The sequence below is a fragment of the Melopsittacus undulatus genome, chromosome 1 (genome assembly GCF_012275295.1).
Source record: "Melopsittacus undulatus isolate bMelUnd1 chromosome 1, bMelUnd1.mat.Z, whole genome shotgun sequence".
Classification (NCBI taxonomy): Eukaryota; Metazoa; Chordata; class Aves; order Psittaciformes; family Psittaculidae; genus Melopsittacus; species Melopsittacus undulatus.
This window is the reverse complement of record NC_047527.1, coordinates 129,908,627-129,980,715: the sequence shown is the minus strand read 5'-3', so window position 1 is coordinate 129,980,715 and position 72,089 is coordinate 129,908,627. Positions and strand designations below refer to the sequence as shown.

At 38.3% G+C, this 72,089-nt stretch overlaps 1 protein-coding gene and 1 long non-coding RNA gene across 6 annotated transcripts; one reads left to right on the top strand and one right to left on the bottom strand.

Annotated features, from left to right (window-relative positions):
• Positions 1–11,677: 11,677 nt before the first annotated feature.
• On the bottom strand, positions 11,678–36,786 carry SP4 (Sp4 transcription factor). Of its 2 annotated transcripts, none has more exons than XM_034073131.1 (6): positions 36,710–36,786; positions 35,936–36,033; positions 33,896–35,456; positions 17,025–17,253; positions 16,596–16,795; positions 11,678–15,087 (listed from the first exon to the last, which is right to left on the bottom strand). In XM_034073131.1, exons 1-6 carry the CDS (start codon positions 36,714–36,716, stop codon positions 14,840–14,842), a joined length of 2,343 nt encoding a protein of 780 aa, XP_033929022.1. In that variant the 5' UTR covers positions 36,717–36,786; the 3' UTR covers positions 11,678–14,839. The 2 variants fall into 2 exon arrangements, with proteins under 2 accessions (XP_033929022.1, XP_005152915.2); XM_005152858.4 differs by lacking the exon at positions 36,710–36,786 and adding an exon at positions 36,136–36,159.
• LOC115947131 (uncharacterized) lies at positions 36,449–64,756 on the top strand. 4 transcript variants are annotated; one of them, XR_004551115.1, is made up of 7 exons: positions 36,449–36,576; positions 38,685–38,775; positions 40,510–41,598; positions 54,785–54,890; positions 57,548–57,644; positions 58,088–58,126; positions 62,278–64,756. It is a non-coding gene; the product is annotated as an uncharacterized lncRNA (long non-coding RNA). The 4 variants fall into 4 exon arrangements; XR_004551114.1 differs by lacking the exon at positions 57,548–57,644 and having other exon boundaries at positions 57,936–58,126; XR_004551001.1 differs by having other exon boundaries at positions 57,548–58,126.
• The last annotated feature ends 7,333 nt before the right edge of the window (positions 64,757–72,089 follow it).

Here is a 72,089-nt window from a genome sequence, read left to right as displayed (position 1 = left end):
TTTAATGAGCCAACACTTCAAAATTTTGGGAAAGAATCCCAGGAAATCAGGGTCAAGACCACAGACATGACCCAGGACCTGGAAAGAACAGTACAACACCTTTACATCTATGACATTGCTTTTTTTGTACCAAAACCAGATTATCTTCAATCAGAGCTTCGAATGCAATTCTAATAGAATTTTTATTGCAAAGGTAGCAATCTGATCTGTATTTTTTCTTTAAGATATTCACTTATACTCAGCTACACTTCAAAATTAAATAATGCATGCTATTCCTCGAACTTTTACAACACAAGAACAATAAAAAAATGCCCCAAACATCCAGCTCTAATTCTGAATGGTTACTACAGTGTCATTAATAAAGCAAGCAGTTTCTATGAAACTTCAAGACATGTACACTAAAAGAAATAGCACATATATGAATTTAAATATTTATTCCTTATTCTTTAAGAATATCTCATGCACGTATTTGGTTTTATAGATTAACCCTAATAACTCTTCTATGTTTTGAAACCTTGCATATGAATCTGATGATTGACATTTCAGAAGCAGCACAATTTGGGGAAACTGATGGAAAACTAAACACTTCTGATGCTTATTACCTTCTCATGAGCTTTCCTACTTTATGAGCTGTAACAGCCTTTAACCATGTGACTTTAATAAAGTGTTTTTATGCCATGCAGTCAGCAGAGAGCTGATTTGAGGTAGTCATTCCATGTGTGTCTAACTGCTGACGTGGTAGCTTCACCATGCCACTGCTCCTGAAGGAAACGGGGTTATTCATCGCTGCCCATAAGGAAAGTGACTCATCCCTCGTCTTTCATAATGACATATACTGGACACATCTTATCACTGCACTGGGGATGGCTCTAGAGACCTGACCATCAGAAAAAATACGTATTTCATGCTGTAAACAATTCAGATGACAGCAGTCACATCCATTACACAAAAAGCAAGAAAAAGAGTGAGGTGCTACACAGAACTAAGCCTCCAGCAACAAGCTATCTCTGTCGATTACAAAGCACTGTTTTTTTAAAAAGAGGCATTGTTTTTCTCTCATAAGAGTCACTTTGCATCAGCTGTCTCTGGTGTTAGTTAAAATCCCACCCTTGTTTTTGCTGCTTTATTACAAGTATCTGGCTATAAATACCTCTTCTGTGAACGTGACTGTATGTTGGAGCAGTGTTTGAGAAAGTTTCCAAAACTGTGTGTCCTTTCTCTTGTTCTGCATTCCAAGGTATTCTGTGGTCTTCCTCCTAGCAGAGACAGCATTCTGCATTACCTCAGGTGACACCTGAGGCAAGTAAGCTGCAGGCTATCAGTGTGACAACATCAATGTTGCACTTCCACTAAGATAGAATGAACAAGACAAGGAGAGGCTCAGCTACCCATCAGAGCTCTCCAACCACTGCATCATAAAAGTCAAAATCTCAGTATGTTTTGCTGGGACTGAATCAAGAAAGCATTATATGTAAATAGGTAAGTTGCAAATCCAAAGAATGTTTTCCAGAACACTTACACAACATGAATATGCATATATGCCCTGGTCTTCCTCCTAAACCTGCTTTTCCAGCTTCCTTATGGATGTTCATTGATTTTTTTCCAAGCCCTTGAGCTTGGAAATATGACCATGCAAATAATCTTTTGAGAAGAATTCTTGGATACCACATCACAACATTTCATTGGTGCAATATTTCAGTATGTGTTACATACTGAATGTTGCATTTAGTCATTTATACTTTGCCAAAAGGCTGTATATTCTCACCTTCCAGAGAGCTTGTTTTGAGGCTAACAGACACAGAATCAGGGTCACATCTCCAGATACCAGCAATGCTGCATTTTAGGATGTGAGATGAGGCTGCTGCAGATCTAAGTTCGTTCCACTCTATATATGACTTCTTCTTCAGTTAGTGGAAACCAAAAGAATATTTCAAACAGCATAATCTCACCACAAATTAAATATTAATGTCCAAAATAAACTAACTCTTCAAAATCTTGTTTGCCAGGGCTTTGTATTTCATGACTTGGTAGCTGTGCAAGTTACTGTGAATTTCAATGCTGGCTCAGAAATACCAAATCTGACACTGAAGCAAAATACTTCTAACTTGAAAAAAAGCCATAACAGAGAACAGGATGAACTGTGTGCAGCTTGGGACCATGCTGACAAGTAATCAGTTCACTCCATCACGACAACAAGCACACGTAGCACTAAGGGACCTTTCTAGTTAGGTTGTAGCCCACTTAATGTATCAGGTAATGGGCTAAGAGGGACTGAGGCAGCTCCTCAGCAGAGGAATAACCTTCTTGGAGAAGATCACATGCTCCTGGCGTAGATCACAACTAGAGGTGAGAAACAGGGAAAGTACTACCCATAACACAAGCACAACTCCAGCAGCAGCAAGAGAGTGGGAAGAAGGAGAGCTATTCTATGCACAGATAAAGTTTTCACAGATTTTCCAGTTGGATGCTACATTATTGAAAACAACATATTTGTCACAAAGCATTTTAACCAGCCACAAAGCATTTTAACCAGGACCAAGATTTACACAGTTCTCATATTTCTAGTTATCAACACAGACACCAAAGATCCGGTACAGTGGAAGAAGAAACCAATGACTTTTGTCAAAGTAAATTGTACAGAAGATCTTCAAAGCCACATATATTTAAAGGAAGAGAGGGAAGATGAGGACAGGAGGAAGAACATCACTGTAAAGCATGAGTATTTCTACCCCTTATTTTTTACCACAAAGTTGAACTATTCTGAAGATGTATTCAGCTCATTTGAGAGGAAATACTAGCACACAGCCTCAAGGCAAAACAAAGAAGAGTTACATGAACAGTGAATTTTCAAGCCACCTGGTCAAACCAAGAATCAGCTTGAGTTAAGGTTTTGTCCATCTCCTCCTCCGCAAAACAAAACAAAACAAAAACAAACACCCCCCCCCCCCCAAAAAAAAAAACAAAACAAAAAATTTCTTTTATCGGGACTGAGGCTACTACATCTCATTGAGAGACAGCATTCTCACTCTCCAGACTCAAAATAACACAATCCTCGGAATCGAAAATTTATACGTATATATATGTAAACATGTATACATACATATATATGTATATGCATGTAAAAGAAACGCAAACCCGCTGCTTTCCCGCTACTCACTTCTCGGGGGGAACACACTAAAACCCTTCTAAATACGCTGAAAAGAGCCCACCACGATCCCGCCGCGGTCCCCCAGGGCCGGCAGGAGACAGCAGCTGCAGCGGCCAGCGCGGCCTCTCAGGGAGCGAGTGCTCCGCGGTGCCTGGGAGAGTCTCCTGGATCCGCAGTGAAGGCACTGCTCCGCTGCTTCTCCGCGGCGATTTACCCTTCCCTTCCACCGCGGCGCAACTACTCCTCGCCTCCCTGTCCTTACAGCTCATAGCCTCCCGGCTCAGTGGGGCTGCTGCTGTTGCCGGGGGCTGGTGCGGAGTTCGGCGGGCGGCGTCGCTCCCTCCGCCGGCTGAGCGGGGCTAGCTCGGCCCGCTCTCTGCGGCAGCTCCGGGGTGGGTTGTGTAGCCCCCGTAGGAGGGCGGGGGAGGAGAACACAGGCGGCTCGGCCGGATTTGAAAGAATCGGTGAGCGTTCACAGCATCGGATCCCTATGGAGCAAAGCCTGCAAATCATCAACATCCCACCACCTCCAGTCGAGAATGTGTGAAAGGTGGGTCCCTATTTCAGCATCACCCCCTCGCAAATGTTTGCAAACCTGCCATAAATTAACTGCTTGCTGTCTTCATCAGGGACTGTAGTGATGGGGCAATGGGCTCAAACTTGAACAGGGGAGATTTAGCTTACATATAAAGAAAAAAAACTTTACTGTAAGGGTGGTGATGCACTGGAACAGGTTGCCAAAGGAAATTGTGAATGCTCCATCCCTGGCAGTGCTCAAGGCCAAGCTGGATGGGGCTTTGAGCAACCTGGTCTTGTGGAAAGTGTTGCTGTCCCTGGCAGGGCTGCTGGAAGTAGATGATCTTTAAGGTCCTTTCCAACCCAAATCATTCTATGATTCCATGATTCTGCCTGTACTTGCCAGCATGCCCTGTGGATGCCAGATGGAAGCTCATAGATCAAAAACAGACTGTAAATGTCAGGTTCCCACCCGCACCCAGTGCCACCACATCCTATAGGACCTAGCTGTCCAAGACAAGGGCTCAGATGGAAGTGCTGTAGCTACTGAGGTTTTCATTTGGGCAGATCTTAGTTAAACTTCAGATTATGAGAAAAGTAACTGCTTCTTACACAATGGTGCACAGAGAGCTGCTTTCTGAAGTTACACTCACTGCATAATAAATGTTTTCTACCACTATTTTAAACTGCACCTTGGTTTTTGGTTTGTTAAAAAACAAAACAAAACAAACCACCATCACCACAAAAAAAAAAAACAAAACAAAAAAACCCAACAACAACAACAAAAACAAACAAACAAAAAAACCCAACCCCAAACAACAAACCAAATCCCTCTCCCTAAAGAAAACAGCCAAACAAAAAAATCAGGTCACTAGTGTTCTCCTTCCCAGGTTCACAACTGATAGAGGTACCTAACTGTGTCTGATTAAGCACAAACAAAATGTAGATATTTGCAGAATATGTTTTCAACCCAGTCAAAGCAAAAAAAAAAATCTGTAGATATTCAGAAAAACATCCATTATGCCAGCTGCAAAGAAAGCCAGTTTCATGTGGGGTGTGATGGGCTTCTCCCTGAGGTCACTTCAGTTCAGCACTTACAGGCTGTTCATTCCTCAATAAGCCCATGATGGTCAGCCCACCTGCTGGTCAGCCAAACTGTAGAGCATCTCTGTGGATAGCCACCCATCTCAGAAAAATATGTGATGAATTCAACAGCACCCTTATAAAATACTAAGCTGTAGGCATCTAGAAGATTCCTGTGATCATGGAGCTGTTTTTCAAGACAAATTGTTTGCATCTAGGGAAAAAAAACAGTGACTATGAGTTGAGCTCTACTACCAGCATACACCAGAAATCAGTACTGGTAGATGGGCAAAGCTCTGACTGCGCAGAGTCCTGCTGCACTGCATGTAAAGCTCTCTCAGAAGTGGAGCACAAATAGCAAGGTAATGCCCAGCTACTGCAATCCACCATGTGCCAGGCTACTGCCTTACAGACCTTTGGAGCTGTCTTGCCTTCCCACCTTGTATAAAAACCTGTAGTGCTCCTTGATGAATTTTTCTATCGTTCTGCTGTAGGGGACGTTTTATTTCTCCCCCTAGTTTCCTTTGTGAGCACCTTTGTCCTTACAACTTTAGAGGATTACTTCTCCCACTGCAGGGGCCAGCCTTAGTTCAGGACTGTTGCTAGGGCTTGGAGCTTGGGTCTCTCGCCAGTGCCATCTGTTTGCTTTTCATGCTTCATTTGATCACCATTTAGGAAGCAACCAACTTTTAGAGCACTTTCAACTTCTCTTAAGGAAACAGAAAAGGACACCTTTCTTTCAACTTCTCTTGCTCTTCGAAGCCATCAGTCTAATATAGCTCCTCACTTCCTTGATCTACTTCTCTTTTCTGTGCTCACAGAAAATGTTCTATTTTCTGTGAAGCAGAGAAAATAGCTGTTCCGGTATAAGTGCAGGGGGCTTTCAGGGCTTCTTCACAGATAAACCAGCCTGCCTCTAGGGTCACATCTGGAGCTAGCTACAATATTAAACAGGCACTGGTGAAAAAGTCTTATCTATCTATCTATCTATCTATCTATCTATCTATCTATCGGCAAGTAGTTTCCCCATGTCCTTGGGGCTGAAACCAAGTACAATATTCTTTAAAACAAATAAAATCATTCTAACATTTAACAAGGACTAAAAATCCTAAAGATTGACCCTAAGTATCTTATTGACTTCTTCTGTAGCCTTGGTGACTGACATTGTCCTCAATTTTATTTGCCTTATTCTTTTCTGATAATCTTTTTGCTTCTTTAAATATTGTCTCAAATATTCAGCAAAGCAGAAAGTTTTCTAGCAATAAAATTCAGAAAGAGTTCAGTTGAAAGCTTAAACATAAATTTTGTCCCTAGCTGTCACTAGCTGCAGCATAATGAATAACATTCAAGAGGATATGTAGAGTGGACAGTCAAATCTCTTAGTTGTCCAGCCAGAAGGACAATTACTAAATTATTGGCAGACAAATTCAACAGTAATTTGAAATTATAATCCTAAATCCTGAGGGACATAAAGTGAGAGTTGATTAGATGTACATAAAATAGATATTGATCCTTAAGGTCTCAGTGAAGTAGTTAAATAGCTTTTGTTCTCCAAAATAAAAAGGGTTGGCACTTTTTGAAAGTAATTTTCTGGTCCCTCTTATAAACTTCTGTTTATAGAATCTTTGTTGAAAGTTTTGGCTAGCTAATTCAGTTGAAGGATTACATGGGACATCCTGTGAAGTCATTTAAATGGATTCATACAGATTATTGTGATAGATGAATTTTCATTTCTTTAATATGACAAAAAGGTAATCCCCCAGAATTCCTTCTCTTTGACACATTTGAAATCTGCTATCCTTTTTCCCAATAAATTTCACTTTTGATTTTACTCACCATATCATGTCCAGCTGGCAGGGGCTGGTTGCAATAAATATATGTCAGCCAAATTTTTTCATTGCATGTGTTTTGTATCTTCCCAAGACCACGGGTAATGACTTTTTTTTTCTTTTTTTTTCTGCAGACCACATGAATTTGAAGAAATGAAAGAGATCAAATAGAGACAGGATGAAATTTAGCATTTTTTCAGGTAATGCCCCTTTATATATTGCCATGTTTCATGCTCTATTGCTCTCCAGTTCTCTGCTCCTCACACACATGCTACTGGGTGATCAGTCAGCTATTGTCAATTAATTAGATAACAACCTAACATGTCTAATAGAGTTCTTCAAAGACTAAGAAATTTTATTCTAACAGTGTAGTAACAGACCGCTGTGCTAAACCAAACAGAAGATAGAGGCTATTGAACAGTCATAACTAAAGGAAGAACAAAAGCACAGTCACTCACTACTACTGGCTAAATAGCAGCAGTAAGTAGCAGAGTGGTTTCTAGGTGATCCACAATGGCAAAATATTTTTGAAAGCCTGAAGTATAAAAAGAGAAGGCTACCCAAAGGTTTCAATATTAGTTGCAGAAAAGGCTTCAGACATTCAATTCAACAGAAGTAAAATACATAAATGTTAACGTAGAAGTGTGTATTGGGTTTAATGCAAAAGCCATATTGACCATAATACATCTGAATTATGTAATTTGAATGCTTTCAGTAAGTTGATGTTGGAATACAGTGAAATCAGTTCTGCCATATTTAAGACTAGGACCTTATATATATTGTTATTTCATGTCTTCAGCTCCTACCATTTAAACCAGAGTACTGTTATGCCCTCAAGATTAGCAACTTGATTTCCATGTAGTTTCATGATGCTATAAGAGAAGAAAAAGCTAAGGGAAATTGATTTTTTTTTCCTGTGTAAGTAGAAAAGTCCTTCTAGTTCATGACAGCCTGTAAAAATTGATTTCTTATTTTGACATAAACAGATGGTAACAGATCCAGGATGGCTGACGTTTACTATATCCATGCACAACTCCCGGGGGACTCTGTAGTTTTAACATAGTCCACTGTGCTTGCAAATCCAGCAATTTAGAAAAATAAATGCTAACAAGGCTTTCCACTTTTAAAGAAGTTTTATTAGTGATTCTACTGAGTATTCAGTGACTTCTACTGCTCATCAAGACAGAAGGAAGTTGCCTGCATCTTCTTTGCATGTGCATGACCAGTGTTGTTTCAAGTCAAAAGGATTAAAAAAAAAATGTGCATTTGCAAAGGACAATCCTACCTATTCTCCACTTCCTTCTAGTTCAAAATGGAAACTACTACTTTCCCTACTCCTCTATTATAATTTTAGATCCCATTCAGGTTTGTTCCTGGATTTTAGTGTCCTGTTTTGTAATTTATGTCAACTTTTTTTTTTTTATGCAAATTGGGTATTTTCTCTCATCTCACTCTTGAGTAATTTTTGCCTCCTTCAGATGTGTTGACTTCTTTTCCCTTTATCAACAGCAGTAAGCTTTAATGCCAGCTGTCAATAAAAAGCAATAAAAAACCCTAAGACTTAAAAAGGAAGAGATACACCCACTAGAATCCTGTTCATGCTTAGCTACCTATTTTTTTCCATTAAATAAAGATTTCTTCTACATGTAGTTGTGGAAGTTTCCTGTTAGGAATGGACAAAAGAAGGTGATGAAAATCTGGCATGCCCAACTAAAAATTATTACAGGATAAGAGTAAAATATTTGCCTAGAAAATGTTAGTTCACTTAGTTTGGCTTTCACTTTCTTGCTTTTCACATACCTGTGTAATTTTATATATTGGATCCTTGTAATTAAAAAACTGTAAGCAGAGGATGTGTATTTATAAGACTGAAGTAGAACTGACTAAAGGGAATTAGAAAGAGGACAGTGTTTATATACTTTTTGATGGACAAACTCAGAAATCTTTCAAGTCACTCCTGAAAGATGCATATACATCACTTAAGAGACACCCGCCTTACCTATCAGCAGTAGTTTTAGTAAACTGAGCTAGTAAATAAATATCTCATTAATTCAGTTATATTTTTTAAAAGCCTGAATGTGTCTAGGTGTATAGAGAACAGGCTTCTCTTAATGCTGTTTTTTAGTTGTTGTAAAAGTCTTCTACAACTTTGACAAACATGTGAACACCAAAAGGTCAGCTAGCCTTGAGACTGGGTTCCAGGATTTTGTCCCAGGACTTTCCTTTGAAATATATCCAAGTGACACAAACATATGCATTGAACTTAAATCCGCTTAAAAATTAACACTTAATAGCATTTCAGACCAGCAGTACAAATTTGCATTGAGAAACATTTCCTTCCTTGCAAATTTTATATTCCATTTTAAACTCTACTGTGGGCTATGCTTCCATAATAAGTGGAGATGGAACAGAGACCTCATTCAACTGAAATACTTTCCAAAAGAGTTTTCCACTATAAATATTTGAGACAGAGTGCTTCTTTTGTCCAGTCTATGAGTTTTCTGCAGTGGTTTTACCAAGAAGCAGGAGATTATTAAAATAAAAAAACATAGCAATTTAGGAATGCAATAAGAGAGGTCTTAATGAAAACCTAAGCTAGGAAACAGCATATGGGACAGGTGCAAGAGAGAAAGGGAAAAATCCTAGAAATCCTGTAAAATGAACTATTGGTAAAGAGAACTCTGAATATTTATGGGCTCCAATTTTAGAACAGAAAGGGTTTCTTCCTAGGGGAAACTCTAAAGGTTGATAATTTTATATTTTTATTTTTATGAAAACTTTGTGCTAAAAGCCATTATTAAAATAATTATTAAATAGTTCAAGACTAGGCATTTTCCATTCATAAAAGCATAAATGAGAAACAACCTATACTGTATAAATCTCACATTGCACAATCCTGCTCACATTAAGTCAAAGAAAGGCCTATGTTCCTTGATCTGGTCATTTAGAAGCAGGTGATTTTTGATCCTTGCTAGAAACAAACAAACAAAAAAAAAAAAAACCCACCCCAAAACAACAAATAATACCCAACAAACTACAGTAAAACCAGACAGAAAAATACCTCAGCAGTGCTGGTTGAATGATTCTATGAAACGTTCCACTTGAACAATTCCCAACCATCAGAACCTGTTATAAATCCTCTGCAAGCTATAAATCTTTATCCAAATGCTTCTAGATTTATCTAAATGCTTCATTTTCCTGACAAAATAAAGGAACCTTCAACATTTCCATTAATGGTAAATGGATGATGGAATGGGCACATGCAATGCAATCTCCCACTCCTCACTGTGATTTACTGTCTAGTTTAGTTGCGGAAAGTGCCTTCAACAACTTTCATGTCAGTGGTTGGCATCACCAATAGAAGTTATTCTAGCAAACAAAGATAGTGTATACTAGCTATTGACCACCACAGTTTTTCCATGTGCATTGACAAGTCTCAGGATATCAGGAAATTATGCAAGTAGCTTTGGGGATAGGAAAAGGAATCTGAAGCAGAGATGTGGAAAGCATAAAGAAGTGAAGGTAATTAGCAAGAAGTTGAATTAAACATTAACAGGAATATCACATAAAGAAAAATACACCCTCATAAAATTAAGCTAATGGAATAAATATAAAATGTGATTGCAGAAAATTACAGCAACAGTAATCACAATTACAACAGTACTGAATGTAAACTTGCAGGAGAAATTACTCAATTCGGTATTGCACTTTGTGCTTCACAGAGTAGAATCATCACATTTAAAGAACTAAAAGGGTAAAATGCAACATGCATATTTATACTTAATGTCCTTACATTAGATTTTGTTGCACTTTATGATTTTATACACAGTGGCTGTGTAAGCAGAAGACTACTCTTACCAATAATCTAGAAATTGCTTCAAATCCCTTTGCATTTATTAACAATAAAAATACCAGTGCCACACTACTAAAGAATTGGCCAATAGCGACATACTAATTGGTCAGATGCAGTTACTTTGAATTGACATAGTCTGACTTCAGTTAATAAGTTTGTCTGACATTACAATCATTACGTTCAAGTAGAGGTTAATGAGACAAAATTCAACAGGTATTCGTCAAACATGATAGAGATAATTGATTTTAAGTCTCAACTAGGAAAGAGAAAAGATGATTCTGGCTTGTAGTACACGGCTGGAAGCCACAAATTTTAAATTCCACCTTCTTTTGGAAGATGGAATAAGCAAGCAGTCATGCAGGTAGATGTGGCACTTAAGGATGTGGTTTAGTGTTGGACTTAGCAATGCGAGGTTCAGCTTAATGATCTTAAAGGTCTTTTACAATTTAAATGATTCTGTGATTCTGTATTTATTTCTTCCTTTGTGAAATACTGCAAAAGTATGGCAAGGATTACCATAAAAATTCTTCTGGTAGTAAAAATAAAATAAAATTTGGATACCATTATAATTAGTAATTTAGTATACCATCAAACGTATTTTAGTATAACACGATGCAGGAGCCTGTTTAAATTTCACTAGGAAAAGCTCAACATAGTTTCTGAGTTGAAGTCAGTACTTTTCACAGTTCCATTTATCTGGTCTATTCATTTGCTATCTGCAAGACAATTATGACACCTCTATTATTTGTCTCCTTCTCAAATTGATTTTTTTCTTTTCTTTTTTTTTATTTAAGTTTAATCATTTTTGTGCGTGTGTATGTGTGTATCCATACTCTACCTTAGAAAAGTTCTTCCTTTGGTGTATTCTGGAATAACCATAACTTCCATTTGCAAGAGCTGAACAAACCACACAGAACTCACACTGAGCTAGGATCTGCTGGTTTGATTCGCTGCTGGGAGTCTGCCAGTTGGGAAACGCTGACCAGCAAGTACAGGTCTTAATTACACAAATCCAGAAGCTACTGCCAATCTTTTCCCATTGAGAAGCATTTGCTTTCTAGTGTTCTTGATGAACAGATTATCACTCAAACATAATTTATTGCTTCTTTATATTGCAAGTAATTAAATGAAGAAACCTTTTAAATTCAAGGGAATTTTAATAAGTTACTTGCAAAATGTTATTGCAGGCAACAACTTGTACATGATTTTAGTTCCAAACCCACCAAAAAAAATAATACAAATCAGCATCGTAAAAATGTCAATTTAATGCCTTACAGGCTTTGCTGGCAGAATTAATTTCTAAATTCTAGATGTGGGGAAATGTTACTCTCCTTTTTTTCCTTTTCCATTTTTTTTTTAGAAAAATTTACAAGTGAAATATTACTACAAAACTTTTTTGTAAGGAATTTTTGCAAAACATTTACATTTTTTACCATCAACTATTTTTCTGTTTCAAAATCATTATGCAGATTTAATACCCTATACTCCACATCAGTTCTTGCAGGATGACAATTCAGTGACATGCATAAAAAAACACCACAAGGCATTAAAATGAAGACTTAAATACAAATATTGTAGCAATAAAACAGTTATAAAATTGAAAAATAGGACCTAAACATCATGCTTACTTAGCTTTGACTTTTTCTCCTAGATTACACACTTTTATTACTGCTCTCATGAAAGAATGTGATAAATAATGACTTAACACCAATTTCTAATGCAATCGGCAACACATACACGAACCTAACCAAAGAAAGTATATTGTAAGAAAAAAAAACTATTCTAACACTGGAGTTCTACCATGGTAAATACACTTTGCACTGATAATTACAATAAAGCAAAATTTTTAATGGTGTCAGAGGGAATGAACAGTGAAAAGCCATTAAACAAGATACTACTGCACATCTGTGCCCTATTACTTACAACAGCTATATCCACTGAGTCAAATAAAGGACACTGAAATTTACGACCCTTTTAAGACAGAAAAATGGATTCAGAATGGTATGCAGAACAGACTGTCAAAATGTTTCTAATTCCAGCGGTAAAATGTGCACCTGCTAACACAAGTTAATGTACTTGAGACACTATGAAGCCAACCAGATTGATATTTTGATACATCTATAATAGAGATTCATTGCAAATTAAAAATTACTTCAGTTTCCTATCTGCATACATAAGTATGCATCAAAAAATTATATATGAAATGGTTGTGCAGAATGCTCATAACTTCAGCTTACAAAAATTGTTAACTTCTAGGAAACATGGTATTAACATTAGGAAAGTTCTTTGCATAAAGAAATTTATAGCACTGATTGTGAAACATAATGATAAAATATATATTTGATGTTTCATTTTCTATATAATAAAATTAACAGTTAATACTACCTAATGTTCATCTGTATTAAATGTAACATCTAATTGATTCTGATGCACTTTAAATAAAATATACAAAATAATGTACAAAACCCAACTAAAATTTAAAGACTCTGTTACAAGTCTACAAAAGCTTTAAGAAACTTGAAATTTATAACCACAGTGTAAAATTGCTTTTCTTTAATCTCAAAGCTTTTTATGTAAACTGAGAGTATAAAATACCCTCAGCTTAGTATTTTGCTACAAAGGGCTGGCCTAAAGTGTACACAGTGTAAACAATGATTGGTATTTCTCTTGCTTTAAAAATACAGAAAACACCACAAGATTGATAAAGTATTCAGATGAGAAGTATATGTTTTGTAAAGGAATGCACAAGGTATCTGTTCTGTCTTTCAAACCAACAGCTACCACACATTCTTCCCTTCATAATCTGCAGGGGAAAAAAAATAATCTTACCCTTCTTGCACTGTACTTCCTTTAGTTATATAAAAAATATTTTGGTGTATAATTTTTTTTAAAAACTGGTCAAGAGAATTATTACCAAATGACTGTATGTGTAAAAGTTTACATTTATGTCTATGGGAACAATTAAAAATCCTGACTATGAAATATTTGGCCACCTTTCCTCCTTGTATGAACTGGAGTTTTCACATAGCAAATGCAGTTTGTTTTCATTTCCTCTATTTTTCTTTTAAACTGGCACACCTGAAAATGGAGCCAAACCTTTGAAATCAAAAGTCATGTAGTGAAAAGTTAAGTATATTCCTCTTTCCCCAGTTGGTTTAATGGTTGGAGGCTCAATGTAAGATTTGACAGGTAACAGATATTTATTACCAGTCCATGTATTATCCTTGAAAAGAAAATAAAGCCAGTAATATTTAGGGAAAAAGAGAGAAAACATTTACTTTCAATACCTTTTTTTTTTGGTTAAAATGTGATAATTAATTCTTTTCTTTGGCTATTAAGTCAAAGCATAAAGAACTCAAGCACATTAACCACAGTATAATAAACTAATATTTACAGAGAGAAGATACTGGAGAATGAGCTACAATACTCAATTGTTTGATTAATTTCCATGAATTCTAACAAAATTAAAACATCCAAATACTTAAAATTTTGATTTTTTTGTGATTCATGTTATCTATGAGTTAGAAATGGACCACAGATGTTTTAAAATATAATGAATTGAAATTCCCAAAATTAACACAAAAGTTGCCATATTCATTTTTCATCCTACATAAAGATATCACCCCTTTAGTAAAATCTCACGTTAATCTCTTTCTAAGGTTTTATCATTCCTACTGTATACATGAATTCTACATAACCTTAGCTCTCCAAACAAAGAGAGGAATTAGAACTGACTGATTGTCATTTATACACACTACTATAATGCAGTGGTCAAAATCAATCTGAGGCCAACCTCAGAACCAGTCTGCAGCATGCATCATCCAGCTGCAGTTTGTTTAATTCCAAAATTTGAGAAAAGACAGCCAAAATCAACTGACGTTCTATAGACTCAGCAAAACCCTAAAATATTTCCACTGCTGTTCAACCTGTAATGCTTTGCTGTGCCTTGTGGGAAAAGGATGCTCACATGAAAATATTACAAATTTATTTTAAAAATAAAGTACCTTCATCAAATGATACTAATCCCAGGCAAGGTCCACCCTGTTCTGTTTTATATTGATATTATCTGTTTTTATAAACACATTACCATCCAATGCTAAAATCAGGGGGTGGAAGTTCATTTAAAACCATTACATGATATACAGACATATAACTAAAAAAGTACAGTATGGATACAATATTCCCCCATCTGTTTATCCAGGACATCAATTTGCACTGTTTTTTTTTAAATTTTAGTCTTTTTGCACTGGTGTACACTTCCCATGCTGACCCTCCAACCTGGAACACTTGCAGAAGTCATAACTGAAAATGTGATTTCCTGCTCTGTAATCCACTTTACCAGCCCACATCCATATCCTGAAAGGTATGTAAACTTAAGTGCAGCTCTAGGCGTCCATATAAGTGATCCTTTCAGAATTCTTCCATGTTTGTTGAAACATTAGGGGTTGCTGGGTTTGAATCTTGAGAAATGGCAGCAACAGTAACAATTCTTGGAGAACCAAGAACCTCAGTAACTGAAGAGTCCAGTTCTCCTGAGGTAACAATAGCAAGGGCTGTTCCACCACCCTTCTTGTTCTGATGAGTTTTGACATGTTTTGAGAGATGGTCACTTCGCATAAACCTTTTAGAACATTCTGGACACTCAAATCTCTTTTCACCTTTTTTAAAAGAAGAACAAAACCAAAATGTTACTGAAAGAGAACACTGAACACTGCTTGATCATTTGAATCTGACACTTTACTAATCAACATTTGAAGTGTCTTTAAAAGGATACAAAGTTTTCTTCTCTACTGGTCTGATCTCCAGGTGTGTTCTGTTCAGTCACAGGCCTTTGGCAATCTACTCTTCACTACTAAAACATTCTCAACAAATACTTGCTATGCTATGATTGTCTGGTGAGCAGTTTGAATTTCAAGTCACCAGAGAATTTTCATAAACTTCCATAAACCTGACAGAGTAGGAGAGAAAAAAAAGCCCTGAAAGAATGACTTGATAGCATTTTTTAAGAACACTTTTGTTATTTAGATCTTTTTGTTATTGAAGAGAATTTGGAAACATGATTCCCAAAAGCTTCATGAGGATGTACAAGACCTATATCAAAACTGATAAATTCAGCATACTATAAAGTCCTGTCTTTACTCAAATGTAATTAGCACTTAGACTTCAAGTGCTATCTTCTTTTCAAGTTGTGGGAGGGGACAGACACCTTCTTGGGGCTAGAAACAAAAAGGCTGATAAAATTTCAGTTTCTAGAAAGTCCACCTTTCCAATCTGAACTCTTATGAGAATAGGCTTTACCTGTTCTCACTAAGAATTTCAGGAAACTTCCCAAGAAGACCAAGTCTGATGTATGGACTAGGTTAATATTGAGTTAATAGTATTGAGCTAGTCCAAGTGAGGAGATAACAGCCCTGGTCCAAGGCAAATCCTATGTGATCAGAGGGCAGGAGCACCTCTCCTATGAAGACAGGCTGAGGGAGTTGTGATTTTTCAGCCTGGAGAGGAGAAGGCTCAGGGGAGATCTTACAGCAGCTTCCACGGTCTAAAGGGGGCCTACAAGAAATCTGGCGAGGGACTTCTTACAGAAGGGCATATAATAATAGGACAAGAGGGAATGGCTTTAAACTGACAGAGAGTAGATTTAGATTAGATATTAGAAAGAAATTCTAATTTCTTTCTGATTTCTTTTCTAAGGGTGGTGAGGCACTGTCACAAGTTGCCCAGAGAAGCTGTGTCTGACCCATCCCTGGGAGTGTTCAAGGCCTGGTTGGACAGGCTTTGAGCAACCTTGTCTAGTGGAAGGAATCCCCACCATGGCAGGGGGGCTGGATCTATATGATCTTTGAGGTCCCTTTCCACCAAAATCATCGTATGACACATGCCTGATAAAAATTTGGTAAATTTAATTCAGGCACTAACTAATTTACATCAGCTGTATGTGATGAAACAGTAAGAACAGTTTGAATAGATCTCATTTTATTTCATTACAGTCAGCTTGATTTGATGAAAACTGAAATCTACCACTTCCTCTATTTTAAAGTTAATTTATTTACATTTAAGAGCAGTTTACAAAGATCCTAATGAGTGAGAACTTTGATATCACTATTTAGCCATGGTCATATGATTCAGACTTGCTACTCTATGCATACAGAGAGAGCTAACCAACCTGTGTGGGTTCTTCTGTGTCTCTGTAACTCATCACTCCTTGTAAATCTTTTGCCACAAAACATCCAGTTGCATACAAATGGTCTTTCACCAGTATGCCAGCGCAGATGTGCTCGAAGATGAGATGTCTTGCCATAAACTTTTCCACATCCTTCAATATGGCAAATATGTTGTTTCTTTTTTCCTGGCTCATTGCTGCCTCTAAAAAGATCAAATTTAAACAGCTAAGTAATTATATTCCAAAATATTATTAGCTATTAGGAACAATATTTTATGCTAATAGAGACAATTATAATCCCCTGTCTAAAAAGAAATCCACAAACATAATTCCTAGTAGAAAACATTAAGAACATAGGCAGTATATCTCATGCCCAAATGAGGTGAGCAGTGATAAAATGCATATATACGTACTGATAGAATTTACATTTACCTTCCTTCTCCTTCTCTGCAATTAGGACATGAGCAAGCAACTCTTCTCAATCTCTTGCCAGGTTGCACTTCCTGGTCAGAAGCTTGTTGAGCTTGTTGTAGCTGCACTTGTGTTATCTGATCAGGACTAACAGCACCAATTGCTGCATTAGCAATGCCACCTACTGCTACAGTAACAGGAGCTATTGTGGCTTGCTGTACTTTTACTCCATCCTGTCCTTGCTGTTGACCTGTAGAATATGAAAGTATGTGTACCTTTTATTAGTAATTTCAATACGTGAAATGCACAGATAACTTTCTGCATTTTATAAACCAAAAATCCACAGAAAGTTAAGGGAAGCCACAAAACAAACATTAAATCCAGACATTTTCCTGAAGCACTACCACAGTACTTCACTTAGAAAGTCCTGTTTAATGTAATTTCTTATTAGAACAGTACAAGACCCCAAATTACTGACTGATATTAAGAAATACAAACTAGTATATAATTTTCTTTTTCTCAAAAACTGAGATAAATGAGAAACTATTAAATAAAATCTTACATAGAAATATTAAACTATTGCCAATTAATGTCTCACTAATAACCTTTGAAAACATATCTACATTCAGAAAACTAAAATTAGCTACTTATAAAAGTTGCTTTATGGCATACACAGAATTGTCACCTACAACCTGCTCTGACTCAACAGAGCCACAAAGGAACTTTCACAAACTAGACTTGAACAAGCTACCATGCCAGAGCTTTGCAGGTGTTTTTCCACAGGTTTCTCCATCTGGGATGGGGTAATCATGGTTATATGTACAAACTAGGGGAACAGGCTGCAGAGCAGTCCTGCAGAAAGAGATCTGGAGTTTGGATAGATGACAAATTGAGTATGAATCAACAGTGTGCCCTGGCAGCCAAAAGGGGCCAGCTGTGTCCTAGGGTCCATCAAGCACAGCATAGCAAGCCAGTTGAGAGATTGTCCCACTCTACACTGTACTGGTGCAGCCCCACCTCAAGTACAGTGTGCAGTTTGGGTGCTTCAACATAAGGACATCCAACTATTAAAGCTATGTTCAGAGAAGGGTGACCCTTGGTGAAAGGCCTTGAGAGTATGAATTATGAGGAACAGCCAAGGTCACTTGGTTTGTTCAGTCTGGAGAAGAGAAGGCTGTGGGGTGCCCCCCTTGCAATCTACACCTTCCTCAAGGGGGGGCAGGAGAGGGGAGGTGCTGATCTCCCTCTGGTGACCAGCAGTAGGACACATGGAAATGGAATGAAGCTGCACCAGGAAAAGTTCAGGTTGGACAATAGGAAAAGTTCCTTCAGCTGGGCAGGTAGTTGGTTACTGGAATAGGCTTCCCAGGAAAGTGATCATAGAACCAAGCCTGTCAGGGTTCAAGTGTCTGGATGAAGCTTAGTCATATGGTTTAGTGTTAGGTGGTCCTGTGAGCAGCAGGGAGTTGGATTCAGTGATCCTTATGGGCCCCTTCCAACTCAAGATAACCTATGATTCTACGATTTTGTTTTGCAGAAGGGAGTATACTTTTAAGACTGGAAAAGCAGCTTGATTGAATCAAATGTAATTCTAAACTGACTTGATGGATTAAGAATTCAGTTTCATTGCATAAATTCATTGATCTCATTTGCTTTCTTGATGAGAAGAAATCAGAATTATTTTGCTTTAATATCAAGACAGTAAAGACTATTCCAATATAGGTAAGACGTGTAGTTTCTTGAACAGCAGGGCAATATAGTTGAAAAGTTAGTACTGTACAGTCTAGGAAAATAATGCGACAAATTAAATGTGCTTCAGAGATAAGACTTCCAGACACTGTCTGACAACACTGAATACCAGTCCTGCCAGTAACAGGAATGTGACAAAACGTCATTAGATGCTGCCATATTCAAAAGTTCAGTGCCTTCATACAAGTGGGAAATAAGAGTAAACACTACGTACTTATTGAGAGAATGTAATGACGAACCAGAACTCCTTAGAATAGACCATAATATTTTAAGACTTTGAAGAGTCCTCAGTATCAAGACATTAATTTAAAATTTAGAAATCCCCTGGAGGTAATATGAGAGATTCAGACAAATTCAAATGGGTTCTCCAACTTCTCAAGCTTCCATAATAGACACCATCTATGGGGATAAGATTAAGAACAAGATTTGAAGTCTAAATTGCCTACCTACCAAATGAGCTCATATACAACATAGCATAGGATAATGACTACTTTATTCACATGATTGCTGAGGAGCAATATATGCTTGGTCAGGCTATCTTGTATAATATGATAACAGCCACAACCCCCCTAACACCACTACATACACACAGACAGGTTAGGCCTAAAGAACCTGATATAGAGAACCTTGCTACATGACTTGATCATACTCTAACAAACCACTGCTGGCTACAGGATATAGGATAAATGTATCTTATGTTTAGGTCAGTACACCAGGTTACCTTGAAGCACTGACCAAATTTTCCCAGTTATCTCTCTTAGTTTCCTCCTGGAACTTGCACCTGATTGGCTTAGATATGGATAAACATAGCTTCCTTATTTTCTTAAGCAGGCCACAATTATTGACAGATGTTGGTACTTAGAACAAGGATGTCATTGTTTAAACCCAGCCACACTGCTTGGTCACTCACTCCCCCCCTTTCTCCCTCAACTCCCGGAGAGCTGGGGAGGAGAATCCAAAGAATGTAGCTACCACGGGTTGAGATAAGAACAGTTTAATAACTAAGGTATAACACAAATCACTACTGCTACTACCAATAATAATATTGATAATAATGACAAAGGAAATAACAAGTGAAGAGAATACGACACCTCACCACCCTCCAACCCATAACTCACCCCACCCCGCCTGACCGAGCACCGACCAATACCTCCTCCAACCCCCCAGAGCACTAGCCCTTCCGGGTAACTCTCGGTTACATCCCGGGCATGATGTGCTGTGGTATGGAATACCTCTTTGGCTAGCCTGGGTCAGGTGTCCTGTCTCTCCTTCCTCACAGCCTCCCCCCCTGCCTGGCAGAGCATGAGACTCACAAAGTCCTTGGACAAACCAAACATTTGAGCAGTAACTAAAAACATCGGTGCTATCAGCACCGTTCCCAGGCCGAAAGTCAAAACACAGTGCTGCATCAGCTACCAAGAAGGAAAAAAAATGACTGCTACTGCTGAACCCAGGACAAAGGAATAAACGCAGAAGACTTAATACTTGAATCCCACCTGCTGTTAGATAGACAGTAAACAATCTTTTAGAAGTCTGGTATTCACAGAAGAGGAACCATAGAAAAAGAATTACAGGCTTAATCTTGAGTGCAGAGTCTTAATATATCTAGGGTAGAACAAAGTCTTTTCATAATAAATTTAGATCCAGTCCATTGTTATTTATTCCATATTCTAATGAGAAAGAAAAGCACTCATGAGAATACTTGAGAAAGAATATGATATGGCAAGAAGGACATTATGATATAAATTAATACAGTAATATCTAGTACTTGGGTCTAACAGTGGCAGAAGAGGACACAAGAGCTTCCAAAGTACCAGTCCAGGGGCTTTCTAGGCTGTTAAACTGCTGAAGTGCTGACTGAGTGCTATGAATAGCCAGAGTCAAAAAAGGCTGCTCATTTTTGTTATATCTAATGCTCATCTTAACATGATAAAATGATGGCTTGTGTTGAAGACCAGTTGCAGGTTTTGGTTAGCCAAAGGTAAATAAATTAACAGGAAGAACTTGCTCAGATTGTCTCTGGCAAAACACAGTCCACACTCTCTGTTAAACATACTCAGGATGCAAACTCCTTTAATTCACAGAGCAACACTATAAATGATAAGCCTACAAGTGGTCACTGCAAAAATTAAAGGTGTAACAGACATTATGGCCACACCTACTGCAGCCTCTTATTCTGGTTTCACTATCAGTCATATTTTCAAGTACATTAATAGGAAACATCCCTTGTTGTTACAGCCTGTTACAGTGATGACTCCAGCCATATCACAAAGTCCTATTTGAGAAAAAAAGTCCTACGACCTAAGCATTCTGTTGTTGCAGCACAGCTGAAGAGCATGTTTTTCTCAGTTTTCCCCTTCTCTCTGATTTTCTTGAATTGATATTAAAGTTTCAATGCAACTTCCCCCCCAAGGCTGCTAGAGCAAAGCTTTCCAAGGTGTGAATTAAGGCACATGTGCTTTGAGGAGGATGACTCCTTGATTTCTTTTTTTTTTTTTCTTCACTATGACTGCTGCTAATAAATGCCCAGCACATAACTCTTGCTGGACCTGGCCAATCCACATTTATGGGTAGCCTGTTCAACATTTCTAAAAATCCAATATATTGTGCTGATTCAATGCAAATCAACTTTGATTCTCTTACTCATGAGATGATAAACCACACAAGGGTCTTCTGATACTTCTTCAGTGCTGACACATCCTTTATCTGCCCCAAACTTTCCCTCTCCCATGTGAGGACAACACATATCTTGCAATACAAGATGCACACCATTGAGCTACAATCTTAATCTATTTATTAAATGTAGTATAGAGTTATGTCTAAGCTCTTCACAAAAACTGTAAAGGTGACAATAAAAATACAAAAATGCCAAAGTAAGGTTGCTTAGGTAGACAATTACATTACCCATATGGTTTCAGTTAAACACTAATTAAATGACTGCTCTTTGGTTGGCATTAACAAAGGTATTACACTTTCTGATGTGAAGGTTGATTTTCTTCTTTAAATTTATCACACCAAGTTGTTATTTTAAACCCATTAAAAATAATCCAAATGGGTTCTTACTAGGGGCATTGAAACACCATTTAAAGCCTTCTAGAAATTCCACTGCAGTCCTGAGATCACTTGACATTGCTTCTTGCTGACATACTCTAAACCACAAGACCTGATATCACTATACTTCACCATTCGTAATTAAACTTTTCAGTAACAAGAGCTCTCATGTTTCAACACATTTAAGAAAAACGTCTAAACAAATCATTATATGAGGGAACAAAGTCACACTTCAGTTTACGTATGTCATCCTGTACTAGTTGTTAAAGCAGTCATTGCATATTTACATCTGCTTTTAAGATAAAATGTTTTTATCAAGTTCCCATGATTCCTTTAAATGTGATTTCCTGAAATTGTGAAACATTCTCTATTAACAAAGTTGTCACTGAATTTCTGTATGCCTGAACTTTATTATACATGCTGTCAGGTTATAATGTTAAGCTACAGCAAAATGTTAGTATCTAAAACACTGATGCCAATTACTCCATTGCATCTCATTTTCTCTCAGATCTAAGTTCTCTCTTTCTTTTGGGTATTGACCACAGCAATTTGACTACAGGACAACATACAGACAACAAAGCAATCCAATATTGTATTTATTTTGCAAATCAAGTGCAATTGCAGTCATTGCACTATTGCAAATATGATTATGACTAAATGTAATTAAGAATAACTTTATAGAAATGTATAAAGCTTCTCAAATTGAAGAACCTGAGTGATTTTAGTCACTAATCTTTTCCTTTTAAGCAGTTAATTAAATGCTTTACTTATTATCATAAGGTACAGGATTATCAAGATAAAGGACTGGACATCCTTTGTTCTTCAGCATCACTTACTCAGGTTTCCAGTTCTGCAGTAAAACTGCATCTTAGTAGCTACAACTCATACACACTGTCCCCATACACGAGTCCAATACACTCATGCAAAAAAATTCACAAACTTTAAGTAATTAGTACGGAGCCAAATAACACATACATAGACATACATATCTCAATCAATTTTCGGCTTCAAAGCTAATCTGTGAAATAACAATCTTCCGTAACACAACGTGTATGATTAAAGAAAGCTACTGCATGGTACCTAGGAAGTACTTTCCTACAGAGTAATTGACCACTGAAGATCACTGAAGGCTTGGCTATCCACTGTAAGTCAAAACAAGTTTCCTTTTACTACACATTTCACCTGCATTCCTATTCCTGTTCACCTGAAGTAGCAAGCACGAAAAATTACTCTTTGAGGCAAATGGAGCAGAAAGGGAAGAAAAGGACTTAATTTTAATGATCCACAGAAACCATGGGAGTCAAACTTTAGAAAAATGAATCTTGGAAAGAAAAGAAATTGAAGGCTGAGAAAAGGATACTTCTAGCTTCTGGTACTCTGTTTCCCATAATAATTTGTTTAGATTTCCTGTTCTTCTGCAACCAGCATTCACCAGTCAAAAAGATGACAGCATTAATGACAAGAGTTGCTTCTGTAGCATGCACCTACTGCAAAATCTGTGAAACACTTTGCAAAATAGAGCTCGAACAAGTAATGTTGAAAAAAAAAAGAAAGTTTGTTCAACTGCATATTCTAAAACTGAAAGAGAAGGTCACAAGTGGTAGTCATGATTCAATGTATATTACTGCAGGACAGCTAAGTCAAGTCAATAACAGTCTGCAGCGTTCCAAAGCTCTACAAGCATCAGAGCCGATGCAGCAGTTCACCTATTCAACAACTTATTGATACAAACCAATGGGGGAAAAGAGATTTCTCATTTCCTCCTCCCCTGCATACACTAAGTACAGTCAGCTTGCCAATATGCTTTAATATACTTTTTCCAGTGACATACAGCTTACTTATAATATTTTATCTATTTACACATATTAGTTTTATATTTATAATACAACATATAATCTTAATATATAGCCAAGGTTTAAAAACTCAGAAAAAGTCTGTGATAATATTTTATAGTCAGAGATAAGTTTTTACACAGAAGACTATACAGTTCAGTACTACTTAAGTGGTGCACAGACAACTCTGCCCTTTCTCTTACCCTGAAGCACTTGTTTATAAAGGCTTGTGAAGAAACAATATTTGATAGAGAAGGAACTCCTTAGAACATAAACTTTATATGGGCTGATGCATGGAACCCACACATCCTGCAGAGAAGGTCAGTTTGGAGTAGAGAAAGGAATTGGATACACCCAGCTACTACAATAAATTTGGGTCAGCACAGCAATGTGTCCAGACGCTACTACAAGCAGAAAGTTCCCAGTGCAAACTGTAGTATCAACTAGATATCTGTCTTTTCTACCTCCTACAGGAACATCCCAGCAAGTTTCTACCTTTTGCCTGTTACCAACTTGGACAGAATTTGCAAGAATTTGTCATTATCTCCTCCAAATGCTTCCTGTATGAAATGTCTCAGTGTGTTCAAAAATTACTGAACAGCATCATAATTAAGCTCAACTTCTGTGAAAAACACCACCTAAAAGCATGAGATTTAAGGCAGTAAAAAGTAAGTTTTGGGGGTTTTAACACCTTAAACTGATTTTTTTTTCCTTTTATGCAAGAATTTTATCAGCAACACAAAGACAAAACAGTGCCCCAAAAGTTTAATGAAGTACTTTAATGGCTCTTCAAAAACATAAGCTTTACCCAAGTGCTTTAGGACAATCTGATTCCACTTCAGTACTTTGAGAGTGAAAAGAAGTTTTCCTACCTAGTAGTATCTTTCATTGAACTAAAAGCCAGTTTTCTTTTTATTACTTTATTACTTCATTAAGTATAGTAAAGAGCTGCCACAAATACAACACACAAAGACCTGCACAGAAACAACATGAACAACCCTGGAATTACAGTTTCACAAACTTTAGTCTTCCACAACAGAGTTAAGGTTTCAGTCAGAGCAAGGCAATGACTCTGGTTGTTCTGGACACCGTGGCTTCAAATGGAAAGAAAATATGGTCAATTTATTAGACTTTCTAAAGACAAAGTTAGAATCAGAAAAATAACTTCTTATACTTTTTGCTAAGGCAAAAGACCCTTCCAAACCCCCTTGATTTTCATTATCATTAAAAGAACAGTCAAAAATGAAAGTGTGTGTAGTATGAATGTTCAAGAACATTTCTCTGCAGATGAACACAAGTAGTACCCTGCATACCAAACCTCAGGGCATATATATAACTGAAACCCCAAGTTCCAACTGTGCTGCAGAATACCAGACACACTGCATGGAAACTAGTAGTACATTTAAGAAATTAGAGTTTTAAGTTTACTTTTCTGGAACATCTCCCTCTATCCCATCACCCTAATCCAGCTCTCAGGTTATTCTATAGGTCATAGACACAACAGAACATGGCCCAGTTCTTTTTTGCAAGTCTTCCTTTTAACTGTGAAATAGGGGTAGGACTAGAAAAAAGCCACTTGCTGACTGTTAGTCTCTACAGGCTGACTAAGGAGCTCAATACCTAACAAACTGAAAAAAAAAAAAAACCCAAAAACCCAACAAAAAAAATAAACCCACAAAAAACTCCCCACAAAAAAAAAACAACAAACAAACAAAAAACAAAGAAGAAAAACAAACCCCAACAAAATAAAACAAGCAACCAAGTCCCTGTCTTACACAGTTCTGCCACACGGAAATTAAAATACCGGTCTCAGGAAGTGTGTTTTTTAGCATTTCAGTTCAATTTCTGCATATCACCATGGAAGTAAGATCAACCTAATCCTGAAAGGCCAGAAGGAGTCTGACATGAAAAAATGCAAGCTAAATTCCCAGCACTCAGTTTTGGGGGAGTAAAGGTGTGTGTGTATGGGAGGATTGGCTGTGTTTTGTGGGAGCTTTTGACTACAGTTTAGCTAGCTGGCATATTTTACACTTGAAGGTTCATCAATGTCCTTGTATTAAGCATTTTGCATTTTGGCTATATGAAATGTTATCTTTATATTGATCAAGATGAAAGTAAATATGCCTGTATGCACAGGAGGGATTAGTTAACAATTACATACATGGAAAATCCCTTCAACGGAAAGGAATATAGCTGACTTTAAGTTAAGTTGTATAGCAGTTGATAAGCTATTCACAATTTAAAAAAAAAAAAAAACAAAACAAACAAACCACTGGCAAGGTGATTAAAAGTTATCAGGAAAAACAATAATCATGAAACAATTCAAAATACCTATTACAGTAGGATAAAACATGAGACACGTCTATGGGTTGATAGGCTAAAAGCAGTTTGTTTATTAAAAATGTAAAAACTAACATTTTTACATCCTTCAGCAGGCAAGGACCATTACAATAGAAGGACCATATAAATCTCTAAGATACAAACCCTAAGAAGCTCTGCTATCATCTCCTGTAAAATTGTTATCCCTATAAAACCATAACCTTCCTCTTGGTTCAGAGCAAACTGAAGAGCTTGATGCCCTCATCAGTTACTTCCCCATGACAAACAAACAAGACAAGGCCTATATTTCTTAAACTTCAGTATTTTGCTCAAAGGAAAAGTGGTCACATCATCACTTGAAACTACAATTAAGGAAAGTCAGACTTGTACCTACGATGTACCCTATATTGTGGTAGGTTTTTTTTTTAGCAGGAGGATATTAACTTATTTTTTCTTTACAACAAAATGATAATCTGCCAGTCTAAGTATGCATGTTGGGATAACATGCTTTACCAATGACCAGCTAATCAGGGTATATAATTTATCCACTGTCAACAGTATTAAACACCACTGGAAACTCCATTCTTAAGAACAGATGCATATAGAAATCCATGTAATTAAATAATTATACCCCAAAGTAACCTAAAACTAAAAACTATACATCCAAACTCAGCATGTGCTGAGATGCTACTTTTCTCAAGAGAATGTATATGTTTTGGTGAAAGTGTCATGACACAAGCAAAATATTAATTATAAAAACTTCATTTTCTTATGCAGTCCTGACTACTCCCAAAGCTACTATGCTACAGCATATAAAAAGAACAACTTTTATTAAATAAATTATCCATTAAAACCACTGACTGCTGAAAAACAGTTGTTTTTCAACAGTAACATTTATAATTGAAATTAAGATTCCCTTTAGAACACGAGGTCTTATTCCATTGTATAGTTAATTTTTCAATAATCACCATTGACATTAAACATTTTTAATATATTAAATCAGTATTAATGGATTTATCTTATCTAGCAGTACCAAAATGATATGCAGCTTAGTATTCCTCCACTGAGGAAACTATTGAGATCAGATTTTTAATATGCTTCTTGCTGCCCTTGAGCCCCAGGTGGTAATGGAAGAATAAGAAGGCTGGTTTAGCATAGATCTAAGCACCATTAATTAAAAATAAAAAATACAAACAGGCTGATGAAGACGTGCAGTGTCACTCAGTGTGCTTGCTTGACATTTTCTGAACATGAAAGTTCAGCCAATTTATTTCCTGTTCTATATGCTCTCATTTCTGACAGCAAGGAATGAGTGAATGGCAAAACCTGATATTCACAGAGAGTGCACTTGTACTGATGAAACATTTTTAGAAGACCCATACTCTAATAGGGAAACATAGTTCTATTAACATTAGTCTTTGAAGACTTAGGGACTTATATTTAATCTAAACTTACATTTTAATTTAATTAAATAATAGGTTTCTATAGGTTTCTAATTAGCTGTTTCTATGCTATTTCACCTAGCAATTCTAAGCAAAGTTGGTATCTGAAATGCTTCCTCTTTCCATTTTATCTACAAGTAATGATGAAGTCAGGCACTACAATCCATAGGTCAGGCAGAAAAGACTTGTTTTACTGAGGCATTTTTACCAGTTTATTCTCCATAGGCAATTTAGCTGAACAGGTATACTGCACATTCCTTACACATTAAGTTCAGGTACTGTATATTGATACTTCATTTTTAAGCTACCATCACCAAGGCAAATGTTTTCTTTAGCGCAGTTTGTTATTAAACTGTTTCTGCCACTGTTTTAAATTCAGTTAAAAAAAAAAAAACTAAAATAAAATCTCCGAACTAAACCACTTTTTGTCATTAGAAGATTAAATGTTTCTCCTATAATTACTCCGAAGCATTTGAAAGGGATGCCAGTGCTATAATATTTAGAACACTGTGGTTTTGCAACAATTCCCAGCTCAAGACAACCTGAGAACAGTTGTGACCTTTCATGACTTTGGAAAAAGTATGCTAAATGTCCATACTCCTCCCAACTACACCCTCAGAATGCCAAGTAATACACGAAGAAGTAAAAACCTAGGAAAGACTCCTACATTTTTCCCGGGGTTTGTGGAAAACAGCTCAGTGCTTTGTACTTCTTACTGCAGTTCCCATGGCTTGCAGCTTGCTTCTTTCAAGGTGTTTGCTACAGCTTGCTTGCAATAAACATCCAGAGAATCAAATAGGGTCAGAAACACCTTTGACTCTTAAATTCATAGAATCATAGAGCAATTTGGGTTGAAAGGAACCTTAAAGACCATCTATTTCCAACCCCCTCTGCCACAGACAGGGACAACTTGCACTAGACCAGGTTGCTTCAAGTCCCATCCAACCTGGCATTGAACACTGCCAGGAATTGGGCAGCCACAGCCTCTCTGGGCACTCCGTGCCAGTGCCTCACCACCCTCACAGTGAAGAATTTCTTCCTTATGTCCAGTCTAAACCTTATGGCTTGACAATACTACCAGATCTGCTCCATGATCTGACCAGGCACAGAAGTGCAGCTGACAGATGGGCAGTTCTGAGAGTCCTCCTTTTTACACTTCTTAAAAATATGCATGATATTTCCCTTCTTCCAGTAACTACTCTCAACTTACATGCATTTAATTTTATGTATCATTTTATTCCTGCTTAAAGAATTTGCTATAGTGTTTCAAATTCCTCTGCAAAGTTTGAACCAGAACAATAGGAATATCTAAACAATGTCTTCAGTGCCACACAAGAAGAGTAAATAATGAAGAAAAAGACCTTGAAGACAGGCTGGATTTGGATGCAGACAAATGAGAAAAAGCAAAAGAAAGCAGGAGGAGACCTTGAGATACTGACAAATTGCTTAAGTACTAATAGTAGTGCAATGCAAGTAGCTAGTCAAAGAGAAAACTGCCTTAGTAAGTGACATAACTACATAATATGAAACAGAAGAACAAAGTTCATTATGTTCTTATTGGGGCATTTTAAAAACACTTGGTATTGGACTTCATTGTCATTAATAACTGTTTCAGAGTCTACATTGCATCCCTGCAAGACTTGAAACATTCCAGTTCCAGTACTGCCAGGCAACAGACTGTTCCACTGAACAGAAGTCATTTCTCCAGGTCATTTTGGTGGATAAACTCCAAATTCCCCATAATTCAGGCCATGCCACCACTCATCTTAAACAAAAGGGCTTGAGTTTGAGTAGCAAGTGATGGAATGTGGTGACTTTCACCTAAAGCAACTAAATACACTTGGACTGAATATAAAGTACAGTAATATTTTCCACTATTTCTACAATAAGTGTCTCATACACTTTTGTATGGGAAAAACACCATAATCCTGTAAAAGGATTATTTCAAAGCGAACAGTTAGGCTAGATACAAGTATGGGTTTTTTTAATTGTTGGTTTGGGGTTTTATTATGTAAGAAACAGGGAATTATTCTGAAAAAGATAGCTCCAACACCACCACTAAATAACCTACTGTCAGCAAAAGCAATTAATAAGTTCAGAAAAACTGTGGGAGCATTTCTGAAGGCTCCAGTAAAACAAATCCTACAGACAGAAAACAAGACTTCTACAGGAAACCACTAATACTCCATGTTTCATTACAGGTCAACTGTCCTGCTTCATCTCACCCCATATTCTTCAGTATCCTGAAATGTTCATGTTCTGTCCCGTTCTTAACACAAATATACTCCAAGCAAAATGTGTTGAGGGACAAAAAAAAAAAACCACAAAAAACTTTGCCCACCAAAAGGAAATAGCTTTATGAACTATGTATTTTTCTTAGAATCTAGTACTAAATACAACAAATTCCTTTCACATAATTCCTTATGTTGCCATTAACACATCTAGACAAACAAAACAGCATGAAATTAAGCTTTAGAAAAGCAAAGAATACCTTACTTTAAGAAGGGGATGTGAACCGGGATGGGGACAGGAATCCTTTGAACTTGCACCTACAGCTGTTAACAGCAGAAACCTTGAAAAAAGGCAAGGGAACTTTGCAGTACCCACTGTCCCCCAAGCTCCTAGGGGCTACATTCAGGAAGTCACCAGCTATTAACATTAAAGATTATCCTGTTTCACAGGGAGTCATGTACAAAACAAGTCATACAGCACAGAAGAAATACAGTTGACTTTAGCTTGCCATGACTGATCTCAATAGCAAGGCAGGTATTTGTCCAAGTAAACAAAACTGTTCTTATATAGTCCATTGTTTGATTAGCTGTTAATTAAATACTTGTTTAAAGATCTGTTTTTAAGGCTTAGATACTTGGTTTCCATCTTCTCATCCAGTTTTCTTCTGTGCATTTAATTACTCCTTTGACTTACACTTTATATATCTTCTCAGCAAAATTAGACAGAATCACAGAAACGTGTACACTGGAAGGGACCTGATGATTCCAGAGGTCCAACCCCCCTGCTCAAACAGAACCATATCCAGACAGCTTTTGAATATCTTCAAAGATGAAGAATACACAACAACTCCGGACAACCTGTGTCACCGCTTAGTCACTCCCACAGTAAAAAAAAAAAAAAAAAAAAAAAAAAAGTTTTTCCTTTACATCACTGATATTGAACGACTTTTCTCTCAGGCCAAGAAGTGAAAGGATGTGAGAACTTCTCTGCTTTGCCCTGCTTTTTGACCACACACAACATATAACCGAAGTGTGATACTTATCACGAGCAACATTTAAAATTTTAACTGAAAAAACACACACAAGAAAATCCCCAAATGCACTTATTCATCTTGCTCAGTTTACTGTAGAACCTATATACCTTGGAACCACAGACTTTGAATAAAAAAGATTATAAAAAGCAGGCTAAAATATAATATTTACTTGAAGATTTTAACATTTTTCTTCCCAATGTGAAATTTGTCTCTTTTGGAATTTAGAATCCATTTGACCCAAAAGAAGGAAAAAAAAAAAAAAATGTCTATCTCAAAATAGTTCTGTAATTCTATAACTTAATATTTTCATAATAAAGCTAAGAATTTTTGTTATTTGCGTTTTATTTAGTGTTCTATTGTTTTACTATTTCATTTACTACTGAAAAACTAAGAAAAGGTACGTAAATTACCCCATTGTAGAAATACCTAAAATAACCGATATACAATATAAAAGAACAGTTATTTCAGACAAGTACTTATTGCAATTCCCACCCTACCCCTGAAACCTCAGCCGGCTTGATTGGTTGGGTTTGCCTGAAAGACAAAGTAACTTTTTACCCCTAACAAATTTAGGGCATCTGAATCAATGCATGTGATGACTCCTTCACACATTCTTTTCCCTGAAACTTCCTGGACATCCTCATACAACACATTTTTAACACCTACTTCTACTGCTCATTTGTAGAAAAATAAGCCACTTTTACACAGTCCAATTAATGTATAAAAGACTTCATGTTGGCAAAATCAAGTACTAAAGCAGTTTGCAGATACTGAAGTAACTGAGCTGTTCTTTTTTTTTTATAAAGGTATCCTGTAACCATAATAGCAAAAAGCATTTCAAATAAAAACCAATCAAACGCAAACACAAACCCAGAAAATCCAAGATAGTTTATAGCCCTGATCAAAACAGCTTATTCCTTATAAGCAGCAAAAAAAGTTACGATTTTAGCATGTTTGTAATTTTCTACTTCATAATCATTCTTTCCTTGAATACTTAATATAACATTAAGAACTGTACATCATGTTCTTCACACTCCTTTCCATGCTACCGTGTCCCCCATTCCCAGAGGACAGCAACAGGAAGATTCACAGGAGAGAGGTAGAGATAAATAAGAGAAAGGAATTTTAACAAATTTCTCACATTCTCAAAGCTTGTTATTTCTCCATAATCTAAAGCCCTGGGGAACAGAAATGCTACCTTATATACAAAAGAATGGAGAAGAGGTTGGAGGATTCATTGCTGCTAGCATAAAATTAAAAATACTGTGGAAACAGCTGTGAGGCCCACAAGGGGAAGGGGTAAGGTGTATGGAAGTGGAGGGGGATTCAACAGTCACAAAGCCTAAATTAATATGTGAACCCTGTATTAACTTGCTTCACTTGGCTTCTCTAGGGCAATACTGGTGACTTGTTCCCCTACTTTCATATTTAGTTACAAATCTCAATCCCTCTGTTTTCCAAGGGACATCACCATGTGTTATCAGAGGTACAGTCAAGATAACAGAGCGAGACAATATCCAGAATCTCTTGTTCTAATATCTACTAGTGCACACTAAACACCATTAGTAAGTAGGAAAGACCTGTGTGCAGAAAGGTTTTTCCTGCACCCCAAATCTAGGCAGTTCCCAAAGCTGGATTCCTATGAAGAAGTCCCTGCCAAGGTAGGGACTTCTGTCTAACAACAGTAGTCAACTAATATCTTCCCATGAAGAAAAATTTTTTCCAAGGCAAACTGCACTGCAAAATGTTGTAGCAGCTGGTCAGCTCCAGCTAACTGAACCTTCTTTTTGAACTGTTACAACTAAATACAAGGTCAAGATTTCAATTTTGGTTACTCAGATTAACATTTCCGTAACACTCCTTAAGTAAGCCAGGTTCAGTGCATCTAACCCAGCTCTTTGTATTTCAACATGCCATCAAGTGCCAAAGAATACCATAGCAAACTGAATTCTCCTAATGGCAAATTTCTTATTATCAAACTATGTTTGGTCTCAAAAATGTTTCAATTAAGGGGAAAAACAATTTGCTCAGTTAAACATTTCTCACCTTACCATACGATTATTAACAAAAAGGCCACAGGTTAAGAGCCAATAGGATACTAGCATTTGTTTATGCAGACCAGACAGTAGCTAAACATTTTTCTTAAAGTTTTATACTGAGTGTGTCCATAGCTGGCTCCTGTTAAGACAAGAGTTCATTGTAACTACTACAGAAAGCAACTTTTACTTAGTTTTATTTCATACAAGCTCCTGTAAGCTGTTATGAAACTAGCAGAGAGAACCCCTAAATCAAGTTTTATATGAAACATTAAAAGTTTGCAAATTTCATGTAGATTTACCCTTGTAGGACACTGCAAAGACCTCACAGAAAATTTACTTTAGAACTAAACTCTGTCATCTAGCCTAGAGCCTTTTAATAGCTCCTTTCCCAACTATTAGATCAGCATAAACAAGGCACATTTCATAATACACATCAAGAGTTCATCAGCTAGTACTGAGGTACTGTTACCAATTGTTTTTATTTTTTCAAAAAGAAGTCACAGGAACTCTGCTGTGCACAAGCATACCTTATCCCACTCAATCTCTTTGCAGAACTCAAACATTTAAGGGAACAACTTTAGGAGCTGATGCAGAGTACAAATAATTTAATACAAACACATGCCATTTCACAAGATACCCTAGTTCACATACTGTCACCCATCCTATATCCCCCATGTGGAAATCAAGAATACTGCCTGGTAGGAAAAAAGTTGTGTTGCTGTTCTTGAAACATATCAAACCCTTCAAGAGTCTCCCATTCACTCCTAAAGCCAACAAGTCTTTAGTAAGATGGAGAATAGGATCGTTTAAGGATAGTTTATCAAACACAGACTGTTCTATTTCTACTGGCACAACCGGTAATTTTAGCTCAATGTTTAAGAGAGCTGTCAGCTATTTTAAAATCTGAATTTTAAAGACAAATATAAGTTATTTCCTCACAGTTAGGGATTTAATACTTATTACAGAAAATCATGGAAAAAAAAAATTAATTCAAAACTGTCTGATAGTCTTCCAGTAGTTTAAAAAAAAAAGTCCCCCAAAACAAAACCACACCAAAAAACAACCCACAAAACAAATAAACAAACAACCACAAAAGCAAAACCAAAACAAGACTGACAAGCAAAAAACCCTAAATACAACACAAAAAAAAAATAATTAAAAAAAAACAAAACCACAAAACTGTCAGACCACTCACCTGCAACACTGGTAATGGTAACAGGAACTCCTTGAACTTGAACACCTGCAGCACCCAGATTTGCAACACTTACTGTTTGAAGATTAGGTACGGAAGCAAGCTGGGCAGCATTCAGCGTGATGGGGGTACCAGCAACAGCCACCGGTGCTATCTGGGCAATGGTTGTGCTACCACTTGAAGACACAGGGGTAATGGTTAGCTGTTGGGCTAACCCAGCATTTTGAACTTGAAGATTTGAAAGGCTTTGCAGATTCTGAACCTGTACAGTTTGCCAGCTGATCTGCCCTGATGGTGTTAAGGTTGGAGCCCTGATGAGCACCTGAGTTGGACTCACTGTCTGCAGCTGAACATTCTGCAAAGGCTGCTGCTGGATGGTCTGTAGAGTCTGCCCTGACTGGAGCTGAAATGACTGTGGAGAAATGGCCTGAATAATCTGCTGTTGAGGTTGCTGGATCTGTATCTGCTGCAGAATAGGCTGTCCTACGATCTGGACCTGCTGAAGGGAACCTGACTGATCCTGAACGTTCTGTAGTCCATTGGACTGAAGCTGACTGGAGCTCTGGGCTTCGGAGTCTGCAGCAGTTGTCTGAGGCTCTTCAGTTGTCTGCTCTGAACTGCTCCCTGCTGTGCTTGTTGTGTATTGGCCTGTTTCTGCAGAGCTTACTAGCGTGTCACTGCTGGTTAGAGATGTTGAGGCAGTGGTTGTAGAGGTGGAAGATGAGGAAGGAGATTCTGGCATTGTACTACCAGAGGCAGAAGTGACAGGTGTAGATGCTAGCTGATTTCCATTGGAAACTCCGCTCTCAGTAGACTGGCCAACTTGACCTGAACCTCCTCCAGCTGCCACATTGTTTATCACTGGCAATGCTAGTGTTACCCCACCAATGTTTATAGGTAATGTTGTTACAACTTGAGCCTGAGTACCAGGAATAGTTTGCAGTTGCAGTGGTATAGATACACCAGGCCTAATTTGGACTGGTACTGTCTGATTTGCTAGGTTTTGAGCAATAACATTCCCAGAAGCTGTCCTATTTGCAGTTGTGAGGATAGCTTGATTATTCCCTGCAGGAATAAGCTGAATTTGACCCTGTATGTCTTGTAGGCCAGTAGCATTAGATGGATTGATTTGTAGTTGTTGACCTTCTGTTGTCTGGATCTGTGGGATTACTTGGTATTGGACATTACCACTTGGATTTTGTACTTGAATGACCTGGAATTGTCCAGGGATTGTTGCAGAAGAACTGCTTGATTTGGTTTTTGAAGGAGATGTACTGTCATTGTTACTGCTGGAGGGACTTCCTGCACTTGAGGCAACAGAAGATCCTTGTTGAGCAACATTATTTTCTTTTGAAGCAGAAGGAGCAGCAGCAACAAGTTGCCAAGCATTTCCAGAGAGCTGAGTTGTTACCAATTCTAATTGCTGTGGCTGATTCTGAAGCTGCACCAAACCTTGGTTAGGATCTATAATAATCTGCTGCTGTCCAGTTCCTTGATTCTCACCAGGAGTTCCTATTTTGCTGCAGGTGGCTGCTAGCAAAGCGAGAGGTGAAGGCTGAGAATCCTACCCATAAAGAGACAAAATAGAAGAGATTCAGAAGAGCATGAATACGAGCCATCAGAAGTATTTAAAGCTTATACAGGAAGCAGACAAAAAATGTGCTTCTACATAGAGACCAATGATATAGCTCTGAATAAGGAAGTACATATTTCTGTAAGTAATCTTTAAACATAAAGTCCCCAATTATCAACGAATATGTGACAGCCAGGACCTCAGCTGCATCCTTCAATCCAATATTTCACCTGCCCCCACCCTAAAATTAAAAGAAAATCTTTAAAAATGTTTCTATTAAATGGAAAGTAGCTGATCACTGCAGAGTCCAATCAAAAAAAAACCCATGCTCAGGCAGTAAAAATATTGCCCCAACCGTGTTTCACTCAACCCAAAGAAAGATGCCTTGAGCAGGAAATTACATTGGCTGAACATTTCATTTTAAATGCTAATAGTTTGGGCACTTTCCTATTCATGTGTGCGTGGTTTACCTGTGAGCCTCCAGATTTCCCTTTTTTATTATTATTGTTGTTATTCTCTGCCTCGGGAGATTTCTCTCCCTCTGTGGACATAGTTTCCTCCTTTTGATCTGCAAAAATATCAAGTGTAACAGGTTAATTATTCATCCTCGTTTTTACAATAATAAAACCTAAGAACATATCCTTTTTGGTTCCCAGCTTGTCGCCTTTACCTCTTCATAAAAGCAACAGAGCAAATCATTACAAAAGAACAAGTCCTAAGAAACGTGGTTTGAAACCCAACCCATGGGGGCTGGAGAGTTAACACCCAGAAAGGGGAGGTTTGGTTTTCCCTCCCAGAGACAGCAAGAAAAAAACACCCACAACCCTCCTCCTCCTCCTGCCCCCTGAAGCATCGACGGCCACTGAGTGGCCGTCGATGCTTCAGGGGGCAGGAGGAGGAGGAGGGTTGTGCATGGGAGGGAAAGAGGGAGGAAAAGAGGAATGAAAGAGGGAGGGATGTGCACAAGAGGGAGGGTTAGCGAAGAAAGAGGGAATGGAGGAGGGAGGCACGGCGGAGGCGAGTCGGAGGAGCAGACAGTGGAGGACGAGAAGAAAGGGTGCATGCGAGGAAGCGGCTCGGATGGGTGGAGGGGCAACGAAAGAAAAGCGGGGTAAGAAAGGGGAGAAGCAAGAAAGAAAAGGGAGAATTCGGGAGGGCGGGATAGAGAGGGGATGAAGGGTGGAGGGAGGAGCAGAGGGAGGGAGGGGTGTGCACAGGAGGGAGAGAGGGAGGGGGTTACATACCACTCATCCCGCATTAATGCCCCGCTGAGGCGCCGCTCTAGGGGGGAGGAGAAGGAGGAGGAGGCGGAGGGTGGGGTGGGGGTGGGGGTAGCGGTAGCGGGGAGAAGGCCGGTCGCAGCCGGAGCTGGGAGGAGCGGGACGGCCTATTTTTCCACGAATGGCCGCCGCTGGGCTGTGGCGTAGCTGCCTCTCCCTCCGCCCGCCGCCGCCGCCAGCCTCAGCCCACCGCCTTGACTGACAGCTGCGGGCTGGCCAGGCGGTGAGAGGGGGGGGGGTGGGGGCGAGCGGGGGCGGGGCCCGCCAGGGTCCAACCGACGCCCACTGAGAAGAAAACCGAGTCCAGCCGCCAGCCTCTCGGCCGCGCCGCTCCGCCTCAGCCCGGCTCCCCACGCCAGAGGCACAGGAGGCGGGGCGGGGGGTGGGACACGGTACCCGGTGAGCCCGGCCCCGGCAGGCAGCGGGGCAAGCACCAAACCCTCGTCTTCCTCCTTCTCCTCCTCCTTCTCGTCTTCTGGCCGGCCGAGGGGGGCGTGGCCTCCGAATAGCGCGCCTCTGGGGCGGGGACAGCGGCTGCGGGCTGCCGCGGCTCCCGCGCTCGTGCGGATCTTTGACAGCGCGATGGGGCGGGCGGTGGGGTGGGGCCCAGCAGTACCCTCCTCGGGGGAGGCCCGTAGAGGAACAAGCCGTGATTGACGCGGAGCGCGCGTGGGCCAATCCAGACCAAGTGTGGGCGGGGCCTCCTTGGGCACTAGCCAATCCGATGGCGGAGGCCCTCCTGGCGCGCTCGTAACTGACAGCGAGCGGGAAGCCTTGCAGCTGCTGCCCCTCCGCCGCCGCCCTCTCCCTCTCTCCCTCAGAGCAGTATCCAGCTTCTGCCCCCACCCCTGACAGCGGAAGAAGGAACCCCATGGTTTCCCCTGGAAAGCCAGGACCTATTTCGTTCTCCCTCTCCGCTAGTCCTTCGTAACAGCCTCCGAGCCAGACCACTGCCTGCGCTCCCGGCTCCGAGGGAGGCAGCAGATAAACTACCCCACTGTCCCTTCCACACCCACTGGGGATATTGTTCGCAGCAGGCGGCGAGGGGGCGGGCACTGGCCTCTTCCCTTCCCATTGGCTCAGCCGCGGAGGGCGCGGCGCGGGGTGCTCTGGGATATGTAGTTCTGTGCTGGTGCCGTGGCTGTGGCGCATGTGCAGAGAGTGTATGAGGTGAGTGGTGGGGGTATACGCCATAGCTTGTGCTGTTGGACGCTGGAGAGCGGAGCGAGGCTGCGGGTCGGGACAGGTCGGATTGGGTCAGGTCTGATCAGGTCAGCGCTTTACAAATCCTCCCTGCAGATTCATAGAGCGGGAGCCAGCCCCTAGCAGCCTGTGGTGGGTCAGAGAGGTGGAGTACTTGTGCTATGAAAATACAAGACTGCAGAGAGGTTAATACAGCCTTTCAGTCCATAAAAGGGGCCTATAAAAAAGGTGGGGAAGACTTTTTAGCAGGGCTTGTTACGATAGAATGAGAGCTAATGGTATGAAAATAAAAAACGGGAGATTAAGTCTGGATGTGAGGAAAAAGTTCTTTACAATGAGAGTGGTAAAACACTGGCACATTTTGCCCAGAGAAGTGGTAGGTGCCCTATCCCTGGAATCATTCAGGGTCAGGTTGGATGTGGTTCTGGGCAACCTGCTCTAGTTGAAGATGTCCCTGCTCATTGCAGGGCATTGGACTAAATGACCTCTTAAGGTTCCTTCTAACCCAAGCTGTTATATGATCTACAAAAGCTAGTAGCGTTGCAAAGCCTATTAATTCCATTCAAGTTTGGCAGAAATTTAATTGTGGTACACCTGTGCAGCTCTGTCAGCTTACATTTTCTGTTCTACATGCCTGAATTCTTTGTCAAATAATACTGAGCATCTACTAACCACAAATTGGTGACAACAGTGCCAAAGAATTTCTTTACCAGCTGTTCATGGTTTCATCCTTCAGAGGGATGAGGATGCCCTCAATCTCCATCCCCAGCTTCCAGCACGCCCTCTGGGAGACAGGAAACAGACACGCCAAGCTCGTCCTTCATACGGTGAGAAAATGATCAGAAATAAAGGTGGTGCAGGCAGTTACCAGGCATAGTACAGTCAGGATGCACAGGCCACAAGCAAAAAATGACCTTACAAATGCTGAATAAATTGCATTCAGATAAGCAAAGGGTAATACCTCACAGTTTGCAGTTTGGCCAAATCTCAGTCCCTTTTTCTAGGCAGTGCAGGGGAGCAGGAAGATCAGGGCTTCCCCAGAGGGAACTGGCTGCTGTGAAGACCCCAGCCTGGCAGAGAAGTGCCCTCACAGGCAGGGTGCAGTCCCCATATTCTAGCAGGGCTGGGGAGGTGATGGGACCTGCCGATGGTCCAGTGGTCACCAGATGAGCAGGAGATGGGGCTACCTCCACTACAGGGCTGGGCAGTGGGCAGGTGTTCTGGGAGAGGGTGGTTAGGGCACCACAGCCTGCCTGTGCACTCAGCACCTCCTGAATCAGAGGTTGCATGAAGAATGGACAAGTGTATTAGCAAGGCCACTCTTCATTTTTTTGTGAGACAGATATTTTAAGTCCTATGGAAGTTTTTAAACTTATAGTGGATGTCCATCTGTGCCTGTAGGTACAGTGCTTTTGAAAACCTGGCTCTAGCGTACAAAAAGTAAAAACTCTGTCTCAACTCAGTAAGTGATTGAAATGACATATAAAAGATATTGGTGGTGTTGGTGGTTTCAGTAGGGGTGTCATGATTTTTATATATTTTTAGTATCCACAGTTACTCCCATGCCAGATTCCAAATTTTCCAATACTCTTTCCCAGATTCCAAATTTCCCAAATGCTTTCTGCTAACTTACACTTTCTGAGCCTGCCTCTTTCAGCATTGTTCCCACATGAACCAGTATTTACCATCTGCACCCTGCTGCTGATTGTTCTCTGTGGATTCTCAAAGAAACCAGCAGAAGTCACCTGTTGAGTTAAATGGAAATAGGATTAGCTCTGAGGATGTATACATATAAAAACACAAGAATTCCAACTGCTATTGGAATGGATGAAAGAAAAATATCAGAAACAGTGTTAAAAATAAGCAAAAAAGTTTTTGTCATCACTTTTTTTTCAGGCAGAAAACTTTTAGAACTGCAAAAAAAAGAAGAAAGCATGGAAATGTGTGGGTGAGCAGAGACCCACTGAAATGCGAGGCTTCTGACAGGATGTCAGCCATAGTATCACATGAGGGTGGCTGTTTTGAAAAACAGCCCAAGCTAAGAAAATCCACTTAGTGCTGAGTCTCTACTGCTTGGTGTCTTTCACAGTGTATATGTATTTTGTTTCATTGCAAAGAATTTAGCTCTATGCTTTTAATACTTGAATGATCCTTTATTCATATGTGCAGTTTTCACCTGTCTTGTTCATCAGTTCTTCTCAATTTTGTTTCTGATTTTCCAGTCTTTTGATAGCATTCCTGATGCATTAGTACGCTGATTTAATTTTCTCTATTTTCTCCATCTTTTTCTTCTGTAAAGTTACTTCCCTAGATCTTGCTTTTCCCATTATTTTTGTTTCAGCTGCATTCTTTCCTGGTTCTAATACCTACTCTTTTCTCCACCTCAAAAATATTCTTTCACCCAAATTCCTCACCTGTGTAATTTATTTATTTAATTAATTTTTGTTTTTAAGCTCCTGAGCAATTTGTGTCTTCTTTTATGTCACTTCTGGCTCACTCTAAGGTGTCCTAACATCCATTGATTTTTCACCTAACAGACTGATCTTTTTGACCCTATTTAGGCATTGTTCTACCGAGCACAATGAGGTTTGTAATGCTGAACAGAGGAACACCTAAATGTCCTTACCAAGAAAAGAAAAGAAACCAGAGGGGGTGTGAAGAGTGGAGCATGCAGCCAGACGCCTCTCCCTCAGTTTCATTGGTTACCCTCTCCACTATCTGCCAGCACTTACATAGGTTGCATGTAGACAGAGATTGATGAGCGGCCAGCAGCTGTGAACAGCAGAGACTGTAATGAGACAGTGGCTTCACAAAACTGTAAATCCAGTTGTAGGATAGCTAGGATTAGATTAAAAATGCTGCTGCCCTTAGACACAAGATGCTGAAGTAGTATAAGACTACTCTGTTTGATTAAAGGGTGGTGGTGGTGAGAATATTTAAATAAACAAATGAAGGAATAATTTTTATCTGGCAGAATTATCCAAGATTGGGTATCAAATAACCTTATTTATGAATGAACTTTCTTTGCCAGCCCAAAGGCTCTTTGACAGTTCTTTCGTGCTCCCTTTCTGCACTTGTCATGGAACCCAAATGATTCCAAGAAATCCCTGTATATGCATAAGTTTGGGTGCATGTTTTTTGTCTTTTATTTGGACCCTTGCTGAAATCCAGCATTTTGTTGTAAACTGTCTTAGCTCCAACAACAGCAGCTTTGAAGAATTTCCTGGTGGCATAGTGTCACTGATCAGACAGAGCCTGGATTAGAGCCACAGTGGAAATCATGTTCTTGGCAAGCACATTCCTTAGGCACTGTTCCACATGATCCCAAGTGGACCAAATCAGAGGTATTTAACCTGCTTTGTTTCTGTGGAAAACATCTATCAAGAACACCATGGGAACTCAAGGCATGAATTCTTCGGTAGTGTCCTTTCTTTGGAAATGTGTCAGCCTGGAGACTTCGAACAGTGCAGAACTGGGTTAAGAATCCTGCCTCCAGGAAGGCCAATAATAAACATGAATGCGACCTAAAACACAGAGCTTCCCTTCCCTTCTACCACATCTATCATCATTGCACCTGCTTCTGACTCACCTGATGTTCTCCTAGGATTTTCTCACATCATAACTGTGTGGTGGCAACCATGAGAAAACAGGTATGTCTCAGACATTGAATCAATTTGTTTATTCCAAACAGAATTTATACAATAACACAGCTGTAGGCAGGGCCAATGCACTCCATACCCAGTTACTATATCAACTCTCACCATTGGATGACATTGAATCAGATATTGTAAAAGTGAAATTTTGGCTTAGGATTAAAAAGTGGAATCCATTTGACATTACTCTAGACATCAGACTTTTTTTCCTTGTCACAGTGACAGGTCACAGATGCAATCCAGGACTTCATAATTTCCAAGGACACAGGGTAGACATCAACTTCAGGAAATTCATTGATAGGCTTCCCCAGCTTAGTCAAAGATGTGCCTTTTCATCACCCAGTATCATGTCACACAGCATGAATGTGACTTGCATACCCTAAGGGAGTGTACACTTTTCTATACCTGATCTATCACAAATTTGAAAACTAGAAGTCTTGCCCAAATTCTGGTTGATCTTAGGGAACTGCTACTTGACTCTATGTGTCATTGTTATGAAGCAATTTTGTCTTCTCTCCTCCTATGCTTAACTTATGACAGATCTAAGTCTCTGCAGACATCTTCACTTCTTATTTCTACCAAACCATTGCCAAGTATGTGACATAACCTACCATCATCAGTGCTAAATTAAGTAGAGAAGGAAAAAACTTGGGATGTGCATCTCTGCAATTGAGAGATAGATATTGTTGAATATGTAAGAGAAAAAAAAAAGTGGGAAAGCTGAGGCAAAATGAAGACTGACAGAATATCAATGATTTTTTTCTTGGAGCTGGACAAGCCCACACATCCAGCTACCATTTGACAGCAACTTAAGTAGTAATTGAAAAGGTCTCCTTGGATATTGCCAGTGTATGATCTCCTGAGTTTGGATGTTGGAATGCAGGTACAGTCACCAGTGGTTCTTGATGGATCAATCTGTTAATCTCAATGTGCTGTGAACTTGGGGGATCATATCCTGCTTCTGCTCAATCACCTGTCACTGGCTTTGTCTTCTATCGTTGTCTACAACGGCTTGCAAAACAAATCAATCCTTCCTTTTGATTTAGAAACTGAAGCCTTTAATATGTGGAGAGTATTGTTTCCTCTTCAGTGACCCTGATGCAACTGAGAAAGTATTCTAGAAAAGCCTACTACCCCTTCTTATCAAAATGTTTGATTTTGTTTCTTAAATAACTTTGCTTGCTGTTTATTTTCCCGTCCCAACATGCTGCTAGACCACTGATATAGTGGAATTATTATCTGGGTCTCCACATGACTAGTTATCCTCCTCTACTTGTTCAACAACACCCACTAATTGTTATCTGAACCAATAAGGGCTGAACTTGTCACAGATGTACAGTTATTATTGTACTACCCATTCTAGAAATCTCTTTTTACTGCTGAGCTGCTCCACCTGCCCTTACAGAACTCTTCTCACAGAGACAGACATGATACTCAGAGGAATCCTGTCTTTGTCATCAGTGACAATATCTGACTACACAGAAGGTTGTGCATGATGTAACTCCAATTTTGCAGTTTCATTTTATGTGGCCCATTGTATGCAGGAAACAATGCTTCTGGCTCAGGAAGTCTGTGTGCATCTGCACTGGCACTGAAAGCATTGCTGCTATGCCCAGATATGTGCTTCTTGCTCAGTTCATCTGGCAAAAACAGGCAGTGATGGTGGGTGTGGTGACAGGTACATGGTGTGTTATATGAGTTTTTTAGATGGTTGGGTACTTTGTACAAATACATGATCCCTATCCCATTTTCCTGCAGTGAATCCGCACTGGCAGCTTACAAAATAACAGAGGATGGAAAAGTGGGATGCCATTCAAGTGAGGATACTAATTAACATGCCTTTAGTACACATAAGCATAAACAGGATATCATATGCTCCGCGTAATTTGTGATCCAAATTTTGTATGCACTACCAGTGACCCAGTTTGCATAGATCTTGTATTAGTAACTGTAAAGAATGCTGCATGAGAGACATGTCAATAAAACACTGGTCCTTGTTTGAGAAAATCAATTAATGCACCCAGAAATTAGAGTCTACAAGTGCAGCAGGTGTGTGGGAGAATGCAAGGTAGAATTTTCACCCATGAAGAAGACTGACAAAAAATGCACATTCTATAGTCTCAAGTGTATTTTCTAATCTCAACTCTTCATTATGATACAGTTTTATTTTAATGAAGTTTCTGAGGTGACTGAACTAAAAACATGAGCCATAGACTCCATTTTTATCCGGATCCAAGTCTCAGTGCATTGTGTGGTAGAGGAATGACCTTTGTAAAATAAGTGCACAAAGAAGGGTACAATTGGAAGTAAACTAGTAGCAATAGATAATTTCAAGTACCTGGGATTAGTGACCTAACTGCAAGTAGCACATTCCTGTTGCAACAAATGACTGCTTTAAGCAGTAGGTAGCTTTCCTGGTGCACAAGAGATTTAGTCCTATGTAACAAACAAAATCTGATAGAAGAAGTAATTACAGCTGGCTCCCTCTGTCACAATAGCTGCAAGATAGGGAAGGTTAGTGTAGTGATCTTAACTGCAGAAAGGGTGTCCAAAGGCATAAAGCCATGAAACCGAAGACGAAGTATTTAAGAAAATAAAATCCTTAAAATTATCCTGGTAAATATTTTAGCACATCATAGTAGAAGGGTAAAATCAATAAACATATTGCATTAGGTAATTTATTCTAGCAATAGGTAAGCCTACTAAGAATTAATAGCAGCCCCAATAATGCCAGGAGGACTCATCATGAACAATAGCAGCTGTATTCTGTAGCTGATTTGTGCATCAGAGGGGTTCTGTGGGGAAACATAAAATTCCAAGTGGCCAGAAATAAATCCAAAAGTAGATAAATATTTGGAATCCAAGACCCACAGGCATCAAGAGACACATTAATCTGTCTTGAGAGAATGGATCAAAGTCAGCAGCAGATCTGAACTCTCTGCAGGTGTCACTACTTAAAAGGAGCAGATCACTAGGGCAAGAATTTTTTTTTGCTTATCAGAAAGGCAACTCACTGTCAGAAACTGGCATGAAAATATCTAGCATTAAAATCAAAAGGCTAATTTAAGTTACAAGTTTGTTTCTTTGATACTGTAACATCACTAGCTAGAATGAAAAAAAAAAATGTGCAGGAGCTCAAACTGTTTGCTTCTTTCTCCAAGGATTGAAGAGTCTCTGATGAGTATTTTTCTAACCTCTTCTTAGAAAGATGAATGGTGGAGATTATACCACACCTCTAGGTGACCTATTTCTGTCTGTAGCTATCCTTGGAGTTAGAAGGCTTTCCTGTCTTAGCCTAAACCTTTTCTGCTGCAGTTGAAGCCGGTTAGATTTTGTTCTGCCCTCAGTGTTACGAAGAACAATCAATGGAATCCCTGCTTATAAGAACCTTCTATATATTGAAAGGTTGTTATATTACCTCCGTACTTGCCATCAGCCTTTATTTTTTTTAGAGCAAATATATCCTTTCCCTCTTCCAATCATTCTCCATCTTTTAAACCTCTTTTTTAAACTTTATTTTTGTACTACCCTATTAAACTACATAAAACCAAGACTTCTGTAAGGTAGGAAAAACAATTACTAACCCTGTCTTGCATATGACACATCTAGGGTGAGTTTTTCTATTTTTGCATTAGCATCATATTGTTGACTCATATTCAATATGTGGTTTACAGTAATACCCAGATCTCTTTCTAGAGTGCTGTTACTATTCTCCATTTTGTGTTTATGCATTTGATTTTTTTCTTGCCACGGTATAGTACTTGTTACTTGTGTCTACTAAATTTCATCTTATGGATTCCAGAACACTTCTCCCATTTATCAAAGTCATCTTGAATTCTAATCCTTCAGTTCCCGTGCACCCCTTTCTGCTTTGGCATCATGTGTGGTCTCTGTTCCATCAAACAAGTCTTGAATGAAAATGTAGCATTGTATCAGATCTTGGCTAGACCCCAGCAGAACTCTATACTATATATTCTTTCTGTTTGAAAACACAATATATGTAAGTCTTGGAGTATTTTCTGCAAGCAATTGTGTACCTGCTCTGTAGCAATTTCACACAGAACAAAATAATTCTGTGCACTGCCTAAGAGAATGTTAACGTAAGATAGTGTCCAAAGATTCCCTAAAGTTGATACACTTCACTTCTACTGCTTCTTTTGGTGCAGACCAGGTACTCCATTAAAGAAGGAAAATACAGCAGGATTTGTTTGCAACAAATCTTTGCTGGCTGTTTCTTTTTCACTGACCCTCCAGGTGCTTTTAATGTGGTGGTTTAATAGTTTGTCAGAATATTGTTCTTGCTGTTGAAATTATGTTGACTGCTGATTCCTCCTTTCTTTCTGAAGGTAATACAATGTTCTCCTTTACTCAGACTCACCCATCTTCCATGAATTCTTTAAGTCAGCAATGACAATGAGGTGTTATAAACATTTTAAATCTAGGACCACTCCAAATAAAATTTCGGAGGTAAATATTTAGGTAATGAGTGAGCAAAGAAATGATGACTGCTTAAAATGGATATTTGACTCTTGGCTTAAGAAGAAATAAATTATGTAAACATTGTTAAAAACAAAAATTGCGATATAGAAAAGAATAAAGCAGAATAACTTAACAGAAGGAAAATTCTATGAACAGTGTCTTAGTATTCTTTGTAACTTATAGAAAAAATACAAACAAACCAAAAAACAAAAGCAAAAAGCAAAAAACAAGCCTTCTAATACTTGTTAATTTTCTTTAACAAAACTAAATTATCATAACATTCTGGTTTCTTACTTGAAATAAGTCCGTGGGCAATAGGAGTTATAAAAGTGAACAAAATGTTATGATACCGATAGTGAGATTTAGAAATACACAGTATTTACTTTCAAATGGCCCTTTTTATCCCCTTACCCCCAATTGTCCCACTCTTATTCCTCTGCAAATCAGCCAAACCTCTTCCTTTTCCTGCATTTTTTTCCTCTCCTAAACATCGCATTGTAAATCCTGTACAATCCCAAACTCCTTTTCTCTTGCATCGTAAGATGTATCACACCCCTGTGTAGCTATCCCCTTAGTTTGAAAGGCGATTCAGGTAGCTTCTTGCTTGCAGTGCCTTGTCATGATGCTTTTTTCAACTGGACACTGTTGTTAGTGAAATTTACATCTTTCTGGAAAGTTGGCCTTGTAAACAAAAAGCTATTTCCATTTGATGTTACGGGTTGTGGAAGGTCCAATAATAACCTGAAACTGTTATTTCTTCCATTTTAAGGAAAAAAAAAGTCAACTAACCTTTGAAGAAAATGTACCATTTTACATTGGTCATGTTTTGGTTTGGTATTTTTAGCTATATTTTTGAGCTTAGTTATGATGGAAATGTAGAAAGTGCTTTCTGTTTTATAAAGAACTTAATGCAGATTACCAAGATTCACCTCCAGAGTGTTAGAAGTTGCATTCTAAATCATAACAAAAGTCTTCTCTTTTCATCAAGTTTTAGTTATTGTGTGAGAGAAAAGGAAATTCCTTTTGGGTACACCTTGGAATTATGTGATGCTATAAGGAGCTGTTGCTAAGAAATAGGAGAGTTCAAAGCTTTTTTGTTTGGCAAAAGAGCATGGCTGTGAACAGTTTTCCATCTGACTTCTAAATGCACCTTAATTTATAGCTCTAAGTTAAAATTTTATTTTAGAACCAGTTGCCTGGCATCAAAGGCAGCTTTCCTAGGCTGGGAATTTATTGTGCTTTGCTGTCTTGGTAGCTATATGTTGCAACAAGCAGCTCACATAAGTGGACAGAACCAGTTTGACACCATGTAGGCTATTCACATTAGTCTTCAGATGAAGAGCAGCTAAAGAGCTTTAATGTCAGAGTTGTATCCCCTGTAACGGTAGATAACAACTTTGAACTAGTTAGATGCATCAATAGCGCTCACTTCTCTCTAAGCTGAACAGGAAATCTAGTTCATCTCATGTGGTTTCCTGCTGAAACGCATATTTGCAATGACATCTGTATAAGCACTGCAAAATTCAGTTACTAGATAGTGAAAGATATCTTTCGTATTTTGTTTTGTTGTTTTTTTTTCCCCACAATGAAATATTAAGCTTGCTGAAAGAAATGACTAAGCTCAACATAAAATGTAACATGGAAATAATAGTCTCTTTATCTGCTTGAAAAGTGATAATTAAAAAATAATTACAAGAAAGATATATACGCTTTCTGTTTAAATGTGTATATTTCACACATTTAAAAATAATATATGTTCTCTCTGTGGTAAATTCTGCCCTGCAGCTTCATGAGGGCACCTCATAGCCTTGGAATAAGCACTGCTCTGCTGCCTAGCTGAGGTGACTAAAGAGAGCCAAACTCTTCAGGTGTCATTAAACCTCCGTGTGTGGAAATGTACACATTCAATCACCAGGGAGAGGTAAGGGCAGAAAACAGCTGAGCAGTGGCTGCTACAATCACACAGTGGTGCAAAGGGAAGATTTGGTTCTAAGCAGCCAAACAATTTTGTAAGTTTGACAATAAATTATACTGTAGGTAGAATTTCCTGATCCCCATCCCTATGCTTACACTACCTATTTTCCTATTTCAAAGAGAGTGAATGGGAATGACAGGAATAACCAAAGTCAAACCTAACATATTCTGTGTCGTGTGACCAGCATATGCTTTGTGCAAAGTTCCTGCAGAGTCTCTCTGTAAAGCTGAGATGGCCAGCTATGAGCACAACAAAGCATGCAGCATCTCTGAAAGCAGAAAAATGGTACTGTGGAGCTTATTCTAGTTAGATCCCTTCTGCTATACTGTATCAGAGGCCATATGTGGGATTCCTTGGTTTTAAGTCTTATTCAAAAATTATTCCCTTGACTAAGGGAATGAAAGATGTGCATTACATCAAAGTGTGTGTGTGTGTGTGTGTGTTAATGAGACTGGTTTGGACCTGAACATGGTGTAAGTAGTATGGAGTAAGGGGTAGAGAATATATTGGTTCTGCCTGGGATAAGCCACATGGGGCAGAGTTAGCTTAAATTGTATGTAACAAAGAATTAAGCCCAGAATGGGGAGGAGTCATTCAAAAGGACTCTGCATGAGAAATGGTATACCAGCAGCAGCAGGATATGTGGTGGCCTCATAGGAGTTTTAAAGCATATAAATTAAATTTCACAGCATATGTGGATAAGCCTACAAATAAACAATAAGGACAAAACAATTACTGTTACTTCTCAAAACATTTTTGAAAGTTGACGACAGTGTTGCTGATACAGGTAATTACAAGGAAAGGATGATGTTGCTCTAATTGATATAACAAAGTAACACTCCCTGGAGAGCTACTATGGTCTGTGAGAATGGCAGGTCCAGTATGCTCTTTGGCTTTGCTCCCAGCCAGAGGCTGAACTGAGTGACCATACTACTCCACAGGATTTACAAGTCTGAGTTCTGTAATTTAGAAGCTCCTTGGCTGGACATTTCATATTGTTTCAGAGCTTCCGGTCTGAAGCCTTTTTTTTTTTATTATAGACATTTTATTATTTGGTTTTAAGAAAAAACAGTTCTTGATCAGCCCAGTATCTCCAAGCTACACACATAAGTTAAGGACCATCATTACCACATCTTAATATATACTTTCTGAGAAGAAGATGCTTGTGCTAATAGCTGTGCCAACAGTTTGGGGAGAACTTGTCAAGGTTAACCCAAGTGTCTGATCTTCTCATTCATCGGAAGACCCCACAGTCTGAAGAATACGCCAGAAACGTGACTCATCAGCAGATACAGAACTGTCGTGGTTTAAGCCCAGCCGATAACTTAGAACCACACAGCTGCTTGCTCACTCCTCCCCTTCCTCCCCCCAATCCCAGAGGGATGGGGGGGAGAATCAAAAGAATGTAACTCCCATGGGTTGAGATAAGAACAGTTCAGTAACTAAGGTATAACACAAACCACTACTGCTACTACCAGTAATAATAATCATAAGGCAAATAAAAAAGGAAAAGAAACAACCACTCACCACCCACTGACCAATATCCAGCCCGACCCAAGCAATGATCTAGCCCTTCCATGTAATTGCCCCCAGTTTATATAGTGGACATGACGTGCTGTGATATGGAATACCCCTTTGGTCAGGTGTCCTGTCTCTGCTTCCCCCTGACTTCCCCTCCTCCCTGGCAGAGCATGAGACTCAGAAAGTCCTTGGTCAGAGTAAACATTACTTAGCGACAACTAAAAACATTACTGTTATCAGCATTGTTCCCAGGCTGAAACCAGCACTGCACCAGCTACTAAGAAGGAGAAAAATTACTGCTACTGCTGAATCCAGGACAGGAACACATTCCAGCAAATAATCACTGGATATATTACTTTAGCATGAACAATCTTTTCCTGCCTTCTTATCTTTTCAGCTTATATTCACTATTAGTGAAGGAATGCACTAAAGACAGGAGTCAGCAGAGAGTGAAGGTGATCTCAGCAGCCTTACTCCCTAATCCCTTGCTCCTGCCCTCATCCATATGTTCCTGTCCACTCAAGAACCCATCCTTTCCTGTTCAAAATATGACAGTAGGCAGGCTTTGCTGTAAGTTGAACTAACCCACTGCTGACTAAAACTGGCTCTCAGAGAGACCACATTAGTTCTGGAGCTAGCACACTGTAAGCAGTAGGAATGAGTGTTTAGAAGTTGGGCAGAAAGGAAGAGTGGTAAAGGCAGGGAGCAGTGTATGCATCAGCCATGATGGAATGTTAATTCAGCTTCCTAGAGCTGTGAAACCAACCCCTCAAGCTGAACGTCTATCTTACAATAAAAAGCAGTGAAAATACCTACCAGTAAGGCACTATAAGCTGTGGTTAGCAGTGTTGCTACAATTACTAATGTAGGCAAAAACTGGAAGGTAATGTTATGCAAGTCTTCATTCAGTGCAGATGAACTGCACTACTGATAGTAGAGTAATACTGAGTTGAAATATAATTGCAACACTGAAGAGAGCTTGAACTATCTATACTGTTTAATAATTTAACAGTAAAAGTGCACTGGTTGGAGTATTAATTTTCCTGTTTAATTTATTCTCACACATTTCCAAACACAGGTGATTTTTAGTTCTCTGAGATTCTGTCAATGTACATTCTATTTCTTAATAATGCAATAGCTTAGTTTTGTATAACTTTTTTTTTTGCAAATTTCCCATTTGCATCAGAATTTTATCAAGTTTTTTCAGTTGTTCATAAAAAATACATACAAACATTTTGAACAGCTGCTTGAAACTCTACACACTATAATAATCTCTTAAGAGTCCTGTGAGACTCATAAAGGGGATCTTATCTCTAAATCTTTGTTCCAGGATGCACAAGACCTCTGATTTTTTTATATTATGCTTACAAAACTCTGGTAAATCAGTGAGTTTCAGTACCCCCAGTACAACTGGGATAGCAAAGCTGGGATATTGTATGGGATGTTAAAGTCCATATTCAAAACAGGTACCTAAGTGAATGGATCCCACTAGCTGACTTGCCTGAAGGTGGAACCTGCACTGAACTTAAACTTGCCAAATCCAAGAGGATCTTCCTTACTACTGGACTTTGTTGTCTCATGAAGATTGTAACAGAGAGTTCTTTTAAAGCTGGGTTTAGAGTACTTTGTTGAGTGTTTAGAAAGATTTCCAAGTAAGGGAAGTTTTTGGATGGAGATCACAGGTCAGAAAGGATCTAAAATAGCTGCTGATGCACATAATGTCTTTAATGACTAAGGAAAATCAAAGCTGTGAAGTTTTTTGAATTTTTTTTTAATATGTATATATGTCATCAAAACCAAGCTTAAATTAAGGAATACCGTGTTATGCTGAAGCTCTGAGGGACTGAAGTCAGGAAAGTAGAGGCATTCCTGTGAAAAAAAAAAGAAAGGAAATACCCCATAGATAACTTATCAATGCTTTAGAACAAGTTGTTGTTAGTCAGAAAGCCAATGTGGTGACAGCCTCTGCACCTATTTGGAATGTATAGCATGAGGGAAAAAAAAATCAAATTTAAAGTTTAATTTAAACTGTGCAAAAATAGGATGCTGTTATCTTTGTGTTATAGGCTTGCTTTGCTATATAATGTTAAAATACTTCCCTGTTTCAGATTACTTATTAGTATAATCATAGCTCTAAATTTTGTAGCTTCATTTTATTGAAATCAATTTGGTGATTAGAGGGGGCTTGCATGCATTTCTTACGGTTAAAAAAAGAAACTTAAAATGGAAATGCATAAAGCATGGAACAAATATTTTCCAAAGGAATTTTCTCTGACATGAAAGAAATTTCAGCTGGGACTTCCAGTTTCCTATACTTAAAGGAACAGCACAGTTGAATTCCTAACAGGTGACATACAAAAAATGTAGCAGACAGAATATGCTTTATTCTGACATGTCATGTTCCAAGAGTTAAGTATCACTGGTAACAGAATAGGACTTTGGAGCTGTGCATGATCTTTCCCAAGGCATGTATATGATGTGCAGATGCACCCATGCATATACTGACATTGCCTCTTGAGAATGGTCCTAAGGATTTCCTCAGGGTCCACACTCAGGATGCTCAGTAGTGCTCTTCATTGGTAGCCCACAGAAATCATCAGATTTTGCATGAACCAGTTTTGTGCGTTTGTGCGTAACAAGGTAGAAAGAAGAGAGTATTACCACACTTAAGGGCTCTTGGAAGGCATTTTCACACTGGTATACAGGTAGATGCCTCATGGATCTTCAAAATCATGTAATTATTTGCTACTATTTTTATCTAAGCATGAGGGCTATTAAAGCTGGACAAAATAGACAGGACACATTAGTTTTACTTTACAAAATATAGTTTTATCTCAACAAATCTGTTTATGTTTTCAAAATTTAATAATTGGCTTTTTATTTTTATTATAAAATTTTATTAATTAAACTGGTTTTATGAAATTCAGATTGTATAGAAATTCAGTATCTAAGTTCTGTTATTTTCTATTTAAGCTATTTTGTGTTTAATTGGTGCTATAATAACAAATTATTCTTTTCAGGATATTCAGAGTATTTAATTTAATAAGTGAAAACTAGATTTAAATGCTAGAACTGAAGACAGATTGTATTAAGTAACCTTGAAACAACAAAAAGTATTAAATACATGAAACTTGTCAGAAAGCAGTAATATATATAAAAACAATAAAAAACCCAAACCAACCAAAAAAAAAACCCAAAACAAAACCAAACATGTGCTGAGCATATGCAGGGGTTTCCTTTTGTTCTTAAGCTTGTCTAGGTTAATACTGTCCCAGAGATTTTTAAAATGGCATGTTTTCACTATATTTTGCCTTTCTTCCTTTCCCTTAGCATTATTCATTACAATATTCACACAAGTAAACACTGACACATCTGAAAAACATAGTGGATTAATTTTTCCAGGCTGTGTTTCTATAAACCTCTGGGCTTTTATAACATCTCACTGCCTCTTGAGAATAGGAAGTCTTGTTTCTCCTTGCTCCTTGCAAGTCTGTCTTCCATAAGCACTGTTGGCCACCGCACAGCCCTTTCTCTTTCTCTTGCTCTAATGCATGTCATTCCCCTCCCCAACCCAACTGAGCTCACTATTTAAGCAGAATATGCTCTTTATTTTTATGGGCTTGTTCAGCTTTACTAAGCTGAACATCTCATAGAGCGATCCCTAGTGTTACCTATGTGGTGGGAGCAGATCCTAGGGAACACAAAGAAAAGGAGAAACAAAGTTTTTCCTTTTTCATTATGAGGAGTGGTTTCATCAGCTCACACTGTTTAATGTAACTCCACTCTCCAAGCAGGTTTAGTGAAAAGAGAAAATGTTTTTTTTACTAGGTCAATTAGGTTGAAGGCTGAGAGGTGGAGGAGCTGCTGATGGGACTGCAGCCAGGGTGACTTCCAGCAGAATTCTGACCATGATCAGACACTCAGGAATGTAGTCTATTGATATGACATTTAATACCATACTGAATTAACCAATAAGAAGTTTCAGAAATTGTTTAGTCAGCTTTATACTGAAATTATCTAGTTGAAGATACTGTAGTGAAGACTTTTTAAAACAAGCAATGTCATTTCATTATGTACATATATTTATTTTTAACAAGGTTCTCACATGTTTCCAAACACAGGTGATTTTTAGTTCTCTGAGATTCTGTCAATGTACACACTAACAGAGTTAGCTCTTCACAGCAGCCTAACAAAGTTTTGAGGGCTAATGAGCTCTTCTCCCTGCAGACTCACTACCTACTTAGGGTACAGTTGAAAGCACAGTGAGCACCTTCCAGGCTCTGTCTCTAGTCTCTGGATATTAGTGAAGTAATTACATATCTGGTGTTCACAACTGGGAAAGTGAAATTCAAGAAAGCAGAGCTATTTTTCATTTTCTCTGGTTTCTATTGCTCAAAGACTGACATGGCTTGTTCCTTTCCACCAGTTGTGCTAGAAACTGCAGCTCCTCCATCTCCTCCTGAAGAAACCTCTCATAACCACCCAGGGTGAAGGCCTGTGTAACTTCAGTCAGTGATAAAGGTCAGGCATATGTCAATGAAAGCATGAAAACAAGCTGAAGCAGAGTCAAAATTTTCTTAGCAAGATGGCTGATGCCCCATACCTGTTAGTGTTTTAGAGGCATTTGGACAATGCCCTGAATAATATGCTTTAACTTTTGGTCAGTCCTGAAGTGGTCAGGACTAGATGACCATTGTAGGGTCCTTCCATCTGACAAAGAAATAGAAATTACATTTTTTAAAAAAGGCTTTAGTTTAGAGCAGCCTATTATCTGAGACTCATGGAGCCTTGCACAATGGGCTGTGTGAAGGGCATCTGCTCCAGTCAGCCCACTGGCCTCTTTCGGCTGGCTTCCCTGCCAACTTCAGAGAAGGAACAAGAAGGAGTTAGGTTTGTACATAGACAGGTCTTTCAGATCCAAAAAGATTAATTTTGCACTAATGAAGTACTGTTAAAACAGTAATTCTCTCTTAAAGAAAAGTACCAAGAAACAGTTATTTAAAAGGATATTACGGCTATCAAGAAGTGCAAGTTTCAAGAAACGGTAAGCAACGTCACTTGTGGCTGTCAGTTACCTTAAATATGTGTTATTAGGCTTGAAGGGGAAGAATAACAACTGTGTCTTTTTTAATTCAAAGAACTTTTCAGCACTGAAAAGATAGGACCCGGTACTTAGGTGCTTAGCAAATTTATTTTTCTGTGTGCCAGGCTGAAAAGAAGAGTGAAAAGAAGAGAGAATGATGAGATCAGAACTCAGATCCTTCTGTTAGCTTATTGAGATATAAGAACAAGGAATGGTTATTATGAAGAAGAGGTAAGTTACAAGTATTTCAGATTGCGAACAACACAAAAGATGATTTTCTAATGACAGACAGCAAAGCCAATTTACCAGTGTTTTCTGGAAACATTATGTTTTCATTTTATGAGGCAGATGCTTCCAGAGAATATTATAAACACTTTCAGTTATTTCTTCAGTGGCTATGAAATCAGCATCAAATCATAGACAGATTGACCTAACCACATTAAATAAACACAAGACCAAATTCCTTCAGCTGCATTCAGTTTCAGATTGCACTATTTGTGTACGGCAAATATGAAGACTTTTTACCAAAAGTTATTATTAATGTTGCAATTTTGTTAGTGCTTCTCTACTTTACTCAAACTAGGACACACTCTCCAGAGTAGCCTAGATTAGACTAGTCCCACATTCTGGTCACAGCCCAGATATTGGGATAGGTTCTGGTTTGTCACAAAAGTAAAGATCTGTTCAGAGTCAGTAGGAGGATTCAGCTTTCTTGTGACTTCCTCTTGTAACTTGTCTGTATCAGTCAGGCCAAATGCACAGCAGCAACAGAAGTCATAGTCATTTGGTGTAGTGGTGGCTTGGATGGGGAGATGGAGGTGGCAGAAGCTGAAGAACAAGGAAGTGACTGGGAGAGAAAGAGGCCCTACAAACTCACCAGAGGACTCTTAGTAACCACATTCTGCCCTTGGGCATTCCAGCTGTCCTTCCGCCAGCCTTTCCTATCCAGCTTTTTTTGTTTGCCACAGCTCTTTATTACCACTGTAAGGAAAGGAAACTTAAGTCTACCACTTTAGGTACTCAGAACCAAGGCAGACACCCCTCTGGGAGAATGTGCTCTGACACTTCCATCTATTTTAGAATAAAACCAGGCATTTCCTGCAGGAACTTCCAGGCAGATGAGGAAAAGAGACTGAGGACAAGTAAACAATGAATTATTCTCCTTCATCTCTCTGGTAGCATAGAAATATCAGAAAGTGTTTGGAATTTCCATGGTTGCATAGAATTTCCATGTGGCCACAAATGAAAATAACTCCCAACCAAATTTTGCAACATTGTCTCAGCTGAAAAGGTAGCTAATAAGCTAATGGCAAAATAGGAATCATTTGGTCTACATAAATGTGATCATTTTAGCATGGGTGCATCCTGGAAAAGAGATGATGAACAGTTGCCATCCCTGTTTTCATCCAAGAGGAGCAAACTTGCCTATTAGCAAAAGAAAAATTGACCGTTAGTATCAGCCTTAGATCTTTACCTATCTTTACCCAGCACAACTGAATATAAAGCCAATAGGTTTAGCTATTTGGGCCTCTTATTGCTAGTATTTAACATATGATAAATATTTGTGATAATATCCTGACTAATATGTGTAAAGATAGGTGCACAAAGAGTAGCCAGTCACCTGTGGTTGATTGATTTAACTTACAAAAGCTATGCAAACATACTTAAAAAGAACTTTAGTAGCAATGGGGTTAATTTCTATAGGAAGTTTGTAAGGAAATTAAATATTTATTTTCCTAAAGTTGTTGCATAAATGTTATCTGCTGTTTGACATCAAATCTTTGAGATACTTTATAAAATTTTAATGTCTTCTTCAAAGAGTTATTATCTTCTAGTAGCCTGAATGAAAGAGCCTGCATCTGACTGTAAAACTGAGAAAGGCAGTTACCAAAACTCATGCATGTATCCTTTCCTTTGCTGAAATATTTTGCTGAAAAGTAACCTACTCAGTTTGCTATTATGCTCTTTCGCTGGCAAACAGAATCACATTTGAAAGATAATTTACTTCAAAACAGAAACATCGATACATTACCTAAAATAGACCACATTTTTAGGTTCTATCCTCCTCCCCATTTTTATTTTAGTTTGTTATTGGTACTAATGGTTTTGAATAGGTTGGTTTTATGGCAAAATCCCACATAAATGTGACTTCTGGCAAATATAGCTCCTGGCAAAAAATTGCAAAAATGAAGATCAGCCTAAAGCTAGTTTGAAAATATCTTCTGTGTACATATGCTAAGTGCAGAGAGTGAGTCAGTCTGGAGAGTGAAATTCTGGGAGAAAGGAAAGCAGATCTGCAAAAAAATGACATTCTAGTCTCTAGAAATCATTTTCTAGAGCATCTGTGGCAGTAGAAGAGAATGAACAGCAACCATCACTTATGGCTTTTGGACTTTCATCTTTACCTTGGTTCTGGAAATAGATTGTACTTGCTCTAATATGTACCCACCAGCAGCCATCTCACCTACTGAAGACAGATCATTGTTCAAGCACAAACGTCAAGAAGGATATGTCATACCCATTGTGGGCCAAATCCCTCAATCATCTATTAAAAGCTTTTACATTTGTTCAGTCAATGGTCCTCCATGTTTGAATTACTATTCTAGTGAGGGAGCTGTAAGTTTGCACAGCTATCTGTGGTGAAGACATTAATATTTTTTCTCATTTCCTCAAATTTTGGTGATTGGCCTATTCAGAAATTGTATCAGTTCTGGGTCAGGACTCGCATGGTGAGATTATGAAGCAGTTCAGTCACACATGTAGGACTGGTAGTAGTGGGATGTTGAATTCATATATTGAATTCAGCTCCCTAGGTTGGAAGAAGCAAATAAAAGCTAGTGGTTTCTCTATTAAATCTCATACTCTTTTCTTTTTCTGTCTCCTACCAGTCATTGCTCTGAAGGCAAATGAACAAGCTGGCTTCCTTCTGGCTTCAGCAGGAGACAATGACAGCTCTATCCAGCAACCACCCTTCTATTTTTAGAGGTCACATTACTAACAGCTCATATGCATTAGCTTCAGTTTAGTCATCTGAACTATTCTGTAATTACTAATTTAATGTTATTAAAGTATTTATATCTAATATCAATGCAAATATCACCATGTGGAGTAAGCCAATGTCAGGTTGACCTGTCAACCCCTGGCAGAATGCCCTAAGTGGCAGAAAAGGGACAGGAGAATGAGTTAAAGCTGGAAAAGCTGTAGAAAGGCCTTGCAAAGGTAAAGAAGAAAATAAGAAATTAATATGATAAAAATCTGCCACTTTATTTTTTCCAGAAAATTCACAAAGTGAGTGGGAAACAGGACCAGGACAGTGATAGATATGTCTGAGAACTGTCATTTTCTTCAGCAGCCCATGGGGGGAAATCTGTGGAGAAACAGGGAGCTGGTCAATGATACCCATTTTGCTCAGTCTGTCATTCCTACAGGTCAAGGAGCAGCAGTGGAGAAGGTGAAGTTTACTGAAGGTATGTGTTATGTCTGCTTTTCAAAAACCATGTTGCAGCACAGAAGTCATACAGGTCACTGGAAGATCTATGTCTCCACCTATGGATAGACAGGTTGATAACTACTTATATGAACCACATAGAAGTCTGGTCTTCAACACTGTTAGTTGGTGTCTCTGTATGCACTAGGGAAAATATGGCTATAGTCCTGTACAGACTAATTTGACAGCTCTAGTGGGTGGTTATTGCACTCCAGGAAATTCTACACAATTAGGAGCATCCTGATCTCGAAGATCAGTAACTGGGTACCAGACTCCTTTTAGAAATTGAAACTACTATGAAACAGAACTTTGTGCTTGTTTGGGTTTTTTTTGTTTTTATTTGTTTGTTTTGTTGTGGTTTTGTTTATTTGTTTGTTTAGAAACTACTTTTCTAAAGGTAATTGGAAGATATTTTACTGTAAAGTACATGGGATCTGATCTAAAGCTGAGCTAGGTTACAGAGTTTGTAATGAAATGCAGCGTTCTATTCTTTTCAATCTTATCCCGGCACGATGATAAGCACCACCAGTTCCCATCAGACTCAATGCAACCACAATGGCAGTTGAGATCACTTAGTTAAGAATAGTCCCTCTTAAAGTAGGTAAAGGGTAAGTTGTAATACAATGTTCATACACTCTTTAGTACTTAGTAAAGCTGTAAATATGGCCTTTTGAAATAATATCTCTTTTCCTGAAGTGGCTGCTGTCCTCAAGACGTTGTTCAACAGTCTGATTGTAAGCAGTCTTATTAATATGCCTGTAAAAGAAAGGTATACAGGAGGATTTTTAATGCACTTTGCCATTGGAAAATTTACTAGCTGTGTACCTTCATCAGTTACATATGTTGAATACAGGATTTAATGAGGCTAGAAGTCAAGATACATTAACAAGTAAATGAAAATTACTGGTACTGTCTTTTTGCAATTAATCTCTGGCATAAATCTGGAATGAGCTCCATAGAAATTTCAACATGAAAATCTGAGGCATAAGATTAATAACCTGAAATTGTGTACTGCTATTGAATTGTAAATAGAAATATTGTATCTTTAAATGTAATTAGATTCATTCAAATTCTGCATACATAAATGATGAATGTGCTTCAGGACATTATTAAGAAATACGTAAATGGATTAACACATACTGCAGAACTTGGCACACATTAGCTTTCTGTAACAACTTTAGATATAGGGTGATTGTAACAAAGGGATAAAGTTTGGACCCCTTTAAAAAGAAATTGCTATAAATTTTACTTAAAAAATACTTGGAAAAAAGTAAAATCTGCATTTTAAAGCATATATAATTATTTTCATCCTTGGCAATCCTTTGTCACTCACACAAGTGAAAGCACTTATGAGAAGCAAGAAGAGGAAATGTGTGTGGTTTCAGCTGGGATTGAGTTGATTTTCTTCCTAGCAGGGCTGTGTTTTGGCTTCAGTCTGACAACACTACTGTAACACACCAATGTTTTAGTTGCTGCTCAGTAACACTTACCCTGATCAAGGGCTTTCCATTCTTTCATGCTCTGTCAGTGAGGACAGGCACGGGAAGCTGGGAGGAAGCAGAGGCAGGGCACCTTACTCAAACTATCCAAAGGGATATTCCATACCTCAGCATGTCATGCCCAGTATATAAACTGGGTAGAGTTACTTGGAAGGCCCAGATCACTGCTCAGGTCAGTCTGGGTATAAGTCAATGGGTGGTGAGCAATTTTATTGTGCATCACTTGTGTTTATTGTTGGGGTTTTTTTCCCCTTCCTGTTCTAGTTTTATATTCTCTTCCTTTATCATTGTTACTATTAGTGGTAGGAGTAGTTTTGTATTGTACCTTAGTTTTTGGACTGTTCTTATCTCAGTACATGGGATTTACATTCTTTTGATTCTCCTCCCCATCCTGTCAGGAGTTGAGGCAGGGAAGAAGTGTGAGACTCAGTAAGTGGCTGCATGTTTCTGACTTATTGCCTGTGCTAAAATTATAACAGGGGTTTTCCATACCACACAGGACATCATTCCCAGTATATAAACTGGAGGAGTTAACCGGAAGGGCAGATTGTTGCTCAGTTCAAGCTGGGTATCAGTCAGTGGGTGGTGAGCAATTTGCATTGTGCATCACTGGTGTTTCTTTGGTTTAATTTCTACCTCTCTTTTTGTTGTCTCCCTTTTTATTACAATATTTTAAAAATTATCATTTATATTACATATAATGTAATTATGTTTTTATTATTTATTATAAATTTTATTATTTATATTATATATATATGGATGTCTCATCCCTGGCAGTGTTCAAGACCAGGTTGGACAAGACTTTGTGCAACCTGGTCTAGTGGAACGTGTCCCTGCCTGTAGCAAGGGGGATTGGAATTACATTATCTTTAAAGTCCCTTCCAATACAAACCATTCTGTGATTCTATGATTCTATGATATTATATTGTATCATGTTATGTTATATTATGTTCTATTATATATCAATTATTAAACTGTTCTTTTCTCAACCCACTCATTTCACCCTTTTTCCTTAGTCTTCTCCCCATCCCACAAGAAGGATGAGCAAATGACTGTGTAGCACTTAGTTGCCAGCTGGGATTAAACCACAACAATGTGTCATGCCAATTGTCCATATTTTAATGGTTTAAAAAACCCTAAGAGAACAGGAGCCACATTACAGCCCATATTGGTACTTTACAATGTTATTGTTGAATAAAAAATTATTATTGGTTGTCTTTATTTTTCTTATTCTGTAGATAAAAAGTTACTTCACAACATGTAGTAGATAAATCTATAATGAGAAAGTCTGCTGAGGTTTTGTTTTTTAAAGTGTAATATAAAAGTTAGACTTACATAAGTTATTTTCGACTGCTATTTCATATAATTCAAGCATCATGCCTGTCAAACTGACAGATGAAAACCACAAGCTCAGCAACAGAGGGAGATACCAGTAGTCTTGCTTTCCTGATCCATATCTATCCCTTCCAGGCAGGTATTTTCCTGTGATGGAGAAGGATGCATGCAAGTATTAGCATATAGTATCATGAAGAATCACTACCTGATTGATATTTTTCATCAACATAATAATTATTCAGTATAGGAACATAATAAAATAGGGCTAGAAGGGAGTTTCAAGGTAGTCTTACCTGTCTCAACTCCTGAGGCACTGAACTGTTACTGCACAGCTGTTTTTAAGCTGTTTCAGGGCCACTGGTTGGTCAAAGAGAGTTGACCAGAGAAAGGGTTTTATCTATAATGCCCAGTTTGTTTCTTGTTGCTGCTTTTGGAGGTGAGCTTCTTAAAGGAGAGCTAGGAAGTACGTGGATATACAGACTCGTAGGAAATGGAACTAGTGGATTTGAAGACAAAGGTAGAACAGGAACAGTCAGTCAGTCTGGAAACATCACCTGGGGACAGTATCATGAGACAGGAGTGGCGACAGAGTATCACCACAGCAGAAGTGAGAAGGATGAAAATGCATCAGAATGGTGAATCAGCACATATCAGGAATGGAGAAAGAATCAAACATGGCCCTTTATTTTAAGCTGTATATTCAAACTGGCATAGCCTCCATGCTACTCAGGGTGAAAGAAGTTTAACTTCATCAGAAATTTAGAACTTTAGAGACTAATATAAAGTCACCTGCTCATTTAAATGTTTATGTTTTAAGCATAGAGGGGAAAGAATGTTCTAATTCCCACATACTAATTCCCACATATTGGCAATACTGTTGAAATGCTGATGATAAAGCTAGTACTTATTCTTTGAGCTATATTAGAATCATAGAATCATAGAATAGTTAGGGTTGGAAAGGATCTTAAGATCTTCTAGTTCCAACCCCCCTGCCATGGGCAGGGACACCTCACACTAGACCATATCACCCAACCTGGTTTTAGGAATCCATAGGTTTAAAAATCTGGGATGAAAGTCCCTACAGTAATAGGTGGCAACTGTAAGTCAGCACTTGAGACAACTAACTCGTGGGCTGTGTATACATGGAGAAAATAAAATGTAGGAATAATGTTTTAATTGCCTTTGGTAAGCAATACAGTGTTTTAGTACAGAACAAGCTTTCCTTCTTGTTGTGACATTTGGTAAACCAGAACTATTTCCAGGGGACAATGTGGTCTATACTTTATTCCCATGAAAGGGTGAAAATCCTGTGTCAGCCTAGTAGATGGAAGATAATAACTGCACATAAAGAAAGATGAAGTTCAAGTTGCCATGTCAACAAGGTGGTATCTATGTGGAAATGTAATGGCTGTTGGCAAAAGGTCTTCTTCTGGCTTAGTACCCACCAGTGCTCCCCACTGAGGAGTTTTTCATCAGTGACAAGAGAATCATCTCAACTGCACTCTTCTGTAAGAGAACATGCAGGAAGAAATTACTGTACTGTGTAGTTTCAGAGTAAAAAGATGCCTACAGGGGGAGTACTGGAGAAGAATGACACCAAAATGCAGAAGAAAAGGAAAACAATTTTCTAACAAAAACTAGTCTTCTTGCTTGTGTTGTTCCTTGTTCAAAGGTAAAGATGTAATTTTTTTATATGAAAATTTTCATCTCTTACAGTCCCAGGAAAAAGTGGAATTTTGAAGCAATTGAGAAGATTTTCCAAAGTCTGTTGCTCTGCCTGCATTTCACAAGCCAGAGAGATAGTATTTTTTGATAGTTACATGCTCAGAATGTGAAGTCCTTCCTGCGGCTTTTTTTGCAAAGCACAGATATAAGCTGTGCCTGCCCAAGTTTATGTATGAACATGTAAAAGCTAAAAGCTGTGAACTTGGCCTATACTGTACTTTGGCAAAAGGTGGTTTTATCAGATGTATAACTGTGATACCAGAATATTCAATTAAAAAAAAAAAAGGAAATACTGTAGACAGTATTGTCAATTTCAAATATTGTTCTGTATTCTACAAATACAGAAAGAAATAGAAGCAAAGAGAAGTGCCTAGACAGAAAACTTATTATTGCTAAGAAGAAGAATAGATATATTCTAAACATAGGTCTTAGTATGTCAGAGACGAGTCAAATTGATTTTGTAGATGTATCAGAGTAAAAGCCAACAGGAATTAACAGGGCATTTTGTACTTTAAAAAAAGGGGGGAAAAAAAGAAGTTAAATATGTTACTTAATAGGAAGCCACTGGTTCCAGAAGCAGAGAACGTGTCACAAGAGAAGAATAACTGCAAAGATAAATAGAAGTATGCACCTGTTCACCATATACAAAATATTGCAATACCACCCAATACCACAAAGCAAATTAGATGCTTATTTTCCTGTCATATTTCACCTGTTCCAGAACAGATGATTTCCTGATAGTCTAAATATGTCCCCAACTTAACCAATATATTCAGGAATCAAGAAAAAGAAAAAAGATTCACAGATTAATTTTGTTTTTTGAAGGGCTTAGTCCTGTGTTTTTCTGTGAGCTAAATGGTTATACTGAGTCCAATGCATTGTCATATTGACTTGTGCAGTTATATTTACCGCTTCAAATCAACCCCAACATCTTTTGTAGCATATAATACAGATTTATTTTTATTTTCTGGAGCAACTTATGCAAACAGAATGTTTACTGAGATAAGACTATATAAAGGTTGTATAAAGTTATGCCATCACTTGTGCAGAATTATGCATCTAAGTAAAGATGGGTCCACAGCTTAGAAAAAGAAACATTATTCATGAATATACATCTTAAATTAAGTGATAGAATAAAATATATGATTGGATAAAGTGATTTTTTTGTGGTTTCTCTTCTGTGTAGATTGTTTTTGCAGGGGGGCAAAAAAATATATCTGTGCCTTCTCTTTAAGTCAGTAAGTGCCCTCTGGGTCAATTATCAAAGAGGAAGGGAAGCTCTTTACGGTCATCTTACTAAAGGAATTACAGAGCTCTTCAAAGAGATTACAAGCTTTTGGGTACTGTAACACCCACATCAATAATATTAAATAGCATTTGCTATTAAAGGGAATCCTGTTACGAATGAGTTTCTGGTCTAAAACTCAGATTCCATCTAATCTTTTAGTTGGTTTCATTCCTTTGACACAGACTTGAATAGAAGCATTACGTTTGCTCCAGCTGTGTAGCATTGCTTTAATACCAGCAACTGCAAAGATATTTTTTGCTCAGACCATAGAAGTATCTGGAATTTTGGGTATTGTTTTGGAACTTTTTCAAATCTGTTGTTTTCTGGTACTATGAAGTGTTCTTTTTATTCTCTACAAATAAAAAATCTTTTCTGCAGCTGCCATTAGAGTCCAGTTTTACATCTTGTCTTTCAAATCACTAATAACCTGTAACCAAATGTCTGTCATGTCCTATCCTTAGTTGACAAGGATCTTTTAAGCATGGGTGTGTGTACTCTCACGCTGGAAAAGCACAGAGGAGGAATGTTGGAATGGGTGTAAAGTGATTGATATATATATACTATGCTGATTGATATATATGTGTGATTTCATGTGCACTGTATTTGTGTATGTTATCCACATGGAAGAAGATGTGTTTTTTTCAAATTTGCCATTTTTATGCTCACTTATTTGCAATGGCCTTTTTTGAGAAATAGTAGTTTCATTCTGTGTAAATAGGCAGCCATTTGACACCTAATTAATAAACTGGCTATATTCTGCTCAGAGTTCTTTTTCTTCAGATATCTTATCTGCTGGTGTATAAATTGTCTGGCAGGTAGGAGATTAAAAGCTAATTAAGCATTCAAGAAAACTGTCAGTTAAAGAATACAGAACCTCAGCTTCTGAGTATTTCCCACTTACGTTGTTTTTCTCTTTATAACTACAATTGCTTTTATGAGAATGCCAAATGACATTTCAGTGCCATGTGTTGTTGAGGAATACCACCTCAGATAAAGGATAGCGTACATTTATTTTCTGAGTAAGTATTGAAAGTATTGTGCATTCTTGGCTCTGCATATTCTTGTAAGTCATTGACAAGCAGGAGATACTTCAGCTGATCATCACAATGAAACTGAGATGACAAGTGATCTGAATTATACTTTTTAATTAAATACTGGTTGCACATTGCAAAACATGCATGCTAAAACACACTCACTGTCCAATATTCAGATTTTTAGTAAAACCACTATCAGGAAAATTGTTTGGGGAAACAAATCCACCAAAATGAAATAGATTCCAGAGTCCATCTTGAGAGAAAATTATGCTCATCAACATTTGAAACAAAAGTTTTCAAGCTGGGATCTACGGTGTTGCTAACAATTCTCAGTGAGGAGACTTGTCCAGTGTAGGTGCCAGGTGAAAACACATATTTTCTGTAAAACTGCCTATGTATGCAGTTGCTATTGTTGCCACAAGAAAGTTACGTGACCATGACTGAGGGTTTTAAACAGTACAAGCAAAAGTAATTGGCAGGTAAATTGTCTGAGGAAAGAAGGATTCAAAGACCTTTGTATGCTGACAAAAGATTTTAAAGTCCTGTTTCAAGATACACTTCAAAATCCAGAAAAACTGGACTGCCAATCCAAAACTCCTTAAATGAACTGTTTTCCTGTTGCCTGCACTGAATAACAGGCATGAAGTGTGGAGTGTACAGCAAAAAGAGAAAAAAAACATTCTCTGAGGGCAATTTCACCTGTAATTCACCAGCACATATATGTGCCTTGTCTCCAGCTTGACACGAGGGGTCCACATACCTATACCCATACACATACCTTTTTTTTCCCCTTTAAAAAAAATTTGCTTTCTTGAAATATGTTCTGCTGGGTCCTGGAGGCATCAGGATATCTCTCAGAGCAATGAGGGTACTCTCCATGGTCCTGCAGAGAAATCACCTGCTGTGCTCAAGACTGCATCAGCATTACGGGAAAATACTGCTGCTCGGACCTGTGAGTAAATGATAGCAGAAGCAAAGGCTTTCGTGCAAAGAGACTGCAACACTATTCCTGCTTTTCTAGTTAGTAAGCAGAATTAGTAATTTAGGGGGACATGTGCCTCATTTCTTGCCAGTTGTACACTGTTGTAAAAAGTTTCTCTGCAAAAAAAAACAAACTGCTTTATGAGATGTGAATTGCATATAAGAAAAATCAGTCAGAGGCCATAACAAATGAGAACAGATGAAGAAGTGGATATACTCTGCTAGTGTGTGAAATGGGAGTTCAAACTACAACTGGACAATTTAACAGAGAAAACAAGTTACCCTCTCCCCTCAGTTGAGAAAGTAGGCAGACATTTCAGCAATAATGTATAGATTTTAATGTACTATTTTTTTCCCCTGTACCACATACTGGAAGTTGTCAATGTACTTCTTCTTTATCCAACAAAATGAGATATCTAGAAGAACCAGTACTTGGCATACCCCAAGGTTGGGTGAGTTCTTTCTCACGTGACTGGTGGCTATGGTTGTAAAATTGAGCTGTGGAGAATTCATTGGCTGCTGCTCTGAAAGTGAGCTGAAACCTGCAAAAAGATTGATTCATTTAGGAAAACACCTACCAAAATAATACCAGGAAAGAGAATGGAGAAAATACACTCTTTCTTACGTAGCTTGGTTGTATGTTGTGAAAGGCAGTCTCTTTTTTCATTTTCTGAATATAAATTCTGTGTCCAGAATACTGTGTTCAGCCTCCTCTTTTATTGACCTCTGCTGCAATTAACTTTTCTTAAGTTGACCTTTATTCTCATGGCAAGGAAAATCTTAAATGTAAGAATGTTACAGGTTCATGATGGAAGGTATAAGGTGAGATTGAGATTTGGGATGAATTTATATATAATTTAAAATTGAGTTTACTGTCTTTTTTGAGTATATAAGATGAGTTCTCCAGTTTCTTCCAGGCTAGTGTTAGTGAAAACAACAGTAAAAAGACAAAATTAAATATCTGAAAGCCTTTTCTAGCTTTGGACATACAAAACCATGCCATTCTAAGGAACTTTGAACTCGGAATCCAGTTTTCCCAAATACTTTGTTCTCTTTCATCTCCCACCAGCATTTCCCTGAGATTTCCTCCTCAGTATTTGTGTAAGTTTTAAAGAGAGAAGTTGACAAAATAGAGCATGGATTCACCCTTTGCTTGCAAGTTGGTTTTTGGACCTTTGTCACTGACTGTCCAACATTACTTGCTTGAGCCCACTGACAGTCTCTCTAGCACACTTGTTTTTGAGGGTCCCAAGTTTCCCCAGAACTGCATCAGGTTCACCGTGTAGATGAGTAAGGTGCCTATTGTTAAGCATTATGAAAGAGTTTTAAAGCCCAAGCTGTCAGAAATTACAAATGCTGACATACCTTGTGTTGGAAAAAGTTTTAACATTTATTTAATGTCATTAATTGCTCAGGAAATAAAAATCAAGCAACTAGTACCTCTAAAAAGAATATGTACATACAAAAGTAAGACTTGCCAACACAGCTGGAAAGCTAGAAAGAAGGGTAAGTGTTGGGGGTTGAGCATGGGCACTTGAACAGGCCTACAGCAAGCTGTGAGAAAGTGAACTTCTGACCCCAGGTTAAAAGAGGAAGAAGTGTCAAGATCAGCAAAACAGGAATGCAATAACAAGATGCCAGTAATTGCAGAAGCATGATGTAATGCTAAGCTGAAGCGAAGGTGTGAAACCAATCAGGAGAGGTAAAGGGGAGCGTGTATCCCTCGTGGACAAAGCGAGGCAGCCAATCAAGTAATGCGTGATCGCGTGTAAGACAGTATATTAAGAGCAGCCTTGTAATCAATAAACGGAGCATTTTGTGAACCTACATTGTATCGTTGTTTTCTCCCCTCCACCTGGCCGCGGCAGGTATGAAATTACTTAGCTCTATGCAATCTCTTTGTAGCATATTCTGTACCACTGGCCAATTGTGGTGTTTCACAACACAAGCAGTAAATCACATCTACCATAGTGTGTCACACATAACAGATTAAAGAGGAGAAGTCCTCTTTTCAAAACAATTATGCTTTAAAATCATCATTAGCAGCTATGATCCATTACTGGGAAACTACTGTCAAATGGTATAATAAATCAATGGGTTAGAAGCACTCAGTATGCTGCATCCACATCACACTTGCACTTTTTATAAATGTTCTTTTACAACTGTATCACTTGTAGATAAATACAGATGGGCCTCTTTATAGAGTTCATTGTCTAGTAGCTCCCTCTGTTCTACTCTTCTGTCACAAAAATCTTTCAGCTTTTGGCCCTTGTTTTAATTTCAACATAATGTGCGGGTTGACTAGCACAAATTGTATTCCATGGCCTGCATTAGGAAGATGAGAACAAATTCCTTTCTGGCAATACAGTACCTAGCAGTAGGACTGCAGAGTGTTTGCCATAGACATGGGGTAATTCAGAATGCTTTCCAAATGTACATCCGAGTAAGACCACTCCAGGAAAAATGTGAGGGAAAACATGGATGAAGGAGAATCATAGCTTGGTCAGGCAATGCTGATTCTGCGTATTTTCACTGTGATTCTTTCAAATGAGAAAAAAACACAGAAACTAATTTCTCTTTCTGCATATAACATGCTGATTATTCTTTAGACACAAAACGTACTCTTACACCAGTTAGGTGACAGGTGTTCATTGCTTAACAGAGGACTCTGGAACAGAGGACTCAGTCTACAGGGAAAACCAAACCCAAGTACATACTACCTATGTGTTAAAGTAAGTATAGCCATGTAATGGGTTCCTTTGTCTTTCAATGCTTCAAGTGAGGTTCTAGAAGATCAGGGCCTCCTTTTCAGATACTGTGCTGAATAAACACAGTTGACCTGGGTTGAATCTTGCCCAACTGGATGTGCTGGATGCCCTGCTGGATGAGTCTGCTAGCCACATCCAGCAGTATGGACAGCACTTAGAATGCTCAGTTATTGTCATAACTTGTTTACAAGTTCAAATGCTCCCCAAGACTAAGCAAACCATAAAGTTAACATTCAGAAAATTTTAGAAATAAATACAGAGTCCCAGAGCCTGGGACTCTGTATTTTCACTGTTTGAGGGAATTTGCTTCTACCCTTATTGACTGCAGAATAGAAACATTGAAAAATATCTACACTGGGTCACTTATAACATTTTACATTCTGTTACGATAATTCATCTCTCCTTTAAAGGTCTGTACATTGAATTTATGACAGTAAGTCAGATAAGTGGGAAAAAGAATATGAAAAGAGCAGCTCACACTCTTTTTTCCCCTTATTTTTTTAGGACATATACTAAAATATTACTTCCTCTAAAATGTGAGCTAAACACAGCTTGTGGTGATGTGCTAGAGGATTATGAATTTTTTTGTTCTAGATCTTGTTGATCTGAAACTCACTCAGGACTTTGCAGTTCATATGAATTGCATCTATTCTTGTGTACATATACACATAAAATTTCCTTTAAAATAAAATAAACATATCTTCTTAAAAAAATCCAACAACATGACTGTGTTCTTTTGCCAAGATAAGCATAGCCTTCAGTGCAAAGGTGTGACAGTGGTGATCGTACAGGTCAGAGTATGCAAAGTAATGTTTATTATTCTGTAATTTTTCCCTAAAGACTATGACCTTCAGTGAAAATAAATAACATTTTGAAAGCAAACGTAATGCAATTATTCATAGACTGGTTTGGATTAGTTGGCAGAAAAGCAAATGTTTCAGTTTCAGCTTGAAAATCAAGCACTCTAAATGTGCAGTTCCCATGGTAAATTCATTTTTAATGGGATGTTGTGCCTGGTTTGTGCTTGGTAATTCAGCTATAAGAAATCTGAGCTGTGCCCCATAAATCAATCTGAATAGTATGCCATAAGACTGCAATAAATTTATGAGCTGCCTTAAAAAAACAGAGCATGTATTAAGTATTTTATGTGTTGTACAGATCACAAGTCAAATATTTGACTCTAGAAATACAACTGTGGGAGGTTTTAAAATGGTAAAATGTTACTTGAGTCACCTGAAATCCTTTGTATTCAGTATATTCACAGACTGAAACTGATCTTTGGGATCCCTTTCAGATTTACTGGAAGATCTAGCTGTGAGTCACTTCCAGGGAGTCTTGCTGAATTACATTAAAGATAACATACATTTGTGCTACTGGAAAATCTTTACTAATGAGAGAGTGTAGCTGTATTTGTGACAACTCTGGTTGTTTCTACAGGCCATTCATTTAATAGATGACAGAAGGGTCCCAGGGTTGTATGATACTGGCCCCTCACAGAGGCTTTTTCTTCTGTATCTTAATGATTAGTATGTGTTGCTCACACCGAATGATGCTAGAAGTGCAAGAAGCCTAAATAGGTGAAGTAACATTTTGCTAGTGTTTATAAGAAGAGATGATGCAAAAATATAGAAAATGAGAGCTTATATAGTTGTTTAAGTTAAAAAATATTAAGACCTTTTTAGTACTGTCTGCAGACACACTATTTATTTGCAATATCTTAAGAGATACATGGAGGTTCAGATATTCTAGGCAGTGGTGCTGAGGCTGCTCCTGACAGCTCAGGTCCAGCAGAACCAGTGCCAGGCCAAACCTTGTATACTTGCTCAGACTTAGTACAACTGCTGCTTGGCACCTCCATGCTCTGCTGGCACATTTATTAATCGAGGTTTAGCAGTGGCTCTATGTGTGTGCTTGTGTTACTGCACTTCAGCCTTCAGCCAGGCTCCTGTGTTGAGTTGTTTGGGCTGGCTCTGCCTTTAGCTGGCCAGAGGCTGCAGGTGCAGGCAGCTCAGCCTGTTAGTCCTGAGAACTGCCAGGCCCCAGTGTGCTGAGGTGGAGCACTGCAGGGGAAAAGTGTGGCAGAGTTAGGAAACCTTGTGTTTGAAGACTGGTTGGAGTCCTGAATTGTAGCTGGGGAGCTGACAAAGGCATGCTTTTGGTGGCAAAGTCTCTAAATTGTCTAAAGCACAGTACTGGTAGCAGCACTGAGTGAGCACAGGGAGCTGCATCTTTCCTGACACACCAAGCTGGTTTTGCTGGGTAGCTTTAATGACTAGTTCATGCAAAACTAGAAATCTGACAGAGCAAGCAGTAATGATGTCATTATCCTCTTTCTATCTACAGAGAGTAAAATAAAGGAAGGATTTTACTAATTCTAAAATCCTGAAGAGCATACTGAAAAGGGAACTTCTCAGTTATATAATGCTTGAAATGATAACGATGTGCTGTGTTGTGCTGTGTTGTACTGAACTTTTGCTCCCTTCCTCATGTATACACATGCCTTGAATTAACCATCTCAGGTTCTGTTTGAGATAATTTTTTAAATGAAATCTAATTTTTATTCAAGCATACTTGGTACAAATGATAGCAAAAAATAATCATTCCTTATTCTGTAATGAGTTCAAAATATAAAAATTAGAAATATGAATGAACATATGACTTGTTATATCTAACATGAGTTACCATGCTAGATATATGATAATTGAAATAAATATTCATGTACATATGTATCTGATATTATTTTATACCAAAGAAACATTCTGTAAGGGACACAAATTGAAATTTTGTTGGCTTTTCATGTTCTTGAGAAGTAATATCATGAGTGATACTGGTGGTGTAAGTGACTTCTGTATAAATCAGTTTATTTAGGCTGACATATGTGGGCTAGATTTAAGGGAGAAAGGTATGACCTGGAGTCTTAGATGAAAGGTAGTTACAGACTCAAACCCCATTACTTGTATTTTCATTGAGAGATTAATGTATTAATGTTTCCATTTTCAAGATGCAAATTGGTGTCTCTTTTTTTTCAGCATCTGGATATTTGCTCAATATCAAGATTACTCAGGATTCGTCTACACACTTTGTTTCCTATGTGTTACTAACCTCTAGATAGTTTGAACCTATTTTCCTTCAGAAAGCAAGAACTTAAAATTATAATTCATCATGCTTAATTTTTTATGCAAGTTACCGAACATCTGGTTTAAATCATGCAAAAAATGTTGACAGGTATTTCAATGAAATGAAATTTCCCCATTAAGAGCTGCAGTTCATTTGGTTATTTAGCACACTGACTAAAATACTGAAATTGAAAAAT

Excerpts from the sequence above, each read along its gene's own strand:
- SP4 (XM_034073131.1), bottom strand. Across the intron at positions 35,457-35,935 it reads GGAAATCTGGAGGCTCACAG|GATTCTCAGCCTTCACCTCT; the intron begins GTAAACCACGCA and ends CTTTATGGGTAG. Across the intron at positions 17,254-33,895 it reads TACCATTACCAGTGTTGCAG|GTCAACAGCAAGGACAGGAT; the intron begins GTGAGTGGTCTG and ends CATATTCTACAG.